Below are 72,089 nucleotides of genomic sequence, written 5' to 3'. Positions count from 1 at the left end.
CTGGGCTCTAGATTGGAACACAATCCAATTGTTGTGATGAGGTCTTGAGTTTGTCATACCAATTAATTGTGATCAGGCATTGTTATACAGCAAAACAATCTCTTTTTTTAATAGTTCAAATGGTCAATAAAAGTTTCATAGAGAACATTGAAACTTAAGGAATCTTCTCTGATAATTCAACTGTTAAATGTTTGTTATTTTTCACTTTTTCACGCATTTTGTATACCAAATCTTGTGATCATTGAGTGTTGCCAACAGATGTAGGTACACTGTGCACAAGCACGGAACATTGACTGCTACGCTGAATTTCAAAACTGTACTTACCTAAAACACAGCTTGTACTTACTTGACTTAAAAACATCAACTACCAAAATAGGAACACTTAAACACTGATATTGCTTCAGAATGGATAAATTCACATTGATAGGTTTATAGTTTGTTAATTGTTTTGTAAGTGCAACTAAATAGCTGTTGTTAATTTTGTTAGTTCTATATTTATTTTTTGATAGAATATTTATTAGCTTCCATTATTAAATTAATGTTTTGTGGGTGTGATATGTGCTGTGAGTGTGGCAAAAATGAAGTTTATATATATTTAATTAATTTTTTACCAATGTATTGTTAAAACAATTATTTCAGAACAAGCAATGGCAAGAGTACCGTAATAAACGCCATGTTGCGAGATAAGATTCTGCCGAGTGGGATCGGCCACACTACCAATTGTTTCCTGCAAGTGGAGGGATCGGACAATGGAGAGTCGTACCTGATGACAGAGAACTCGAAGGAGAAACAGAACGTGCAATCAGTAGGTCACCTCGGACACGCTCTGTGCAAGGAGAAGTTAAATGAGAGCACACTTGTACGCATCTTCTGGCCCAGGGACAAGTGTATACTGCTACGTGACGATGTGGTCCTGGTGGATTCTCCGGGGATAGATGTCACACCCAACCTTGACGAGTGGATCGACAAACACTGCCTGGACGCTGATGTCTTTGTCCTGGTCGCCAACGCCGAGTCCACTTTGATGGTTACGGTACGGTCACTTCTTGTAATTTGTCATCCAATAGAATTTTGATAAAAATAGGCTCTACGGTGAAAACACTAAGTTATACCAAGGGTAATGTCTTATTCAAATCATCTCTCATGTTGATATTTATAGCACTGCTGTAAAGTAACTATTCAAATAATAATAAACTAAGCCAAATACAGTAGGTTTTATACTGATAATTTTGCAAAGTACAATTCCAAAATGTATAGTAACAAGTGTCTACTCCTTCAGAGTTACTGCTGGCTTACACAGAACTATGATTGAAACTGTGCAACAACTTACACACAAATGGAACTTACTTTCTGGGTGTTACTCGTATGTTTCAATTATTTATTTCACAGTATAAAAATGGAAGTCATTTTCATAATACTTTTACTTAAATAGGTAACATTGATAAAGTACAAGCTATGAAGTTTCCAAAAATGGGTTAATGTTGATTCGTAGATATCTCTACATGTTTCAACACAACATTGCCGTAATCAGAAGTCGTATATGATTTACATTTTTAATGACAGCACTGAGATGCCAAACATGTAAATAATTAACCAGGACTGATGTTTAAGATTCAAGATTCAAGGTTTTTATTGTCGTTAGGCAATCCATAGAAATGCAATTGACAAAGTCATAGCTAATTATTTACAATGATCACAGCATATAAACCTTAAAAAATACATATTAGGCACATATTTTTCATGTAAGTCAATTGAATAAATATGAAAGTCAGTAAATAAACTAAACTATGTACATAAATTATTTACTAAAGTTAATGTAAGGTTTAAAAGTTGAATCTACACTAAGTTAAAAATATCATAAATAAATGAATAAATAATTTAAAATCTTAGGCTACTAATATCACAGTTCAAAAAATCATTCACTGAATAAAAAACATTTTGTTTAAACCTTTCTGTTATTTTTTTAAAACTTTGCAGGGGTACAGTCCATGCCTTTTCAGGTAATTTGTTAAAAAAATTAAGTTTCATTTTAATGTGACTTCTATTGGTTTTCTCTAATTTTATTTGAGGCAATTCTAAGAAATAATTTGATCTAGTTGGATATCTATGTACTTCCTGCCGCACTTTAAACAACTCAAGACTCTCTTTAACACTAATTAAACAGCAATATATATATATATATATATATATAAATTATAAAGGGTCATTACTTCTAGTTCTTTAAAAATTTCTACACATGACACCCTAGGTCCAACATGTTTTATTATCCTAAGGGCTTTTTTTTGCCATACAAAAACTTTTTCGGAATTACAAGAGTTACCCCATAGGGTTATGCCATAACGCAAATGAGATTGAAAAAATGCATAGTAGGCCATAATTAGCATATTTCTTGATACACAGTTTTTTTATTAACCTTCTCAAAAGATAGGTTACCCTTGCCAGTTTTTTACACAGTTCTTCAATGTGATAATCCCAGCTTAACCTACTATCTAGATACATTCCCAAAAGCTTTACAGGCTTAATGTCTTTATATATTGTGTGATTCAAAGAGAAAATGATTTTTTCAGTTTTGCTGTTGTTTACCATAAGTTTATTAGCCTCAAACCAATCTAATGCCCTTTTAACTGCCTGGTTTTCTAACTTAACAAGTTCATCAAGATTTTGATCAAAATTTAAGAGAGTGGTATCGTCAGCGTACAATATTGTTGTACACGGTGTATTAAAAGCTAAGTCATTGATGGCAATAACGAAGAGTAAAGGTCCTAACACTGAACCTTGCGGGACTTAATAGAAGTTTTATTAGTAGAATAGTCCAGGGACCAAGAATATGTATTATTTGTATAAAGATTTAATAAAACATGCAGTTATCTATTTATTGTTGCTGACTGAAATCAGTATTCAAGTTAGAAGAATATGTTAAGTAATAAATCTGTTTAAAAAATTATAATGTTAGGAAAAATGAATTTAAATAATTATTTTTCTGTAGTACTGACTTAAATTCAAGTTTGTAATATATGCTGTCAATATGAACACTAACATATACATATATTTGATAACTTTCAGGAGAAAAACTTTTTCCACAAAGTTTCAACTCGATTATCAAAACCGAATATATTCATTCTGCACAACCGATGGGACGCTTCAGCCTCAGAGCCAGAGTTTCTTGACCAAGTAAGTCCTTCAAATCTACAGTTTTCAAATATTTTCCATTGAAAGAATAATGATTACTCGTTAATTTTTACTTAGACCCAACAATGTTTGTTTCCCTTTAGCTTAGAGCCAGTCCGTATATTGATGTAGACTGTTTGAATGTCATGTGGTTCTAGATCTATTAATTATTCAATAAATTAATCTTGAAAATTAAAGTCAGTTGTAAAGTAAGTCAGAATAGTCATAATGTTGTAAAAATTATTTGAGCAAGCACTGAATAAAATTTATATAGCAAATAATTTATTTAAGAGCACTGATTCAATGTACAATGTTTGTTTATTTCCTTCCACATCTGAGTTATGTACACATTTGGTTTTATTAAATTGTTTGACAAGTGGACTCTATGAAAGTATTACAGTTTACATCACATGTAACTACATTTAATTTGTAGGAGTTGCTAAATCTGACTATTAGTGGAATGTGAGGTCAGATTTTTGTGTACAAACCTGTGTGTTATCACTGACTGATTTTGAATTTGGTCTTTTCCTGTTCACTCAATTGCAAATTTCCACTTAACCTTAGTATTTAAGTATATTATTTCATAGATTTTGTCATTGTTGAGTAATAAATTAGTGTGTGTTTAAAGTTAATTGAAATGTATATATTTATTTCAAGCTTCAGAGTGAAATGCAGAGTCAAGTAAGTATTTCTCTGCAATATTATAAAACATTATTTAAAACGAAAGTTAACAGAAAAATAATGTTAATTTCTGGGAGGTATCTTTTTAATTAGGTAATGTAGTGGTTACTGGATACATTAATTTCTTCTGTTTATTGTAGTCAAGACAGTAAACAAGTTAAAAAGCTCACAATGGGTTCAAATAGAGATGTTAACCCTTCCCACGCTGTAGACATAACATATCAGAATAGTAGACTTTGACCAAAACGCCAAATACAGTTATAGCCGATATTATAGATCGTCTCTTGGAGAGTTTTTTAGTTCACAAAAGGCTTTCGAAATGCCCGGTGTATGCTCCGTGCTTATCGCAGTTGCCAAGGAAGTATTTATAAACGACCTTCACTCAGCAACAGGGGGATGGGAGCGCCCTTTGTCTAACTCCATCACCTGCTTGTCAGTTCTGCGTCTCATACAGAGCCATGACCAAACATATCCGTGGCTTGTATTACTGTATTACTGCTTTCTCGATTGTCACAAGTGCGTGAGTCTACTACGTAACTCGTTATTATTGTTCATCGTGTGGTAGTGTTGTGATTAGTTTGAAATATTTATCTTGTATTATGGTAAAATGTAAAGGTAATAAATGCTACCTCCCTAGAAGGCCACATGAAGATATTGGAAAATTTCCCTGAGGCTGAAATGCTAACCAAAGTATCTGATACTATGGTTAAGAAATACTCCTTTGAAAAACCATACACGGTCTCTATCGGAAGTAGGGAGGAATGGATTAAAAGGGAGGCCTACCCTAAAAAAGGAGTCCTGAAGTTTTACACCGATGGTTCACTCCTAGACTCAAGGGCAGGATATGGAATACATGGACCTGGAGTTGACATGGCTGTGCCCCTAGGAAGACATGCCTCAGTTTTTCAGGCGGAGGTCATGGCAATAGATTCATGTTCTAGAAGACTCACACAGTTGGGGACAAAAGGATTATCATACCTTATACTCTCTGATAGTCAGGCTGCACTGAAGGCACTGGATACCTGTTCGATTAATTCGAAAGCGGTCTGGGAATGCAGGAAGGCCCTAGCAGAGCTAGCAACAAATAACAGAGTAACACTCGGATGGGTGCCGGGTCATGAAGGAATTCATGGAAACGAAAAAGCGGACATCCTCGCCAAAAAGGGAGCAGAATCCATATTGGTGGGGCCTGAGCCAGGTTGTGGAATATCCTTCTCCAGCATTAAAGCTCTGGTTAAAGATTGGGAAAAGAGGACAAGATACAAGAATTGGAGCAGAGCCTCGGGTTTAAGAATATCCAAAATGTTTATTATCTCTCCTTATGCAAAAGGGTGGACAGCTCTCCTAGACCAGAATAAGGAGGATATAAGACTGATATTAGGAATGTTGACAGGACATGGCCCTCTGAGGAAGCACCTTGTGAAGGTGGGCCTTAGTAGGAGCAGCGAATGTAGACTCTGTGGAGAGGAGGAGGAGTCAGCAGAGCACATTTGGTTGGATTGTCCCTGCCATCGTAGAGACTAGGAAAAGATACTTGGGAGCATATCTCCTCAGCCCCAAGGACATCAGAGAACAGGAGCCCTTAAATCTGATTGGTTTTTGCAAAAGCCTCGGTTTTTGAGGGCACAAATAAAAGTAAGGGAGGCGCAAAGGTCCTTTTAGGACTAAGTGCGGGGACAAAGTGTCCTCTTCCCTCAGAAGAAAAAAAAAAAAAAAAAAATGGTAAAATGTAATTAATCTTTTCAATTACATTTTACAATTAAATTAAAATTTATTTGAAATAAACAGTGTTGTAAATAGATGTTTTTTATTTTTATCAATAAATATGCTAATTTTAAGTAAAATGCCCTTTTTTATACTTTTTTTTCTTTTACCTTTTATAATTTAGTTATAATAAAAATTAGCTTTTAACTTAAAGAATCAAAATTTTTTTACTTGTCTTGGTGTTGTAGGAAAGTTAATGAATTTATTAGTGGCTTGCGAAGGGTTAAATATTTATTTAATTCAAGCAAACGATTGTCCAGACCCTCGATAACTTGACAGTTCTTTATTTGGAACAATAAACTAATGTATCCGATAAACAAGTAAGTGTGGGGTGGGTGAGGTGAGTATAAACAAGGGGGAGGTAAGAGATACTGAAGTGTTACTCATTGAGTGTCGCCATCCAAAAGGAGAAAGGAGGTTACTTTTATCTGTTAGACTGAAGTTATAAGCTAGTAAATATAAACACAGTGAAATCCATTTGAACAAGGATGACAAAAGTTCATTAAAGAATTAAATACCTGCAGTATTCTTGTACAGTTGGAACAAAACTGGAACTTTTAGAAATAACTCAGCTAAGTTGTTAACCAGCTCAGTACGCCATTCCATTCCAATATGGCTGTTGTTTAAATTTTTTAAGTTCAACATTCCATTATTTATGGACATGGAGATAAAGTAATAGGTGTTTTGGTATGCATATAAGATTTTATACACTTTTTATTATAACAAATTTTGGTGTATGTAACGATTTTCAAGATATTTGATTACATGTAAATTCCAAATTCCAAATTTTTCAATCATCAGAAACTGGCAAAATACCTGAAACAAGTTCTAATTAGGTTCAAAAATTTGTTCATAAATATCTTGGCTGAATACCAAACTGGCCAAGTTTGGTATTTCATTTCATTCCAGTATGGCTGACATCCAAATAAAAAAATTACAACTCCGTTTTTAATGTGTTAAAGAAAAATTGGTTCTAATTTTTTTGCAAACTAATGTAGTTGGAATTCTGTATTTATAAAATAAATCAAAATAATATTTCAGTTGTGATAAAATATACCTATTTCATCTGGTTGAGCCGGAAGTACTATTTTTAATCATCGTTCTAGATATAAGTGACAGAAGAAATGGTGGTTTCATAATCTATTGTAATTAATTGCCCTATGTGATGATCAATTTATACTAGACCCTGTATAGGATATCCACATGTTCTATTCATCATTTACTCATATTATTTGCTCATGACTTCCAATATCATAAGATAAAAAGAATATGCTTTCTGGACATGAAGCCTGAGATTGTCCAAATGGAGAGTGGATTACTGAATTTTTTCAATTGTATTATTAACATTCAACTTAAGTTGAGTTAAGTATTAATTTTAAAAATTAAAATTTTTAGTTTTCTTCTGATATGTAATATAGTTATAGCTATGTATGAGCTATTGGGATATCAAATTTGGAAAAAACATTACAGAATGACCATCAAGTCCACTCTTGTAATATATTATGCAATAATTTCTAATTACTGGAAGATCTCAACTTCACTATAAATAATAAACTATTATTTCATTTACTCTGTAATATAAGTTTAATAAATATCTATTTGATATTTCTGTCCTTAGGTCCGTGTTCAACACCTTGAAAGAGCCATAGACTTCTTGGTAAAGGAGCTGAAAGTATGTTCTCAAAAAGAAGCTCAAGAGCGAATTTTCTTTGTGTCTGCCAAAGAGGTTCTGCAAGGAAGGCTTCAAGAAGCCAAGGGACTTCCTGCACATAGTATGTGTTATATAAACGTTCACTACTACAGCGTACAGTAGGAGTCTGTTTTAGTAGGCTCTTGCTGCTTACCAGTAAGAGTGTTAGTTAGCATTGTATCATATAACTACAGAAGTTTTGGACATATATGCTTACTACCTATCAGGTTACAGTAGAAAGCCATTAAAACACTTTCAGAATTAGTAATTAAATGTTTTGTTCAAGTAACTAAGGTTTTGTTTTGTATCATTTGAAATAAATAAAATGTGATTACTTAAAATATTTGTTATATAAAAATACTAGATACAAACAACTTTGCTGTCATTAAATTTTTTTAATGAAGTCTGGAGCTCCACAAAGTTCTATGTTGGGACCGTTATTGTTTACTTGCTAGTTCAACAGTTCGCCTTACATCAAACAATTGTGAATACTAGGTTTTGTAGCAGATAATGTAACGTCTGAAGTTATGCAATAACAATCCTTTGGGCAGCAATTGAGCAATATATTGCCGTAACATTATCAAGAAATTTCAGAAGGCATCAGTTATCAATTAAATTACATGAAAAAAGTCAGGTGACATAATTTGTTCATTTCTAACCTATATGATTTTAGGCAACCTAACATTGTTTTTGACCACCTTTTTGATTGTTAATAAGCTGTTTAAAGTTTTGGATTTTTACTATTGTGTAGAGAGCTGGCTGTACTGTTATGTAATGTGGAACTTTTTAATTTGAATATGAGTAAGATGAGTGATTATTTGGTTTATCACAATAGCAAAATTGATCTTGCACTAAATATAACCTAGATGAAAATGTTTTATCCTAAGATGAAAGAATTTATCCTAACATAAAAGAAAGAGATGAGGATAGTTCAATGAGCATTGGTGGACGTGATTTAACATCAACCAGCAATCTGTCTTTTTGACTTGGAAATCAAGCAAGTAATTGGGCCAGCAAACTTTTTGTTTGAAAATCTTCTGCTCGGTGTTTTGCTGGTTCTTGGTCAAGCTGCATGGATGATAAAGATATGTATCATCCATGTTGGTACTAATTCATTGTTTAGCAGTGGTCAAAAAAAGAAAGAACGGAATCGGTTTTAGAAAAAAAATTATTTGGTAATAGGAATAAACCTATTGCAATGCACCTTTAAGAACATCAATGCAGGGAAACCCAGGTGACTTCAAGAGTTATCTTACAATGTCTGAAATTAATTTTTGTTTTTTAAGTCACTTGCCTAATTCAGACCATAAGAACTGAAGAGTGCCTTTGTAACTACTCTGAAATTGTAATACATATGTACAGACCTTGGATGTCGCTCATGATGTTCTCTTGTCACCAAGCACTCAGCAATGTGCTCGCCTTAGAAGAAACAGTCATTCTTTTCTTCTGAAGTTTATAAAGTATTTAGTAAGCACGAAGAAGGACTGACCTTTCAAATAGGATAATCAAGTTAAGACTGTTCATGTGATGTGAAATTTATCTGATTTGTACATCTTCTAATTTACACATTTTCTGACTAGGTGGTGCTCTTGCGGAAGGTTTTCCCAACCGATATTTTGAGTTTCAAGACTTTGAACGTAAATTTGAAGAATGTATATCAAAATCAGCCGTTAAAACAAAATTCGCTCAACATTCACAGAGAGGAAAGCATATTGCTCTGTAAGTATAACTTTTATTTGATGAAATTTAATCAGCAGTTCATTAATATGACATAATTATATAAAACAATTAAGAGTTGACATACACTACTAGTAAGAATATTATTTTAATAAATGACTAAAGAATGCGTTTTTATGTGGCATTTGTTTATAAATCTTGAATATTTTTTCAGGGAAATAAAAGAAGTTATGGAGAAAATATATGAAAAAGCTTTAGGTCTCCAAAAGGAAAAAGCTGTCTCAAAAAAAGAAGTTAATGACAAATTAAATTTCACAGAACAACAACTCATGCTTTTGACGCAGGAGATGAAGGACAAAATCCATCAAATGGTTGAGGATGTAGAAGAAAAGGTAAAATTATCTAAGTACATAGTGTAAGCTATATCTTTGCCATGTTACATCTTTCATGAAGCTATAAGAAAGATGTAAAGCAATAATTTTAACCCATGGGATCAATAAATAATTTTTGCCCCATTAATCATATTATAGTTTAAATGTTACAGTAGCTTTTGTTCTTGATTGTTATTAAAAATCTAAGCCAGTCAAAGAAATAATAATCTAAATTTAAAATATGTTCATAACTCAGGGTAATAATTGTGTTAAATTTTTCTTTTAAAGAGATGAACTTAGAAGCTCAAAATCAATTAATATACACTGGTAATAAAAGATAATATAAAAGTTAAAGTTTAAATGTTACCCTACCAGAGGTTTTTGTAGCAAGTGAATGAAAGTAGTGCTATTGAAAACATTGTTTTATTTTTTTTCTGAAATATTATTATAAATACCAAAAAACTTACTACAGTAATATTTTGCAATTAACTGTAAAAAAACCAACATTTATAGTAGCTTACAAGGTTAAATGTATTCCAATTTCAAGGTTAGCTTGAAAGGCAATCAATATATGTTCACCCCTTGGAGATCTATTGCATTGTTTTTTTCATGTGGAGAATTTTATTCCCTATTGCTCGATTGTAGATGTCAAGAAAATATTGATTTAGGAACAAAACTAAGATGTACATTGAGATGCGACTCAACAGGTTGACAGGAGTACATATCAAATAGGATGACACAGTGTGCCATGGCTGGGTGACCAAGCTGGAACATGGTCCTCCCCAGCCACATAGTTGGTGCTAAAACTTTAATACCTTTAATAACATCCTTTATAACATGTTCATTGAGAACAGAAATGGTGTCAATTATACATAGTCATAATTCAAATCACATAGAGAAACAAATGTGGTTCTAAGGTGTCGAAAGCACTGAGTGAGGAGATATGCCGGTTGGCAGTACTGGTGGACGAGTTCAGCCTGCCATTCCACCCGGAACCATTGGTGCTCAATGTGTACTAGAAGGAGCTCCACACTAGTGGTTTAATGTTGTAACACTATGTGGTTTTAAGGTGTCGAAAGCACTGAGTGAGGAAATACGACGGTTGGCAGTACTGGTGGACGAGTTCAGCCTGCCATTCCACCCGGAACCATTGGTGCTCAATGTGTACTAGAAGGAGCTCCACACTAGTGGTTTAATGTTGTAACACTATGTGGTTTTAAGGTGTCGAAAGCACTGAGTGAGGAGATACGACGGTTGGCAGTACTGGTAGACGAGTTCAGCCTGCCATTCCACCCGGAACCATTGGTGCTCAATGTGTACAAGAAGGAGCTCCACACTCACGTGGAGAGTGGACTGGGCAGCAATCTACGAGCTCGGCTTTCTACTGCTCTCGCCATGAACATTGAGGCTAGCCAACGTGAGATGACAGGTAAGAGACTAATCACACTTAACTGACACACTTAACTAATTGACGTTGCCATTTTTTTCCCATTGCATACAACTATTAAATCAATTTAACTAATTAACTACTAATTTAAATAAAGTACCATAATTACTTTTTCTGTTTTTAGATAAGAATGAAAAATTCAAGAAGTGTTGTTCAACAGGTATATAATATTTACTAAATGTACCTGCTCAATTATTTTCTCCACCGAATCTTAAACCATTGATGTAGGCTTAGCTTGATCATTCAAATCATGCTCAGAACCGTAGTTGAAACTGTTCTCGTTTTCCAATTGTAGTTGTTCTGTAGTAATACAATCCATGAATTCAATTTCGACGTCAATTGGAGAGGAAGAAAATCCATCATTGTCAATGTAACGATCAATTTTCACTACAGTACCGCATAGTCCTTTCCACGCCATGCTTACTGTTTACAGGCCGTGGAAACTCTGCTATATTGTATGTTTTGTTATTATACTCCCAAACAGTGGTTACAACTTGGCTGACAAGTGCTGTAACCTAGTGGAAAAACTAGAAACTGTTTTGTGTGATGTTGAGTAGCGAGGTGACACCATCCAAGTATTCTGTGATTTATATGGTACTGCGAGGTTCACACTCATTATAGTAGATCGATGAGTTAAAATGTTTAATGATAGGGCAGTATAGAAATGACTTAGTTTATTTATGGGAAATGAGAGTTGTAGCTAGTTTAAGACATAAATTGAATTAAACATAGATTAACATAACTTTAAAGTGTTGCAATGTTATCAGTATTAACAGTACAAAAGTGCTTCTTGTTACTTACATGCAATTCGTCTGAAGATATATATTTTTCTTGGTATTTTGAAGATATTTAATACGAGTATGAAGATTCTTCGAGCATTGGGAAGCCGATAATAATAATCTATTATCACTAGTAAATTATTACACATTTTCCTATCTAAATTTTATTTCTGCAAGCCCTTTCAGAATCGACATGAGGTCTTTGTGAAGTTGCCTGATGATGGAATCTTTGATTCTGAAAGGGCTTGCAGAAATAAAATTAAGATTGGAAAATGTGTAATAATTTACTAGTGATAATAAAATAATTATTTAAAATGGTGCATCCATCTAATATAAAGTCATTTAATCAGATTGTAGCATTTATTACATTTTGGAATATTAGTATATGCGATGATTTAAAATTATTTTCCTTTGGTAATGGAATTAATTTGTTTATGAATAAATTACTTCTGAGTTTTAAAATTTAATTTCAAGATTTTTATATTTTGTCTTTTGTTTGGAATTTTTAGCTTTTAATTACCAAATACAGAAACAATTATTATATACTCTAATACTCTAAATAGAATTTAATTGGTTTAAATTAATTAGTGTAATAATCTTGAATCAGTGTTAGTATAAAAGTACTTTTCCAGAACGAATGGCCAACCTTCTACCATCTGACAAGAGACAAGTCTCTCTGAACATTTTGCCACGACGCGAACCTTTCGAGATTCTGTACCGACTCAACTGCGACAACCTTTGTGCTGACTTTCGAGAAGACTTGCAGTTTCGCTTTTCTTGGGGAATCACGGCTATGATACAGCGTTTCGCCGGCCGAAAGTCACATCACATAGCTCTCACCAACTACCCACAAAGGGTAAGTGAGCAAGAATAATTAGCCTTGATTAGTCTGTGGTAACTTATTCATTGTATACATATTTATTGGATTTTTAATGTAACTGAAACAATTCTTACTGTCCCATATGTAAGTTATTAAGTTCTAATAATTATTTGAATATTCAATCTTTTCTTATTTTCTTACAAGGTAGATAATGTGAGACATAGCCTAGATATTTAATTAGTTAACGAAATAAAAATAGCAATCACATACAAATTTAAAATCAGTCATTCTTTAGTGTACACTATACTTAAATTTAAATATTTTAAAAGACTTAATTCCATGTAGTAAAAAATCTTTAGTTTGTCCAATGTTATGAGCAGTTTCTAATACATTGCAGAAGATTATTACTTATTGGATTATTATTATTATTATTATTATTTTTCAATTCAGTGTTTTGTTTTTAAATCAATGAATTGTATGTAATGCTTGATGATATTAATATTAACTGACAGGTGAATGCTATCACAACTTTATATTTATATAGTAGAAAATGAGAATTTATTTACTGTGTTCAAACTGTTATTTTAAACTAAGTTCATTTTACTTTTTGATTGAGAGAAAATTATCTTCATGTTGAAAGAAAAAAAATTAAAAGGTATGGTTGTTCTTTTTTCTTTTTAAGGCAAATTTACCTTTAAAGTAACTTTCACCATATTACATTTCTTACTGTACAGGGAGCGGCAAAATGATCTGACGGTTTTATAATGTAAACAACTCAAATGTTTAAAGTGGTACAAAGTGTTTTATTGCAGATTTCAGATTGGTATTTATGAACATTTATAAAAATAACCAAAAAAGGGCGAGTTGATCCGTTTAAGATTTGAATATAACGTCTTTCAAATGATGTCCGTCTTTGGCGATGCATTCTTCCAATCTTGCACTGAAATTGTCAAACACTTTCCCTAACATTTCAGGAGAGAGGTTGGCTATTTCTTGGCGTATGGTTTCCTTCAGTTCATCCAATGTGCGGGGTTTGTTTGTGTATACTCTAGATTTCAGCAGTCCCCACAAGAAGAAGTCACAGATGCTAAGATCCGGGGAGTGAGGTGGCCACGCAATGTCCCCGAAACGCGAGATGACTCGGCCACGAAACTTGCTTCTTAAGAAGTTTATTACCACATTGGCTGTGTGGGCAGTTGCCCCATCCTGCTGGAACCAAATTCTGTGGCGGTTGAAGCGATTTATGCGTATTTCGGGGATCAGGAAGTTTTTCAACATAGTCAGGTATCGTTGTGAATTGACGGTTACAGTTAGACCGTTCTCTTCAAAAAAGTATGGGCCTATAACACAATTTTTTGTTACGCCACACCACACAGTGACCTTGGGACTGTGAAGAGGTCGTTCATGCAGTTCTTCTGGATTGTTTTCTGACCAATATCGGAAATTCTGTTTATTAACATAACCATTCAAATGAAAATGAGCTTCGTCGCTCATAATGAGAATTTTTTCATCTGTAAGCAAATCAATCATTTGCTCTGAAAATTCAATGCGTTTTGCATAATCACTGGGCTTCAACTGTTGCACGATAGCCATTTTGTACGGATGAAAGTGCAGGTCGTACCTTAATATTCTTCTTACCAAGCGGTCAGACATCTGCAGAGCTGCAGCTTGTTTACGTGCAGGCCGCCGAGGACTGGCTTCCACAGCCCCTCTCACTCTCTCGACGTTCTCTGGCGTCCGGGGCTGACCTTGGACGGCCTGTTGATTTTCGTTTTAAAGCTGAACCGGTAGCTCTAAAGTTACCCACCCACAGCAAAATGGTGTTTCGAGTTGGCACTTTCCCTCTTGGAGCCACATTAAAACGTCTGCGGAACTGCCGCTGAACAGCAACAACACTATCGCCACTTTTAAAAAATGCTTCCACAACGAACGCACGGTGCTCAGCCGTCCACTTCTCCATGGCTACTAAAAATGTCCGCACGTGAGCTCTGCCACGCCCCTATCCCCACCACCCCCCACCACTCACTCGCTTGACAGCGCGGCATCGAAAACCGTCAGATCATTTTGCCGCTCCCTGTATAATCACAAACAATGCATGAAAATGTATTAATGTGCTTGTTTTCTTAGATTTATATGTGTAACTTTCAAACCATCAATAGTAGTTCAGTAGGCATTTTTATATTTCTATTATCAGTTGAATAAGGTGTACTTTTGGACATACTTTAAAATTGAAAAGTCTCACTTTGACCTAAAGAATGCAAGTTACATATTCCAGACCTATGAAAAAATTTGTATTTTCACAATCTTAAAAATTGTACAAATCAGTAATGGATTCCGAAAACATAGTTCTCTATCTTGAAAGGGTTGAGAAATTGTACAATTAAAAATTTAATATAAATATAACTTAAGCATTAGTAAATCTTGTCATTTTACTGCGTTTTTTCAAATGAAACAAAGTCTTATTCTGGGTTTTAAAATAAAGTAGAATTTGGAGTCTTACTTAAACATTATAAACTTATGTTAATTTAATCACAATCTACTAAATCAAATGAGTATACAAATTAATTCAATGAGAAGTGTTTGCCTCTAGAAAATAGTAATATGTAACACTACATGTTTAATATTCATAAGTTTTTTTTTTATATTCAATAGTAGCCTCATCAGCTAAATGAAGAGCCTACCTTTCCTATGACCTATAAACTATATCATTACCCCCTCATTGTCTAATTAAGTTTATATGTATCACTGACAGTTAATTGAAAGTAAAATTACAATTAAAGAATTATATTTTATATGATTAACCTTAAATAGGAAGGAATATATTAAATATTCTCTACACTGTTCACTTCCATGTACTTGTCTCTGTGCAGGTTTCCTCGACGTTGCTGTCTCCAGTGGATGTGGATCCCCCACAGCCGACCACTCCGCAGCCTTCCTTTCCTCTGCTGCAACCTGAGGACTGGTCTCTCACCTCCCGCATCGCTCTAGCCTCTATCGGCTCTCAGGGCACCATGGGCACTCTGCTCCTCACCGGCCTGGTCAGTTCAAACATAGCATTTTTGTTGGGAAACCTGGGCTTGTAGAACTTAGAGAGGTTATGGAATGGCAGACTTTGAGAATTCTAAAAATTTCTTTATGAGTTGAATGAACAAAATATGTCTCAAGAATCAACCATGAGCCTAATCCAGTCACTTGGCAATGGAGACGATTTGTATGCAGTAGACCTATCACATGTTTACATGTACTATTTATCAAGTTTTTTAAAATCTTATACAAACACTTTTTTATAATAAAATAACAGTGACCTATGAAAATTCTAGACTAAGAAATAAGAATATTATTCAAATTGTTTTTATGTACAGTTAAATTTTTATTACAACTTTATTACATTTTGTTTTAGATGCTGAAAACAGTGGGCTGGAGACTTATACTGGGATTCGCTGGAATATATGGATGTCTGTATTTGTACGAGAGAGTGACATGGACTAACAAGGCCAAGGAGAGGGCGTTCAAGAAACAGTATGTGGATCATGCTACCAAGAAATTAAAGCTGATCGTGGATCTTACCTCAGCGAACTGTAGTCACCAAGTGCAGCAGTGAGTATCAGCAGTATCAGCACTAGGTTACAAACTCTTTCAATCAGCATCATAACTGAGTCATTCAGGTTTTAGAGCTAGTGCAGTAAATACTGTATGTATGTATGGCAGTTGTAGTTTTTATGAGGTAGACTTGTGATTATCCTAATACCGGTCAGTCAGCTTTCAGTTTATACAAGCTAGTAAGTAACTAGAAGATAACACATAAACATTAGATGTCGAAACGATGCAAAAAGTTCATTTTAGGGTGCTGTCACCGATTTGGTTTGGATCTCTTCAGACGATCGCTGACAAGATTCCAGGAGTCAAATCTGTGACAGCGTCAGATTTTAAACACTGCACTAAGCGGAAGGTGAAAAGGAGCTGAATTTAACATTTGGATTATTCTGTATACAATAGACAATATCACAGACAAAGTAAAAAACATCTTTATAAGATTATCGCCAAGTTAAGAATAGTGTTACTATAATGTATGCTCAATTGAACTAATCACTGTTTGTGTAATTAAAATGATACTTTACTAATAACAATAGTATATAATCTTAAGTTAAATTTATGTTAGTAATGTAACTTTTACTTGTAAAATATTAAAAAAGAAATAGATGAAGAGCAGGAGAGGTGAATTTCTTTTTTTTAATTTATTATCATCTTCAATATTCTTTTTTTATTCCTTGTATTATAATCGTAAATCTTTAGTTACATATTCATTGGGATTAGAGATTAGCTCATGTATAAATGTTGACAATTTGATTTTGATTTAAATTTTTAACTATAGATTCAGATTCACACTAAATTTAATTTTGAGCACAACATTGAAATTTCGATAATTTATCTTTTACTAAGATAAATCGAACTAAGTGTATCGATGCAGGAGGAATTTACTTTTAAGATTATTAAGTAATTGTAATGATACTTGCAATAAATTTTGATTTTTGGAACCAGTCCCGATATTTACTAAACAGACTCTGTATTTTGTATATTAAAATATAAAACTTAGAAGTTCGGTACATACCCCGGATTTGCACTTAAGTATAGATCCTGAATATCACTATCCCTTGTCCATGTCCTTCTCTGTGTCAAGAGGTGTCATAGGAACAGTTGAACTAATGTTATACTCCACAGGTTTAAACTTCCAAAATTATGCTTAAAAGAATGTATGAAATTTTATATATTTTTTCATATCTAAAGTGAAATTCCAAGTAATGTGTTTGCAGGTTTTGGTGTATTCCTGCTGAATCTGTTGTAATCTTATAGATATTCGACAATTTATTACTCCAGGCACATTTTACAGTATATTTTGCTTCATTCTAAAGAGAATTGGTGGTTGGTTTTTTTTTTTTTTTTTTTTTTTTTTTTTTTTGAAATGATCTTTCAGTTAAACCCATCAAGCTGCCTATATTTTACTGTTATGACTAATCCATTTGAACTCTGGAAAATTAGTGTGATGGACAAGTGAGTCAGGACTTAACTTAGCAATAAAAACAACTTACGAAGTACTAAGTACAGCTTTGTACGACAGGGAGCTGAGCAGCACGTTTGCCCGCCTGTGTCACCTAGTGGACGAAGCCACCCATGAGATGGACTCGGAGATAAAAACTCTGGAGCGACAGGTGCGCATGTTGGAGGAGGCGGCCAACTCTGCCAAGGTTCTCCGCAACAAAGCCACATACCTCAATAAGGAACTGCTCATATTTGATGAGACGTACCTCAACAATCAAGATTGATAAACTTCTTCAACCTAAAATATTGGTTGTCCAGTTACCTAAGTGGCAGGTCAGTTTAAATTGTTATCAGCTCTTGGTATTGATATAAATTAAATACACAACAGCAGAAGTTAATAGTTAAAGTTAAAAGTCATATAGTCATAGTCATAGTCATAGATCTTTATTCAAAGCTGTAAATATTATAAATACAGTCAGAATAGTGTCACAAATACAGATAGACTAATATCATCACAGATACAGGTTAACTTATCTAAAATCTTATGTTAACTTAACATAAATATTGTTAATTTAAACAACTTAAAATCAACTCAATTTTTAAGTAACAAATTTTTTTTAGTTAAAAAAGAGTTAATTTTATTCAAACAATTAAGAGATGATGTTTCAATTACCTTAGGATCCTTTCCTTTGACAATTACGCTTGCATCATCAGCGTATAAACACATTTTGTTTTCCTCTGCTACTGTAGAAAGTCCTGTTATATAGCAAATAAATAGTAAGGGACCCAAAATTGAACCTTGTGGTACGCCATACTTTATGAGTTTTTTTTTCGGATACAAAATTGATTTTGTCTTTATTTATTAAGTATGATAATTCAACGTATTGATTACGGTTACTGATGTAAGAGTGAAACCAATTTATTTCTTTATTTTTTAAGCCTAAATCTTCCAGAACATTTATAAGTTCGTCATGAATTACGCTGTCAAACGCTCTAGTCAAATCCATAAAAATTCCTAAAGGTGTATTACCTTTATCTATAATTCCTCTATTAAATTTTGCACAAATTCTACTGATGCAGTAATTGTTGACCTGCCTGGACGAAAACCATGTTGTTGATTATCAAGAAGATCATTTTCCGATAATTTAACAGTTGTTCATTAACAACTTTCTCAAATATTTTAGAAAAACGTCGATAATAATGATACTGGCCTGTAGCTCTCCGGCACCTGAGGATCTCCCTTTTTGTAAATAGGAATTAACTTTAGCCGTAACTTATGGAATTACTTATGGCCGTAGATAGATAGATAGATGGAATATTAACAATCCCAACATGGCGGACACCCATCATTCTACATGAAAGTGGTCCAGTTTTTAAAGTGTGATTTAAGTGGGAAATTCAACAAAATGCCTACTATTCTTCACAACAAACACAACCTTTAAACTGTAAGTCCATTTATTTACAAAAAAAACTACACTTAGAAGAACTTAAGAATACTTTATTCAAGGAACAAAAATTTAAAGCTACTTAAATTAATGAATCTTAAGCATAAACGTTCACTACAAAACAATTATTTATCAATATTAATGATATCTGCAAAATATTTAATTTATACCATGAATGCACAAGCCTATAAAAATTAGACATACCATATGGAACAGTACACGCGTCATACAGTGACCTACTTTGAAACTGTGTGGTAATATATCAATGTATGACAAGTAGTCGTGAGGTGCTAACAACAACATCGCTGACTGTGCAAACATCAGCAAACTCCTCACTTGACCTACCATACTGCTGCTGTCTGTGTGACACTGGAGCACTGACCTTGAGCTGCTGACTGTGCAACTGACAACGGCACAACACTCGGCTGTTATTTATCTACATCTGACTTCCATCACCTATCTAGTTTAGGCTGTCTGGGATCTTTCTACTTGACAAGGAACTAGATTACTCCTCAAAATCAAACAAAATTGTACACTTCTTTTTATTAATTAAGTATTAATACAACATTTATTCATCATGACAACAGCAATCAGCCAAAGCTAGAATAAAAAACTGTTTACCATTTTTATTCATCAGGACAACAGCAATCAGTCAAAGCTAGAATAAAAAACTGTTTACCATTTTATTCATCAGGACAACAGCAATCAGCCAAAGCTAGAATAAAAAACTGTTTACCATTTTATTCATCAGGACAACAGCAATCAGCCAAAGCTAGAATAAAAAACTGTTTACCATTTTATTCATCAGGACAACAACAATCAGCCAAAGCTAGAATAAAAAACTGTTTTACCATTTTATTCATCAGGACAACAGCAATCAGTCAAAGCTAGAATAAAAAACTGTTTACCATTTTATTCATCAGGACAACAGCAATCAGCCAAAGCTAGAATAAAAAACTGTTTACCATTTTTTATCACAACTGAGAAGCACTAGTGTACTACAGGCGGATCCCATTAAAGTGAAGGCATTATGTCATCTTTTCCTTGTGGAATCTGCTCTATCGGAGTGAGATATAAAGGCATATTGTGTACAGGCAATTGTAAAAGCTGGTTCCACTCTAAATGTCTGAATTGGTCAGATAGCAAAATCAAAAAAACTTAGTAAAATAGAAATAGAAACTTGGCTGTGTGTAAATTGCAAATGTAATAACACTATTGAAACAAAGCTTGAGAACCTGTTAGAAAAATAACACTTCCACTCAACCACAATCTACGATGGAAGATGTTCATACTAAAATACAACATTTTGAAAATACAGATGACTTAGAAACCTCTCTAACATTAGCTGCTGAAGCAGGAAATGCCCTACTCGCAGAAAACAACAAACTCAGGCAGGACCTACATGCTTTAACACTAAGAAATTCCCAACTGGCAAAACAGATCTCCAACCTAAATACTTTGTCAGAACTAACATATCAAGCTAAGATAGAGGGAACTTGAGTCGCAAAATGAATCCCTACTCAGTAGAAATGCCATGCTAACTGATGCACTAACAGAAATTGAGAACCAACTACTGAAAGAGAAACAATTACAAGTTGCATTAGAAAAAACATTTGAAGAACAAGACGCAAGCAAAGAAAAAATTATCGGTATCCTTGAAGGAAAAATCAAACAGCTTGAAAACAGCATTAAAAAAATTAAACAGTACAAAAAAATATATCTACAATAAAGAAGAAGCTACTGCCATTGACTCCGGAACCCAGACGAAAAATCTTGACACCCCTAAACCAAGCGATACATCACATATCCCTGGTCGAACTAACCAAGCTAAAATGTCGACATGACCACATGGAGTCAACAATAAATGATTTGCAATGCAAACTACAAAACACAATGACACCTGCAGAGCTAACTTACAAAACATCTCCAGCTAAACAACCTCTATCACCAAATTGCACGAATAAAAAATTTAAAAAAACAAGGATCTAAGAAACAAAATATCTTCAGTATCTCGCTACAGGTAGCAAAAAATAAAGAACTCCAAGAAATAAAGAGACACAAAAATGAAACCATCAAAAAAACACCAGCCAATAAAATTGCCAAAGAGTTTGGTACTTTTCGTGTACAAAAATAGGCCCCCAATTACAGCAACACAACTTAAAGGTATAACGCTTGAAGAATTTTTAAATGGAACACCTACAAGAAGTGACAAGAAAAACAATCAAACTACCAGACGTTGCTCAAGACAAAATTCCAGATACCAGCGCTTCAACTCATTTTTTAGAAGACCACCACATAACACAGAAAAATACATAACAACACCAAAACCGGATCATGATGCAAGACAAGACCATACCCTGCTCCTACCCCAATACGCAACATAGAGTTAACAAAATTAAACCTGCTAGAAACCAATGTACTCCTCCCAAAAATATCCTAAATAAACAAAAAACCAACAGATGCAGCATCCAAAAAAAAAAGGAAAGACCCACAATTTCTACAAAAAAAGACACTTCACTAACAATACTACATCAAAATACAGATCGAATCTCAAATAAAATAGATATGATGACTGACCTCCTCACCAATACCTATCCAGATGTCCTCATAATAACAGAACACGGGCCTCTCAAAGTCAAATCTAGAAAATATACCAACCTAGAAGGCTATACACTAATAGAGAGTTTTTGTCGAGAGCACCACCAAAAAGGGGGAGTGGCGATACTAGTGAAAGATGAACTTAAGAACTACGCTTCTGGACTAGAAAGAAACATACATAGCCAGGAACTTGTATGTGAGCTGTCTGCAATAAAAAAACAAATCACATACATTGTCGGAATCTACAGACCAAACACGAATTTGGACGAAGCCATTGACATCTTATCTAGCACCGCTAGAAACTATACCTACATGGAATAGCCCAGTACTGATAATCGGTGACATCAACATTGACTGCCTTGAGACAAATAGAAACAACAACCAACTCCAAGAGACTCTTAATTCAAATACAATATCACAAGACATCCAACTACCACCTACACGTATCACCCCCGAACACTGCAACTTCCATTGATATGGTCTGCTCCAATCAAATTCCTTGCAAACCAACAGTCAATGTCATTAACACTTTTTATATCCGACCATACAGGACAACTGGTGACAGCTGAACAACAAGAAGCTCAATCCATTTGACCAAATTATGTATAGTAGACATTTCACTGACAGAAACTTGGAACTGCTTTAATAGGTTACTCAAACAGGAGACTTGGAATGACATTCTTAGATTGGAAACGGTAGAAGACACTTATAACACATTCTTAAGAACTCTGACGTATAACATGGATGTAGCATGCCCACATACTCGAACTCGCAAGAGGAAACCGCAACAGCCAACTGTACTTAACCAAGAGACAATGGAAAAGCGAAATCAGTTCCTAGCTGCACAGGAAAAATATCTGCTTACTGGCTCACATAAAAACAAGACTAAGGCAACAGAAAAGAAAAGGGAATACGACATTCATCTCAAAAACCAAAGGAAACTTAAGACATCTGAACACATTAATAAAGCAGAAAATAAAAGCAAGGCAATATGGAATATAATTAATAAGGAGAGACACAAAAGTAAAAATGGTAATGATACGATAAAACTTAGCAATAATGGAACTTTAATTTCAGATCCCTTAAAGGTAGAAGACCACTTCAATAAATTCTTTGCTAATGTCGCTAATAAACACCCTACTACAAGCTACATATGACGGTCACCTAGTTAAACGACCTTCCACTATACACAACATCAAGACACGCTTACTCTCTCACCGACAACTGAACAGGAAGTTAGGAAAAACTATACAGACAATGAAACAGAAAAACTCAGCTGGTTTTGACGACATCTCCACTAAACTTATTAAAGCATGTAAAGATCATCTAATATTACCTCTGACCAACATAATAATAAGTCATTCGCACAGGGCATCTTCCCAACAAAATTGAAGTTAGCTAAAGTGTACCCTAAACTCAAAAAAGGGGATCCAACACAAGCCAGTAACTATCGGCCAATATCCCTACTGCCTGCAATATCCAAAATTATCGAGAAGATTGTGTTATCAAGACTATTAAAACCATCTCAATACTAACAACCTTCTTTCCCCAAGAACAACATGGCTTTATGGGAGGTAAATCTACATCAACTGGACTGACAAGCATTGTCGAATATTTAATAAAAGCAATAGACAAAGGAGATACAACAACTGCTATTTTCTTGGATTTTACAAAAGCTTTTGACTGCTTAAGCCATGACATACTTGTGAAAAAGTTGAAGGCTCGGGGAGTGGTAGGGAAAACTGCTGACTGGTTTACGAGCTACCTAACGGACAGAATGCAAACGGTAGAAATAAGAAGCACAAACACAAGGAGTGACAACAAAAACTACTCGACACCACTGCCAGCCAGTAGAGGAGTTCCACAAGGCTCAGTTTTGGGCCCCATACTGTATATAATTTTTGTTAGTGACTTCCCTGACTACCTCAGAGAATACTGCTCTATGCTATTGTATGCTGACGATACAGTACTCCTGTTACAAAACAAAAAGCCCACCAGACTGGAAATAGACTCATATATAGCTATTAATATGGCAATAGAATATTGTCAAGCCAATGATCTAGTACTGAACAGCACTAAAATCTCAGCAACTATACTTGGACGAAGCAAAGGAGAAGTTTTGGAACTACCAGAGGCTAAAAGAATGCAAAATGTAAAAGTACCTTGGACTAGTCATAGACGAAACTCTCTCCTGGAATGACCAAATAGACCAGCTATGTGGAAAACTCAGTACATCATTGTATGTGCTAAGGAGATTAAAAACAAGTTGGTAGTCCAGAAATAATTAAATGTGCATTACTACGCTCTCTTTGAAAGCCACCTGAGATATGGTATAGCCATCTGGGGCAGCTCCTCGAAAACTAACACTAACAGGATCATGGTGCTGCAAAAGAAAGCAATCCGCATAATGTCAGGATTAGGACCAATAGATTCGTGCAGGGAAACTTTTAAAAACTTAATATTCTAACAACAGTTGCCCTATTCATATTAGAAGTAACTGTCCATACCAGTCAACAAAACATACCAAGAAGAGGAGATGTACATTCACACAACACAAGAGCAGCAAAACAATTACTCACTTCCCTCTCATAGATTGACTCTATTTGAGAAGCAACCTACTTATACGGGCGCCAAATTCCTGAACATACTACCGCCTGAAGTTAAAAATCATACTGCAGACAAACAGCAATTCAGAAGGGAACTAACCAGATGGCTCCAAGAACGTCCCTTCTACTCAATTAAAGAATTTCTTAACTGGAGAACTGATAACTTATTTACACTTACACAACCATCGTAAACTTTATTACATGTAAACTTTATGACACCATTCTAATCTTGAAGATTATGAATAAAGAATTTTGTCTATTTGTCTATAGATAAATTCACAGTGTATGTATATATACAGCAGAATTTTACTTAAGGAGATGTTGGTTATTGATTTTTAAAATATTTACTAAAAGTGTTGGAGAATGGATCCAAAACTTGTACGTATAGGCAAACGGATTTTATTACTCAGACTCTCTTCAGAAAAAAACAGCGTCGTCAACGACCAACACTACTTGAATAAATTGTGAGAATCTATGTCCCTATCTATTACATTGTGGTAGAAAATGTGAACTATAACAAAAATATATATATTCCCCAATCTTATACAAAGTAGGTACACTATCATCAAACTCCATGTTGTCTTTTTTTTAAAATGAAGCAAAATTTTAAGAGTATAACTTAATCTGTTCTCGATATACCCCGCGGAATGTAAAGCTTTGCTGATGCTCAGCCTAATATAGAGGCACTAGCAAGTATATACACGAAGGGAGTGGTGGGGTTGCACTGAATCACCAGGAGAGTCTTGTTTTCAGTTCTCAGAAAAACGGTCGGTGGAGCAAAGTAGTGCGTGTATATTCATGAACTTTTCACAATCCATTATATTGATGATAGGCTACTGTGGAACGATATCGATTCTCATTATGGATGTAATTATAAGATGAAATCTATTTTTTACTGTGTATTTGAAATGTTTCTTTTCATTTGGCACCCTTCCCTAAATGGTACTGGGCCCCTTAATGGTACCCTTCCCCTGGGTCTAGAGCAGCTACTGTTAAAAGTAACCAAGTTTGATCAATATGAAAATAAACTTAGAAAATGTTATGTACTGAAACTATAGTGGACAATATTTAGAATAATTTGCTCGTTTTGGAGTTTTAGTTATGAAATGTTTACTTTAGGCATAGTATTATCCTCCCCTCAAAATAAGAAAAACATGTACTTAAAAAAATTATTTAAAAAATGTATTTTACCATAAAATTTAGACTTTCAAAATATTATTGCAAAAACCAAGGATAATGGTCCATAGTACAGGATATCTAGTTGCCAGTTGTTCTGCCAAGTTTACAAGTAATCTTTTATTCCATTATGAATATGATTATGGATTCTCGTAAAACATGTTGATTTATGAAACATAATAAACAATCTAATTAATGTTTCAGTAATAACTTTCAAACCCTTGTATTTGCTGTTACTGATCTGTTGAATCTTTCACAGGTGAAATATAATCGGACACCAGACAAGGAAGATGTTATTGCAGCTTATCAACTGTATAGTGTATCCAATGTTTTTGTTTGAAAATTTTTAAGAATACAACTAATTAATTAATACAATAATTCGTCACAATGTTAATAGATGTTGTAAGAGTATTGTTTTTAGGTAATAATTTGTAAGTATTTACATTGTTGTGTACATTTGTTAATAAATTTTCCAAAATGTTGCTACAAAGAAACTCGCTGTCTTGTTTTATATCGAAAATATTTTTAGTCCTAAAAGTTAGTCAGCTTTTATCTTATGGTTTGAACTGTAAAAGATCTTATTTTAAGTACATCATAAAATTTGTACTTATAAATTTACTGAAGCCATTTTTGAATAACCAACAGTGGTAATATGGAGAATTGTTCTTGTAGTAATGAAATTAAATGTAATTATCGTTATATTTTTACCGCTTTATTTTTCTTAATCTACAGCAGTTGTCAAACTGGTATCATAGCACCGTATAGTTTTTACTGTGGACTGTTTTATACTGATTGAAAATAAGCATACTCTACTAACCAATCACAGCCTTTATTATATATCATGCTATTATATCTCAAATAAAATTAATGTTGAATAATTTTAACAAAATTCTGGTTATGTATGTGAAGAATAAGTCATTACTGCCAGAATACAATTTTGATACATGATAAATAGTTATAAATAATAACATTTATAATTGCTGTATTTATAATCACTAACAATGTTGAATATGTGGGTAATACTTTATTACTAGATGGGAAAAATAGTATTCAAGAGTTACAAAATGTATTTTGGTAGACCAAAGTTGTGTATTCTTCACAAAACTTTTTCCTGCCTTTCGAGGTAATTATTTTAAGACTTTGGCACAATTATTTTGTTGTACAAAGCAATGTGGTGTTTCAATATATCCAAACTTCCACTAAGCTAATTTAAAAAAGTACTTAGTTTTGGGCCACAGAGAACATTTTTATTGTGTTAATTACCAAATAATCGCCCACATCACAATTCGACTATTTTATCACATCAAGATGTTGCCCAGCAAACGGTGAGATTGGCTTTAATACTTTTAAAAAGCTTTTAGTTTTACAAAAATACTAACACTATTTCAAACAATTTATATGTAGTTTTTATTTGATTTTTTATGTTTTGTATATTTCACAAAATAGAAAATATTTATTCTTGTCAATCAATAATAGATCACATTAAATTTTGGTTACTTTTTAATTTTTAAAACGCAACAATATTTCATTGGTGAAACCATTTTAAGATTTCATTAACATAGCACATCAGCCATTATAAATTAATTATTTTGCATTTTTAACGCTTTAACTTAATATTTTCAGTCTGATATTATTGTGATAGTTTAGTTTATATCACTAATTAATTGTTTGTAGTACATCTAGTCATTATATAAATAAAATACTTGTATTTTAATTCTCTTTAGGAAGCGACTGATATTTAATTGATTTTGTCACGATCTTACCTCTGTTAATTACCACTGTTCATTAATGGTACCTGGTATTGTATTGTAAATAAACGTATTTAAAGTAATGTGTTGTTTTAACTAATTGACAATGATCTCCTTAAATGAAGTGTACCAGAAATAAAAGTAAACTTAGTTTATTTTTAAGTTTGGTTTAGTTTAATTTTTTCAAGTGAAAAGAAGTTGGAGTATTTTCAGACAATTGACACGAGGGAGTTGAAGAGTACCTACTGTAATTATCTATTTCATAATATTATAGTTCTTTTAGAGTCAATCAAAGTAAAAAAAAGAAATCTTAAATTATACCTTTTATTAATTTAATTAATAATACAATTAAATTAAATGCATTGGCCTGGGTGGTAATGTATGCAATAAATAGATAAGCACTTTGTGTGTTTATAACCCTTCCCACACCGTAGACAGATATACTAGAATGGCAGACTTTGACCAAATCTCCAAATACAGTTATATCTGATATTATAAATTATATGTCTCTTGGAGAATTGTTTAGTTCACAATAAGCCTTCAAAATGCCCGGTGCACGCTCTGTACTTGCTCTGTACTTATCACGGTTGCCGAGGAAGTATTTATAAACGACCTTCACTCAGCGGCAGGGGGGCGGGAGCGCCCTTTGTCTAACTCCGACCACTTGCTCGTCAGTTCTGCATCTTCTACAGAGCCATAACCAAATATATCTGCGGCATGTATTACTACTTTCTCGGTTGTCACGAGCGTGCACTCTTGCATGTGTCTACTATGCAACTCGTTATTATTCTTCATCGTGTGGTAGTGTTGTGATTAGTTTCAAAATATTTATCTTGTTTTACAGTAAAATGTAATTACATTTTCAGTTAGATTATATTATACAATGAAACTTGAAATTTATTTGAAGTAAACAGTTTTGTGAATAGTTTTTTTTTTATCAATAAATACGCTAATTTTAAGTAAAATGCCCTGTTTTATACTTTTACCTTTTATAATTAAGTTATAATAAAAATTAGCTTTGAACTTAAAGAAAGACATTTTTTTTATTTATCTTGGCGTTATAGGAAAGTTAATGGCAAGGGTTAAAAAGCAATCATGTTAATTAATTGCCTTTTTATAATTGTAGTAAAATGTATTCAGACTCAAATTGATACACAGTCTTATATAATTAACAAATCTGGATAAAATTTGGCATTCATATTATTTTATGTGTGTAGTTCTAGTGAGAAAGTAATAAAAATGTGTGTTATGAATAAGTGGGCACTCTAGTTAGGTACTGATCACGCATTTGAAGTTACCTTTTAACATGGAGCTACATTTAAAACTGTGTTAGAAATAAATAGGAACTCGTATCAAATCCATAAATATGTTCAATTCAGAAATGTAGATTTTTGATGTTCAGTACTAGTGAATTATTAAAAATACGAATATCTGTCAATCGCTTGGTTGCTGTAATAATACTTTTTCAGAAATGCACCCATATTTTAGTAATCTATTGTTAAATTAAAGGACACCTACCCTATAGCGGCCTCAATACAAACTATTTGTACACCAAGCTATGCTCTTTTTAATTGGTGCTGCTCCCAAACGAGTTATATTTCAACTACCACAAGAATGTGTATTTCTATTATCCAAAAGTTTTCTTTGATATCAATCACAAATTGGTTTTATCTAGCCCTTTCTTATGAATTTTTGGACTTTGTGGCTTAAAATGTTGTAATATATTATTATTTACTCTGTATAATTATTTTATAGTCGGATAGGCTATTATTACGTCTTAAGACGACAGAGATGAATATGATATCAGAAAAGTTTAAAAATATGAAGTTCTGAAATAGGATTGGATTTGAGTGATGATTTGTCAGAGGTTGATGATGTTGATATCGACTCTTATATCAGCCAACATTATCGATGAGTGAATCTGAATCTGATTTTGTCTTGAAGGTAATACAAAACCATCAAGAGGAGGTTAGTGATTTTCACACTGTGAAGAGCAGGAACTACCTGGACTGAGTACTGTAGTATCTAAATGACAAACAACTTCTTCTAATATAAATAAAAATAGAATAAGACAGAGAGAAAAAAGGTTTTAGTCTTAATGTAAAATAAAAAAACTATGTAATAACAAAGAAGTCAGTGTACATAATGGACGTATATTGACACATAAATGAAAAGGTTGACATTTCCAGGACAACATTTTGCAATGACTTCAAATCGTAGAAATGTATGCATTGATGTATGCTTGTTGCTTATCAATGGATAGCTTGGTTTCAGAATGTTCATATCCTCAAAGAGAAGTACAGTAGGTTTAACTTATTCTTGTTATGCAATTGCAAGACAGGTTGTGTTGACGATACCATTGTTTATACAGGTGCACAGACTACTCTAATCTCGAACATGTTGGTATTTCAGGTGCAATTGTGACAACTCTTCAAAACTACCTCAACAAAGGACACAGCTTACACTGATAACTGGCATTCCAGAAACAATAACAAAACGCTTTTAGGAAGGTAAAATCCATAAGAATGGGAATGCTATAGTTTCACAAGGAGCTGGAAGTAGGCAAACGAGAAACTCTAAATAATGGAACAAGAGTAGCAATTAGATGCATCGACTAAAACCATCATTGCAGCAGTTCCACCTATATAGGTTCTTCACCAACTTATAGCTACGGAATAGTATGGAACTACGGACAAAACAACAAGGTGGCTGACCCTTTGTGTCTTATAACACAGCGTTACTTCCCATCTCTTGTACCATCCACACAAAAAATGAATAATGTATTTGTTGTGTTTGTTAAAACAAGAAACAACGAGACCAGAAATACTGCTAATTATTCTACCAATGCACTGAGTGCGATATTAGACTTTATAATGTGGGCTTCTCGCTGTTGCACGAATTCAGGAGTAATTGAATAATGACTAAGAGCTTTACAAAGTGTAAATATAAACAAAATATTTTAAAATAAAAACGCTTATTTTCATTGTGAGTTAATTTTGTAAGTTATGAATAACAAATAATATTTACCTATGAATTTTCCCCTCCTTAACTTCCAAAACCACTCCCAAGAATAAATAATACTTATAATGTTATATCATATTGTATTTAATAAAAAATGTTTTACGTTGACTTTGGTTGCAAATTATAAAAGACCCTGATAGTGAGTTGTCAATACTAGGAGAGTAACAGAGCAGTTAAGGGGTTAATACTAATGACATAATTTATATTTAATATAGAGTTTTTTTATAGAAAAATCTGTATTGCCTCTTAAGCGAGGTGGGTAATTAGGGTTTTGAGTGGCATTTGCTCAGAATTTTTTTAGTAAAAATAATTAACCAAAGTAGGATTTGCATTTTCACCTTCTTTATGTGTGAAGGACAAGAGGTTAGTACTGTCTAGTGATACTTGATTTTTCTCAAGCTTTTGATTCTAGAAGTCTTAAAATGTCAAAAATCTAAAATCAAACAATATGATTTTGGTGAAAGAATTTGAACTGAAGATCTCACCCCCCTGAGTGATTGAAAGGCAATAAACTAGTAGAAATCTCTGATACTTGTGAAACACTAAGGTGTATCTCAAGGCAGTTTTCTTGGGCCTATATTGTTACATCATTTACTCATATCTGGCTTTTGCAGCTGAGTGCAATATTGTACTGTCCATTTTTATGTGGATGACTATCAATATTTTCTCTAGAATATGTGCATATTCTCCTAAATGGTTCATCTGTTTGAAGGTAAACCTTTGGGTGCTTGAAGGTCAAACTGCTCCGGTCAAGTCGTTTTGGTTAAACATGTCATCACTGTTGGAACTTCTACTCTACTCTTCAGACCTCGCTCTCTGCGACCTTTTTTGGTGCTCAAAAGTGAAATCTACTTACTCTAATAGGAAAAATTTAGGATAGTAGAAGCCATGAAAGAAAAAGGGACAAAAATCATGAACATGTTCTATGAAGCAACTCCAAAAAATGCTTTGATCAGTGAAAACCTGTATAGAGTGGTGTAAGGATGATTGAAATGGGTATTAAAGTTGTGAAGAAGTAAAATTAAAGTAAGTTACAGCCCTAATCAGTTTTTTAGCCAGATCTTCATTGTACAGGATAAGGACTTGCTGTATCATCCATAGGGCTCTACGATTGTTCAGACTTGTTTTTCCGGAAGAGGACATTTAACAAAGAACTGATAGCTTAACTTCTTAAAATGGAAACTGAAGGTTAGAAGGAGTAGCTTTTCTTACTTTGCCAACAAGTGTTACAATGACCTTCCTAGTAGCCAAAAGTACTATTAAAGTAAAACCTTCAAGGCCATGGTGACCTTGAAAATTAGACTAATAACTGTCATAAACTAATGACTAACGATTGCTGCTAGAACTAATTAGAGAGAGAACTACAAATACTTCTTGATTGCTATCTATCTATGACATTAAAATTACTAAACTGTTTTAACTTTTTCTAAATTGAAAAGTACAGACATCATTACACTTTTCGCAAATTATAATATATATTTTATGTAAGATCATAATTAGCAGAGAATAAGACAGTGCAGGGGTCCCTATGGCCGAGAGGTCTAAGACATCATACGTCAGATCTCAGTTAGAGATATTGTAGGTTCAAATCCTGTCTGTGACCGTTGCACTTTTTATCAGTACCATCCACTTTGTACTGTATCGATTCTTACTCTTCCTCTGATAAAATTCTCGAACAGACCAGAGGCCAATGAGAATGGCAAAATAAGGCTTAAAAGGGTATCAGCCACTAAAAGAAAGAAGAAATTATTAGTTTTGATTACAAGTGTTAAAAGTAAACAGAATAATTTACAACAAAAAGAATTATTACTGAGAATTTAAACACACTATTATTGTTCATGTAAATTAAATACATAGGTAAATTTGTTTAAAAACCCTAAATCTTTAGTGAATAAATCCAAAATTTGATTTGCAAAAATAAAGCTAATATAATACGAAAGCTTTGTTTCATGCATATATATGAACAGCCAGTAAACAACTTGACTCTCAGATCGATAGAAAATAAAAAATACAATAAATAACTAAGCATTAATAGTATCTAAGAAAATATAAACCTAAAAATAAATCTAAAAATTGATTTTCAGAAATAAAGCTAATATAATACGAAAGCTTTGTTTCATGCATATCATAATCCAATAAACAATTTGACTCTCTTTCAGATCAACAGAAAATAAAAAGACAATAAATAACTAGCATTAATAGTATCTAAGAAAATATAGTGTAGCTGATATGATCTAGAAGTAGAACATGAGTTGCTTGAGTGAGGAGCAGAAATAAACTGGAAGTCTATTTCTATCGGCACTGAAATAGGCTGGTTGCTCACTGAGTAGTGAGTGTGTGTCACTGGGAGAGGAAGTGTCAAGTCAGTGAGATGGGGTTCAGTGAGTCTGCCAGAGTCAGTGAGGAAGAGAGGCATCTCAGTGATGTCACGTGTCTTCTGCTCCATCAGGATAAGTTGTACAGTGGAGCGGATGATGGCAAGGTTAAGGTAAATATTTCAACTAGAATTTATTCCCTGGCACTATTTTCAGCAATGGGGTACCTAGATGGTCACGTAATTTTACTGACATAGTAGTTTCTAATGAATTTAGTTTTAGTAAATAGAATAGAATTTGAATGACAAACAGTTGATCTTTCTGACAAGTTGACTGCTATGTTAAAAAAATGGTTTAATGTTCTTTACATAAGATAATTTAATAACAACGAGAACAATTTTTTTTTACCAATCAATTAGTTCAAAATGAAATAAAAATTATAATTGGGTTTATTATAGTTGGTTTGGTTGGGAATATAGATCACATTGGACATTTTTTATAAAACTTAAAATACTTTATTTTTGTTAAGATCAATAAAAGAAAAGTAGAAACATTCAGTTAACCGTTATTTTCAATGAAGCACAGAGTTTTGACACAAAGTGTCTCATTTGTAAATAATCATGTTAAAAAAGGAAACATATATATATATATATATATATATATATATATATATATATATATATATATATATATATATATACAGGGTGATTCATGAAGTTCTCCCCCCACTTCTACAGCACGTTGTATACTAGTAAAAATAATGAAAAAATGTTATATAAACATAGGTCCGAAAAACGCTTCGTTAGCGAGTTACAGCTAGCGAAAGATTTCACCTGAATTTCCTGGGTAAAGAGTAAAATAAAGCCATACTGAACTTTTGGAAAGGTTAATTAAGTAAGGAAATATTGTGGATTCTTATGTATTTTTACCTGATAAAGCTAATAAAACAGGTTTCAGAACTGTACCTGTAGTAGTTTTTGAGGGATTCAGGGTTAAATGCAAAAAATTGGGGCACGAAACAATGTTTTTTTAAGTTTGATGTACAATAACTTTGTTAAATTGGTAATAAATACATAAAATCAACAAACATTAATTGTAGAGAATTTAATTCTGAGAAAATTGATATAATCAAAGTCTAAAATAAAACAGAAATAAGTACCAAAAAAATCGATTTTATTCAGTATAATACATTACTAGTTTTAAGCAAAATTAATCAGGTTGGGCCAACCGTACGCACCTTTTTATAATAGATGTTCGAAAATGAGGCCATCATTATCAATACATTTTGCAGCACGTTTGTGTATTGCTTTTGTTGCGTTTCTGAATTTTTTCAGGACTTCCCTGTATCTGCACAGCCGAATCCATAATACGGGCAATTAATTCATCACGGAGAATTCACTTTTGTCTTGTATACAATGTCTTTCATCCATCCCCAGATGCAATAATCCAATGGAGATAGATCTGGTGATCTTGGTGGCCAAGGGTGAGGCCCTCCACGACCAATCCAGTGTCCAGGAAATTGATGATTTAAGTAAGCAGAAACGGCACATGAAAAGTGGGGAGGTGCTCCGTCATGCTGGAAGTACAAATTTTGTCTGAGATGTAAAGGAACATTCTCTAACAGCTGCGGCAACTCTTCTTGAAGGAAATGCAAATAGAACTCAGCATTTAGGCGTCCAGGTAATATGAAAGGTCCAATCAGCCGATTGTGCAAAAGGCCACACCAGACATTGACGCTAAATCGGTGTTGAAAGTTCTGTTTCCACTACCTCATGTGGATTTTCTTCTGCCCATGAGTGTTCATTGTGCAAGTTATTGACACCATCCCGAGTGAATTGTGCCTCATCCGTAAACAAAATACGCTTGTAGAGTTGATTATTAATATTCAAAAAGTTGCAAAAACTCCAAGTGAAGCGGACCATCCCCTAGCTGTAGATGTTGAAACCTTTTGTTTATGAAACGGATAAAATTTGTTTCGATTAAGTGACCTCCACACCGTTGACTGCGAAACTCCTATCCGCCTAGAAAAAACGTCGTGTACTTACACCTGGACTGCGATGAACAGCATTAATAACAATATCATCATCAAGTTGGACAGCTCGTTTCATAATTGGTTCTAGTACTTGGACGTTATTTCTTTACAGCTAGTAATGTATTATACTGAATAAAATCGATTTTTTGGTACTTATTTCTGTTTTATTTTAGACTTTGATTATATCAATTTTCTCAGAATTAGATTCTCTACAATTAATGTTTGTTGATTTTATGTATTTATTACCAATTTAACAAAGTTATTGTACATCAAACTTAAAAAAACATTGTTTCGTGCCCCAATTTTTTGCATTTAACCCTGAATCCCTCAAAAAACTACTACAGGTACAGTTTCTGAAACCTATTTTTATTAGCTTTATCAGGTAAAAATACATAAGAATCCACAATATTTCTTACTTAATTAACCTTTCCAAAAGTTCAGTATGGCTTTATTTTACTCTTTACCCAGGAATTCAGGCGAAAATCTTTCGCTAGCTGTAACTCTCTAACGAAGCGTTTTTCGGACCTATGTTTATATAACATTTTTTTCATTATTTTTACTAGTACAATGTGCTGTAGAAGTGTGGGAGAACTTCATGAATCACCCTGTATATATATATATATATAATATATATACTCCCGAACAATTACAGGTAAAGCAATAAAATGTGGTACATCATTGATGCACCTATAAATCTACTTTTTCAAGTAACTACCATCTTTTTGTCATGTCAAGGCGATGGCTCAAAAGGAGTCAGAAGAAAATCGTAAATGAGAGCATAGGTTGAGTAGTACATCAAATTAAAGGTCTTTATTAGTAGAGTACAATGCTGCAAATACACCCTCAAAGGGTTCACTGTTTAAAAATTACGCTGGTTTAAAGTTTGAAACATTTACAAAGTAGGTCCTGTTCTAGGTGGTTTAATATTCTTGCCTTGGCTCAAGTTGTGAAAGTTAGACTTAGTAAATGAATACTCGCTGGCTCGCAATAAGCCCAATCAATAACATAGTTTAGTGTTCACTTGTTCCTTTCTCATTGATTAATGTTACATTGTACAGTGATAATCCTGGGGTCTGTATAATCAAAGTATAAATAAACGAGCAAAAGCCTCATATGATAAACCAATTCAACAGGGTATCCGAATGATCCGACTGAATATAACAAAAATTCACAGTGCAAAACTGAAGTGCTTTTTGCCATATACCTTGCTATGAAGAAAACATTGCTGATTAAGTTAAAATTTTTGTGTTTCTGAAACCCATCAGTCCAACAAAATCACTCATCACACATGTAGGCAGTTTGCTGAAAAAGTCATATTATTAATTTTCAAAGTCTCTTTGATTAAAAATTGATTTGCTCTGTGTTTTGTTCGTTGCCATCAAGGTTACCGATAGTCCTTTGACTTTTTTGAGAAAAGTTTGCTGACCTTTAGACTTAAGAACCAATAGATGGAACAAGAGGAACATGCTTACAAATTTCTAACAAGAGTCTGCACAAATGGGCAGAACACGATATGGCTTTAACGAAGAAGTAAAATATACTTTTAACATTTTGACATGTTTTAAAAAAGGACAGTTTAATTTATAAAAAAATATCATTAGGTATATGTTAGCTTTTTAAAGTATACATTTTCGAGGAACTTTTACTTAAAAAAAATTTACTCAAAAATTAGACCAACAATTTTGATAAATGTTTACCACTTTCAGCCTAGACATAGTACCGAGCAAGTTGATACAAAGTACATTTCAATAAAGATTCTCGTGCAAAACGTATAAAAGACTGTTAAATGTGGCTTTACACACATTTATTCCTCATCTAACATCAGTGTCATAGTAAACACCTTAAATAAATTGTATTCAATATACTTGTCAACAAGTACTTTTTAAGCACTGGTGAAGTTTCAATAGTAAATACGTTTTGTTTATAGTGCGATTGTTATACATTTTATATACATTAAGATTTATCTACTCCTAAAAGCATAGTTTAGTTGAAATTGAATACAAGAACTGTTGTACAGGTGTGGAGTTTGGATCTGAAACTGATAAAAGAGATTGACGCGCACCCAGTGAATGTGTACTGTCTGGCAGCGAGTGATGACGCTCTGTACACCTGCTCCAACGATGGCACCATCAAGTCCTGGTCCCTGGACACCATGGAGCTCAAGTCCACTCTCATTGAGAACCCCAGCAATGAGATAATGAGACTGTACTTCATTGATGGTAAACTCTACTCTGGAGATGATAAGGGCAATGTAAGTAATAATTCTAACTTTTAACCCTTAGTACATACACAGTTGTCCTTCCTGTCAAGTTGACTGCTATGTTGGAAAAACTGAAAAAGATTAACAGGCCTTTTTTTAAAGTCAATTATTAGTTCAATATGAAATAAAAACTACATTGGGGGTTGCCATTGGATGGTTATTTGAAATAGTAAATCACATTAAAAATTTTGTATCAAACTTCACACACTTTATTTTTGTTAACGGACAATAAAATACCTAAAAACTAGAAACATCCAGTTAATGGTTTATTATTATAGTTTTCTTTTCAGTGAAGTACAGAATTTTGACACAAAGTGTCTCAACAGTATAAAAATATTATAAAAGGAAAATTCTTGTATTTGAAGATTAACCTATCTATCTGATTAGCAAATATTCCAATCTATGAATGTATATATATAATGTTATTAACTCCACATTATAGGGCTATCTTTATGTTAGAATAATAAATTGTAAACTAAAACCCTTTTAAATTCTTTTATTTCAGACACGTGTTTCGGTATAAACACTGAAGATGGTTTATACCAAAACACGTGTCTGAAATAAAAGTATTTAAAAGGGTTTTAGTTTACAATTTATTATTCTAATATATATATATAATGTATATATATATATATATATACAGGGTGACAATTAAGTCTGGAACCCCCTTTTTTAATTTTTGAACCACAATAGAAAGAAATACCAAAGTTCAAACGTGCTTACTGGTGATAGTAGCGCACACATCTGCCCAATTACCGACCAGATATTCCCTTTGGGGGACGGTCCACAAGGAGTCAGACAAAATTCTTAAATAGCAGCATAGGTCAAGTTTGGTATCAAATTAAAGGTCTCACTTAGCAGAGTACAATGCCGCAAACCGGACTTCAAAAGGTGGATTCATTCAGTAGTTATAGCTATTTGAATTTTATATAACAATTTAACAATGTAAATTATTAAGTATTACAAGTAAACACCAATTTTTAAGTACCTGTGATCAAAGTAAGTGTTCAAAATGTTCCCCTCCCATCGTCTGGCAATGTCCTAGGCGGTTTTAAAACCATCCACTGCATTTTGAAGGTAGTCACGAGGAATATCTTGAGCTTCTTGGACTATGAGATTTCTTAGGTGCGCCAAATCTCGAGGCTTAGTACGATAAACTTTATCTTTGAGGTATCCCAAAGAAAAAAATGTTACAGTGTATAAACTAAATAAACAAATAAATATATTAAGATTTTGATTTAAACTCAACAGTTCAATAAAGAAATGTATCTTATTTGTGGTCTAAATATCTCTGAGGATGAAGAAGATACAATATTTTAACAACTTACATTAGATTGATCATTCTTAAATATTTCGTTTCAGGTGATGGTGTGGCAAAATGATAAACAAATTGGCCAATATGAGGTAGGTGAGGAAGTTTGGGACATTATTGTCAATGGAAACTTTCTTTTCACTGTGAGAAATTTAGATGTCTCCATTATAGAAATGAAACCAGGTAAGTTATCGAGTTGTAATAATTGTAAGTAATGAGTTTTCAGATGTTATTAGTACAAACTGTAAAGTCTCACTTTTCGTTGTTATCTAAGACCCAGAGGGTTGTGAGTGAATGAGGCATAATATTGTTACCACCCAAGATCAATTGTTTCTTAGTATGTCATTAATTAACAGCACAGTAATAAATTAAGAGCCATGGTCAGGTTGTAACAGGTTTTACATCCTACTACACGGCTTTAGATACTTCTCGATTTTTACACCATTCAGTGTAGGAAACAATAACTATTCACCATTTCTCTACCTAATTTTATTTCAAATCATCACTTTATAACCTTACAAAAGGATAAGAACACTTTATCAAGAGTGAACCCATAGGGGGGGGGGGTTGAAGGCATTTCAATTTTCCTTTATTTGCCAACAAATAACACAGTACACTTGATTTTGTTACATTCTTGGCTCAAAACATCCTCACAACCAAACTTCCAAGTAGCTGGTTTACTAAACATGTCATCAGTTCCAGTCTTTTATTAAAATTATTCTATTAAAATGAACGATTGTTTAAAAAATACATCAATGTATTTTTTATTGGAAGTTGTATTGTACTAGTCATTGAATATTTACACACTACTTGACATATTTACAATGAAAACTGTTTAACAAACAGAAACTGGAAAATCCAATATTTACAAGTATAACTGAACTTATTTATTTTCAACAATTATTGTATTCTCTGTTCATTATGACTTTTAGGAGGCAAACACTACACATTTCTACAATCATTAAACGGAAGAAGTCCACTACAACAGGCGGGAAGCAAATTCTGCTTCATGGACCGAGATGGGAGAACTATTCATGTACATGAAATATCAAAGGAATCCAAATTTCAAGCTATTACTAGAATACAGGTAACTTTTTTTATTTTGTGTAAAAAATGTATACGTTGATGGGTAAAGACATTAAGAATTGCAGCATTATAATGTGGAAGTAACAATAATTTGAATTTATAAATATTGCCTACAGAGTACAATTTTAATCTTTATATATATATATATATATATATATATATATATATATTTATATAACTCGTATATATATTTCTTGTGTTCGTGTGTATGTGACTGAACTCCTCCTAAATGACTGAACCGATTTTGATGAAATTTTTGTGTGTATGTTGAAGGGGATTCGAGAATGGTTTAGATTCACAATTTGGTCCTATTTAAATAGTCTATTTAATTAAATTTGTATTTATAAATTGTTGTTGATATTGGAGTGTTTTACATCGGATCTGGCAAATTGCGCTACAACACGTAATATGAATTGAACTGATACTTAACAGCTGTTAACACTTTCAGCTAGCTGAAGTTCATCAAAGTGGCAGAAACATATGTTTACATTTAAATTTTAGTAAATATTGAATTATTGTAAAGTGCTTAATCAGTAGTGTAATACAGATTGCAAATACGAAGTTATTTAATTTTAAATTTAGATTGCGCCAATGATCAATAATCCATCTAATACAATAGAAATGCTATTTATACGCTGTTATAACAACTACCTTATTGTATAAAGCTGTGAATGTTTGCACATAACGTCAGCTCCATAAGATCAATTATAACTTGAAACACTTTCATGCCTTAATTTTAGTTGTAGAATCATGGGAGTCTTATTTAAAAGGCATAACTAATACGCATAAAGACGCTTTTTATATACTTTTATTGGTCATTCAGAAAAAAAGTCTCAAACATTTTTACACTTCATTGTTATACAGTATATAAAAAGTATACAGTTTATTAGAAAAACTAAAAAACGTATTTGGATGAAGCATTTATGCTTTTTTTGAATCTTATCTTTAAATGATATCATCTCCCATAATTCTAAAACCAAAAATGAGGGTTTGAAGTTTAATATTGTTCTTGGAGGGTAAAACTCAAAAGTTATTTCACTAAGCCGGCTCTTAAGAGTATATATTATGCATGATATACAAATAACATAAATATTGAATGAGTGATTGGAAAAATCTCAATTTATACACAATACCAGTAATATTCAAGACTACTACTTTATCACTAATTTTATTCTAAAATTACATTTAACGAGTTAAATCCACTGATACATGCAGTAAATGAAACTCTTAATTGATTTTGAAACATTTTGTTAACTACGTGTATTATAATTTTTGCAGGCACATGAAATGATAGTGAATACGTTGTGTTTCGTCGACACTACAGTGTTCAGTGGTGGGTACGACAAGGTGGTGAAACGATGGGATGTCCTTACGCAGCAATGCACAGCCACCGCAGAGCTGGAGACTGTCATCAACACATTGACAGCTACACAGCCCGGGACTGTCTATGTGGGTGGTGCATTTGGATACCTGTCAAAAATTGACTTCCAGTAGACGTATACCACACATCTTCATCCTCAGTTGAGTTGTTGTAAAGAAATTCAAGTACAGTAGCAAACATGTCTAACATTCCATAGAGATTAGATTACTCAATATATTTCAACCGAATAAAACTATTTAACCTTTCAGCTTCCACTGATTCTACCTTCTGTCCAATACTACGTTCTCCTCTGGTACCGTACAAATTGTTATGACGGTTAAATGTCCGTTGTTGTTATGACCGTTAAAGGAATAAAATGTTGGTTCCCATGGAAAATATCCATTTTGGGACCACCTAAGTAAAAACATGGTTTTCACATAAATATCAGCCATTATATAAGCTTCATCTATAAGCGAACTGAGCTCTGGCATGTCCACAATTTGTGTTTTGGATTTCCAAACTCAAATTTAAAGAGGATTAGGGTAGATTGATCTCATCTCATCTTTGAATAGTGTAGATTAATCATACAGGATGTTTGTAAAATGTGAACAAACTGTAAGATATAAGCAAAGGATTTGATTATCCAGAAACTATATTTAACAAAACCATTTCTTTCTACATTTGAATATGTCCCTATCACCTTCTTAATAAAATGTATGAATCCTGAATTACTATTTTGCGATGGATAAGGTGAAGTAATGAACACATTTACTTTCTATTTTATAATATGAGTGGCAGTTATATCTGGAAAACCTTTGAATTGGGATTTAGATGCAATGAACACTCGTAAGTTTTTTTTTACGAGGCAAAGTATGTGAACCAAGCAGGCAATGAATAATGCCGGATTTAAATTAATGTATTATTTTATTTCTACAGATTTATATTATAATTGTAAACTTATTTGAAAAAAGACACAAGAGGGTTCTAAATGGATAATTTATTACATATGTGATTGTAAATTATGATGGCTAAATATGGCTTCCAAAAATTATGATTCGACTTGTGAGCCTGACTACTGATGAAATTATGGGAGTTTTATTCTTCCTTAGTGGATTTAGCTACAATGCTAAATACAATGAGCAAACAATAATAATAATAATAATAATTTGCTCAATTCAAATAAAAAATTTCAGGACAAAGAACAAAATTATTTGTTTATAAACAAAAATCTCCAATAACAAAGTCACATCTGGGAAAACCACACAGATTGTCAACTAGAAACAGGATAAAGAAAATCAAAGACCCCTAAATATTGAAAACAACTCATAGGCTTTTCATTGATGTATAATTTAAAGATCTTTTACCGTTAATAATGCTTTTACTGGTAAAATACGAATCAACACTTTGTTTCGATCTCACTCTGGAAGTTACACGATCAACACCAAAAGGCTTGTTCTACGCTTCCAGGGTTGAAACTTTCCCAACGTAACTGTGAACAATGAGTTATCTTATAATTTTTATAAATTCAACTAAATTGTTATTTTCAAGTACTATAATTGTTTAGGTTACAGTTTCAACTTGCTCAAATAACTGATTAAAAAAAAAATTCCCTTCATGTAATTTAAAAATTTTTATTGATGAAATTATGGTTTAATGTAGTGTTTTTAATTTGGAAATTCCTATATGGAGTATAATTTAATTAAAGATAGAACTGACTATCTTCATTAATTAACTAATCCAGATTCTTTGCTATCCCCCTCCTTTTTAATATATTGACCTCCTAGTGAGGAGCATCCCTAACATGCATGTTCGTGTACCACCGTTGTGGCAGTGTACCACCGTTGTGGCAGTGTACCACCGTTGTGGCAGTGTACCACCGTTGTGGCAGTGTACCACCGTTGTGGCAGTGTACCACCGTTGTGGCAGTGTACTACCATTGTGGCAGTGTACCACCACCACTGCCGTGTGCCACTGCTTTGGCTGTGTACCACCGATGTGTACCATCTCTGTGGCAGTATACCACCATTGTGGCAGTGTAGCAAAAAGTAACAGAAGTTGTCAGTTTATTTGCATTACTTTTATGTTTAGTGCTTAAAACAAAAATAATGGAAAAGGATTTTCAAAAAATAGCACATATTAAATGTATAAATTTATTGTTTCAGCAATAGTACATCATAATAAACATAAAAAATATACCATGAAAAATATAAACATTATGACTAAACTCTTATAAACATGACAATTTATTAAAAGAGAGCTGGATTGATGACTAGAAATGTAAAAAATGGCGCAATTATTTGACTTTGGCTATCGTATTATACTACAACATAAATCGACTTAAAATATAATAGCTAGAAATTGGAACACAAATTAAATTGGTAATTACTTACACTTATACATTACTATAGCAGACGATATTTATTATAAATAATAATCCGCTGGTAAATTAACACACAGTTATAATTAATAGCAGTTTTCCACATTCACACGACCTCACGCTCAGGTATGTACATAGAACAATTATTGTATTGTACCGGAAATAGTAATGTGTTCAAACGTAAGAGCCAGTCTTTAGTATAGTTTCAAAAACTGACTGAAATTAACCACACACATCTTTTCAGCACAGAACACAAATCTTAGATATAGAAGGAATGGGGTAAAGGCACCTACTTAATATTTACAAAAAACAGTTTGTAAAAAAATATAAAGTAGTATTCTAATCTGGAATAAAATATATTCTAACAATAAATAAACTAATATTAAATTTTTGTAAGACAAGAGTGATTTTCTTGTCACTTTATTAAATTTTGAAATGTTTAAAAATGTTAAGTATTGATAACAAAAATTAAATTAACAGATTATAATTTTGAGTGTGAAATAAATCCTAGTCAAACCCGATAAATTTTAGTAATAAAATTAAATCTTTGGTTGAAGTCAGTCCATTAAAATATTAAATAGAAATATTGTGTGTAAAAATCAACAAGCAAATTACTAATATTTGAAAATTATTTGTAACTTCAAGAATTTTCTATGTTACAATATATGCTGTAAACAGTTTTCTTGTATTTAATAAAACATAAATAACAGTTTTAAGTAACAGAAATAGTGATAAAAATCAGCAAACAATTAACACCAGAAAAATAAAACATGTAATCTAAACCCAGCGCATCCAACTAAAAACGTTATGCAATAACTACAGATACAATTATGTCTATTAATATGTATTGATGGCTAATTTGTTTTTTAATTTTAAACACCATCTTGTTTTGAAAAGTATCATATGTTATATTTACAAAAATGTAACCTTGAAATATTTATTTGATAGCTTGCTATTTGTATTGATTTTGTAAATTTGGTGTTTTTTTGTATGTTGCTATTGTAAAATGTAATGGAACAAAAGTCTTCGATCCATTAGAATTGAGGAAAAGCACAAAAAAAGCTGGAATAAAATTTGATAATTCTATTGGGCAACCAGGGCTAAAGATCTAAGCTTAAATTATGGAAACTTGTTCTGGTCACTGGTCTGAGTGAAATATGTTTGTTTATGCTTTAACACTAGTGTTTGGATACACTTTTTTCATTCAAAGAATTTTCAGTAAGACAAAATATTGGCTTATCATCATGGAAATGCGATCTTGTATGTAAAATATTTGAATTTTGCGGTTCTCAAGGCATGCTTTACAATGGTTATGCACCATTGGTTGGTAGTTTGAACTTATAGAATTAGTTCAAAAAGAATTTATGAGAAGCAATCTTTAAAATTTTACTTAACTTAAAAATTGATTAGTTTATAAATAAAAGGGGTTTTTTGTCACTCCACATATTACTTTATTTATTGGCTTTTCAAATCATTATTAATATTTGTACAGAAAACCACCCGATATTTTTACCAAATTTATTGGCTTTGAACGTTAGCGAGACCTATCGCTTGTGGAGCTGCAAAAATTTCATATCTGTCTGTATGTCTGTCCGCATGATATTTCAAAAGCGAATTAACCTATCGATTTTAAATTTTGCATGAAGCTTCATTTAGCAACACTGATTTCGATGACGGTGCATGTCATTCCATATAATTCGGCTGAGCGTTAGTAAATATTTTAAAATGGTCTTATGGGTAACCATGATGGCAACAAGAAAATACAAAAATAAACTTAAAATTTCTTTACATGTTTTTACTTTTTAATCAGAAAATTTTTTTGTATCAATGTTTAACTAGCCTTCATTAATTTTGGTACCAAATGGTATACAATCAATTTTTGAGTTAAAAAAGTTAAAGGAATGTTTTCTCTTATGCATTAGTAAATTACAAATATTGTTGATATTTCAGTAAGACTGTCACTGGTATGTTATACTGTTATAATTACAAGATCTTATCCAGGCTAGTTTTATTTTATACAAATTTCTTGGTACTTTGGTAGTTGATTTTATTACGTTTTAATATTAGTAATATTAACAAGTGGTTTTTGATAATTGCCTATTATACTTTAAAACAACACTTATATAGTTATTGTAATTATACACAAAATAAATAATAATTACTTTGAGAATTCCACAAACAATTATTTCTTAATTAAAAGATAGCTTGTTAAAAACCTTTTGCTAATAATTTTCTCATATAAACAATACTAAAACTAACTTTAAATTTGAAGATAAATGTTGAAATTGAGCTACAATGTGATATAACAGCCGAAGAATTGATCTATACGCTATAATATAAGGAAAGATGAGTACTACTATAGAGACACATACACACATTCATTTACACATTATTAACAGTTTTAAATCATATCTGTAGTAATCCCAACTTCTGTATTGGTTAAAATAGAGCTTCTAAGTTGTTATAAATATCTTTCAATATAACATCCAAATAGTTTATCCTTTCAGTAATAGATTACAGTCACTATTAAAGCTATTAACGTCAGATGTATAAGTTGAGATTATGAAACTGAAAATACAATCCCTCCCGAAGATTTCACTCAATTTCAAATTACAACCGATAACAGTTTTAGGATAGATAGAAATTCTACAACCAATCGCTATAAGAAAAATACATAATTACACATTTGTTAAATACATTAGTCACAACAGAAAGATAATAATAAATTAACATTAAGAAAGATGAAACACATTAGCTTCAATATTAAGCTAAGCAAAACAAATCATATATTATAAACAAAGCTACAAATTAGCTGCCACGATTATTGAATCTAGTTACAAAAAATTAACTATTAATAAAATATTTCTATAGATTGAAATAGTAGTTTTCAAACCGCAGTCCAAAGGAAAAGCTGTTTCTCTTTTAATCCTTATTCTGCCCATCCTCATAGACCACTGTCCTTTGCAAGGATCTTATCAAACAGAATAAGGGGGAGTCTTGATATAGTACAAGGTCAATGTTAGTGATAAAAAGTGCTACGGTTATAGACAGGATTTGATCCTGCACTATCTCTAGCACAGATCTAAAGTCCGACATCTTTGACCACTCGGCCATTGGCACTTCCATACACAAACATTATTTTAGCCTGTTATGAAGATCATTAAGTGGTTCATCAATTTTCACATTAATACTTACAGTTTAACAACAAATTTAAATATAACAAATTTGTCTTTCCCATTTTTTTTGACAATATTTGCTTGTAGTTGTACATATGTATAAGCAAAAGTTTGAAAGTCAAGTCGAGCAATTCAATTTCCCATCAACAATTTTTTAATTGCCCCATAAAATTTATTTTAACCCTTTGCATGCCAGCCCATTTTCCAAAAGTACTACCCAGAAACGCCATGGGCATTTTCAGCTGTTTTGCAAGCTTTCACTAAATGTATCATAACTGTTTTATTTTTTAACAGATATTGATGATTTTTTTACCATTATTTTGCTTATGAAATGCCCTTGTTCTTTTGGTAAATTTTAGTTGCATAAATGTAATGTAAACTTATAAAAATGTTAAAAATTAAGAAAAAAAAATTAAAATTTCCAAAAAAAACATTTTTTTAGCACAAATAAGTGGTTTAAAAAAAATGTATGCTGATTTTCCTGTTATATCCTAGTAAAGTATATCTAACGCTTAACTTAATTACAAAATTTCAAAAGCCTGCCTTATATAGAAGTCCAGTTATGATTTTTTTCACTAAATGTGCCACGGGCACAGTTTTTGTAATTTGCATGGACGTTGTATGTAATGTTACACTATATTCACAAATCAATATTTGACACTATACAAATCGGTACTTTGGGATTATACCAACCACACCAGTATGAAGAACACAAAAATATAAATTTATAGATATATTATAAACAAACATTGTAGAACGAAAAAACAACTTTTTAATTAGAAAAATTACAAACTTACAAAGATTATCAATTGTTAATGAGGTCAGATTCGCTTAAACTTTTTTCAATGAACTTAGAACGTTATAAAACAATGTATTTGAGTTACAGAACTAACATTCCATCAATCAACAAGCATTTCCAGGTATTGTGATCGGTATTGTGGTCGCTGTTATCTTATCTTTCTCGAGAATCCCGATTACGGCAGGCCGCGCGGCATCACATGATTATTTAAGTTTTTTGCATGGTACATAATTGCCTTTCCATTACAATTCAATTTATATTTCTGATCAGCCCCTCTAGAATTATATTTACTGATAGGTACTATCTCGAGGGATGTTTTTCTTTCGTTGACATCAGCGCGAGTTTCGGAAGCACCTTCGGCCGGAGGCACTCGCATTTTGGGTGGCGGAGTTTGATCAAGAATAATAACAAGTTTGTGTGTTTTTTTTTCAATAAAGAGTTTAGTTTTTGTTTGGTAATGTTTGTTTTTGTTGAATTTTTGTGTTTGGAGAAATGTAGGGGTAAAATACGAAAGTACAACAAAGCGAACGGGCGGCGAGACTCTGCAATCACGTTATCTACTACACCGCTCGACTTTGACCTCTGTCTAAGGATGGGGAGGGGTTTGCGATAAGACAATTCCTGTTTTATACCGACGAAATATTGTTCTACGCTAATCTATTAATCAGTTGAAGCTAAATGTCAAATAATGATTCATGTCTGGGTGTGGTCTGTATAATCCCAAAATACCAATGAATCTAATAAAAGGGGCATAGTAAAAATGCCCTAACAACAAAAGTAATGAGAGAATTACAAACGTAAACAACGCATAGCAACACGAACGTAACCTCAATCTCGACCAAACAATTCAACAGCTGCGAAGCTCAAATACGACCAAACAAACAGTCCATAAAGGAATTAACTACTTTGTGGTTGCAAAGTCGACTATCGACTATCGATTAGTCAAAATTTCGCGGCAATAAGATGAACTATAAGAAAATTACAGACGAAAAACGTGACGTACCTATATTACGGCGATTTTCAGTTGAGTAGCCGGAGGCCGTAATACCGGTACGTTGGCATGCAAAGGGTTAAGTTTCACTAAAAGAATAAGCAAAGGACAGTCCAAGGAAATACTGATACTTGTTTTTGTGTGGTCAAAAAATAAATCATCGGTTGTAATGAAACGATCTTGAGCTTTACTCCTTAAATGTTAAAACTTCAAAAATTTCATGTCCTTATTTTTGTCACAAAATTATGGGAGATTTCTCATTTTAAAGATATAATTAATAACCACCAAAATGCTTTTTAGTTTTTCTTGTAAAATGCCTATATTTTTAATATTAAATGCAAAAAATTTAAATTTTTTCTGAACAACCAATAAATATATTGAAAAACTAAGTAGTGTTTTGATGTGCATTAATCACATCTTTAAAACGAGACATCTCCACAATAAGGCTGTAAAGTGTTTGAAGTTTAACTTAGTTCATACAAGGTTTAAGTGAAGTTGACCACCAGTATAGCTAGCTCTTAAAGCAAAATAAAGTTATAAAAATTTAGTATTTCCTGTTAATTCATCCCTAATTTCTTTAGAGCAAAAATGGTTCTAATCAGAATCCGTAGCAGTAGGTTTAAAAATGTATGAGTTTTTGTATGTTTCCTCGATATATAAATAGAAAGAAGGTATATGTAGACACCTTTCCCAGAATTATTGGACTGATCTTACACTTATCAAAAAAGAAGAGTGAAACCTAAAATACAGAATTGTACAAAATATTTTATTAGTATACTGAAAGTTGCAATCACATCCTGCACACACAATAAGCATCATCATACTATATTAAGATGTTTTAAATTGTATAGTATTATTAAATCACAATAAAATACAGTGAACTACTTTTTAAGCTCTATAATATCAAATAAATGGTAACAGTTACTCTTTGTTTAAAAATCAAAAACAAAGCTCTTAATTTTTGGACCGGACTGGACAGAGTATTTTTATGGCCAGGAGGAATATAACATAAACTGAGACTTTATATTTATAATTTGAATTAATCAGGTAAACAAAAAATAGTAACTGATTGTTAAAAAATTCTAATTTAGAAAGAAAACAGATTTGCGTATAAAAAAGTCTCATTTACTCATTTATATAATAAAATTTTTACACAATAGCGAATGACAATGTTGACAAGAACTTTTCTATTCCATGAAGTGATTTACTTTTAGAGGGTTGAATTTGTTTCCATTTATGATATTTAAATTATAGTTTATGGTTCTTACTTCACAATAATAGTAATATTTTAGAAACAAAATTATTTATTGCTTTATATTTTTTCTTATTAACACAAACTATTTATGAATAAAAGTAAATCTATTATGTTATTAACTCCACATTACAGGGTTATCTTTATATTACTATAATGAATAGTCAACTAAAACCCTTCTTTAACCCTTCCCACACCGTAGACGGATATATTAGAATGGTAGACTTTGTCCAAAAACGCCAAATAGAGTTATATCTTATTTTATAGATTATGTCTCTTGGAGAGTTTTTATAGTTAACAAAAGGTCTTCAGTGCACGCTCCGTGCTTATCACAGTTGCCAAGGAAGTATTTATAAACGACCTTCACTCTGCGGCAGAGGGTCTAACTCCGACCACCTGCTCGTCAGTATTGCGTCTCCTACAGAGCCATAACCAAACATATCCGTGGCGCATATTACTCAGTTGTTACGAGAATGCGTGTCTACTACATATCTCGTTATTATTCTCCATTGTGTGGTGGTGTTGTGATTAGTTTGAAATATTTATCTTTTTTTATAGTCAAATTGTATACTTGTATCATTGTATACTGTTCCACAAAATGTTTTTTTGTATCACTGAACAATGGAAAATTTCTGGAAAAATCCTGTTTCCCTCACAATCCTTTCATCATCAAAAACAAACTTCAAATAAAAAGTAAAACGTATATTAAACTTTTCAGTTTAGTAACATTTTACAATGAAATTAAAATTTATTTGAAATAATCATTTTTGTAAATAGTTCTTTTTTATTTTTATCAATAAATAGGCTAATTTTAATTAAAATTCCCTATTTTGTACTTTTTTTTGCTTTTACCTTTTAAAACTTAGTTATAAAAATTAGCTTTGAACTTAAAGAAACAATATTTTTTTACTTGTCTTGGCGTTATAGGAAAGTTAATGAATTTATTAGTGGCGTGCAAAGGGTTAAAATTATTTTATTGCCATACACGTGTTTCAGTACTCAACATACATTGATTATGGTTGAATACTGAAACACGTGTATGGCAATAGAATAATTTTAAAAGAGTTTTCATTGACTATTCATTATATTAAAGTAAATGTAATTGAAAATTATGGATTTTAGTCAAATTTGTATTGTATTATTGAACAGAACTACAAAACCAACTAAATAATAAAAAGAATGGGGAAACATATTTTAATTCAGTAAATTCTGTTATCACTTCAGTATGTCTTTACCCACAAAAATTTGATTTGGCTTTACAAAATTGTTGTTAAATAGATCCTGAATGGGTTTAGTCCTTTGGTGTTAAGTCAAACTTAACACCAAAGTGGCTGCAGCAAGACAATTAAGAGACAAAAGAAAACATTAAGGCTCACTTTCTACCTAACTTCACAAGAAGACTATGTGGTCTCCATATCCATAACAAAAACTCATGCTCAGTCTGCTTGCGGTTTCACAAAATAAAAGGGTCCATAAATGATAAAAGGAGAATGAACAGATAATGAAATGATTATGGATGTTTAGAGAATCGATATTTGCTCTATTGTGTAGCTGTGATTTTAAGTAAAAAATTGATGTGCTGTAAAAGCAAGTTGTCGACAGGGAACTACAACGCCCTGGAATGTTTGTTCAAGGAGAGCCACAATAAGATTCTGGGGACATGTAGGAGATGAGTTCCACTCAATGGTTTCTCTCATTCCACTAAAATGTGAAGGTTAAGCCGAGCAATACAAACTGTTTTAAATGTATAACAGGCTGTTTTTAATGATACAAATCTCGCCACAAAGAACATAATAGGTTTCCTATACCATACACTGTTCACAAATGACAAACGAAATTTACTAGAGCCAAAAACTTGGAAACATAGTTTTGAAGCCCTAAGATGGAATCCATCGCCAGTCCCAAAAAGGAATCAATAACTGAAAAATAAAATGTGTTTAGTACAAACCCAGCTAAGTGTGTGAGAGTATCAAATCTAACAACACCGCGTAGACAACATACGACAACCGTTCCAAGATGTGCTCACTACCCATGGGTTGCAGTTTAATTATGTGATCAAGCTGGAATATTTGACTTCAACAATTAAAAAGTGGCAGTGTGTTCAAGAGAAACTGCTGCAAAACATCTATAAATTAGCTAGTAGTACTAATGTTTATGTCTGGAATAAAAATAAATTTATGCGCTTTGTTATCAAAATTATAGAGCGAATCTTGATTTGCATATCGTATCAAACAAGCCCTAGTATGAAAATATCATCAAGTATAACTCTGAAAAATATACTTTACAAAGAAGCCAACATGGTATAAGACAAAATGAGACTCTTGTCAAATGAACCAAGATTGTGTTAGTATTGGCCGATAGGTTATATGGTACATTAGAAACTCCATCTTATTGCTGCAAGTCGAGGAATAGCCATTCTCAACAACTACAGCTACTAAATAGCATTGAGTGCTTTCTATAACGTAATCCATGATATAACATGAATACAACTGGTCTATAAACACCCATTTGGAACAAAAACAATATATACCTAAACGTCTCACGTATCTGGGACCAAACAATGAATTTTCTTGTGATTTTGGGATCAATCATAATATTAGAACTGGCCATCAGATAGCTCTATAAAAAGTTGTTCTGTGAAACGTCTCTTTTATTTATGATTTGAGCTTTAGTTTTCATACAACAATATGAGTTCATTGAAGTTTAACATACTGAAGAAGTTGAGGGAGAGCAATTAAAGTTAAGTTTAATGATTTTATTGTATTTATGTAGTGATGTGCAAAAGAGTTCTGTAAACTTGAAGCATAAAACATCAACACAACCTTAAAGGGTTAATATCAAATAAAACCAAAATCTATGTTCTAGACTAGATAAAGCTATTTTATATACAATGTCGCTGTGCACTGATCTGCCTTTGTGCTTATATTTTGTTTCTACACGAAGATACCCGTTCATGTGTACAACAAAGAGAACAGTACAAAAGTCCAAATGAAAAAATACATTGTAGGGCAGAATAACTAGAGCAAGGAGCATTTCCTCTGGCGTCGCTTTTGAGGTTCTGGCCGTAATACTGCTCTGACTGCCTCGTCGAACACCTGAACAATGCACGAGACAGGTTAGTTCCCGTTTGGCACAAAAACACTAACCCAAAGAGGAAAAAGTTATTCTTTACTATCCTGATAAAGTGACAACAATTAATCTTAGTATTTTAAGGTTTCAGAAAATATGTTGTCTTATTTCTCATTTACATATCTGGAATAAGAAATAATTGTGAACCTTCAACACATGAGTTAATAAATATTTAAAGTGAAAAACAACCAACTCAGTTATGGTTAAAAAGTAATTTATCTTATGATAATATTCAAACTGTATACAAAATACAGTAGAACCCCTCATATCCGGCCTCGGTTTTACCGCACCTCGGTTTATCCGGCCACTTCCCGGAAGCCAATATCGAAATTTATTTACCACGGCTTGCAGACGCGCAGTTGCACGCACTAGTCTCCCAAGACTCTTGCGTTATTTTGGTGTATCTATTTGTTTACATTTTCCTGTGTTGTCCTCAGTTGAGCTAATAGGTTTAACCTGTAAACAGTTCGTTGATTATTTCCAGTGCGGTTAGTACAGTACAGTACAATTGTTTTGTTTCGTCAAGTGCTGTGAACTGTAGGTTGGTTTATCCGGTCGAATCGTTATCCGGCCAAGGGCTCGGTCCCGTGGTGGCCGGATATGAGGGGTTCTACTGTAATACAAAGTACAATGGAATCTTAAAATAACAAAGCTAAGGGATTAAATGAAAAGTATGTAATATTAGAAAAGTTTGTAAAATGAGATTTGTTAAATTGAAGTTAAAAGCAGCCAATATTGGTTAACATGGGGGTTTTTGCGTTAAACAAGAAACTGTATATAACAAACATTTCCAAACCTTATCCGTAATACGTAGATTTTCAATGAGTTCATGTAATGGCAAGCGTTAAAAAACAACGTTTACGCATTATACATTTTGTGGTATTTTATATAGTATAAAACCATGTTGGCCAGTAATGTTTTACACATAATTCAAAAGACTATTTAACCAACAAACAGTTTTCCTATAATCAATATTTGAAATCAGATGGTTTTTGTTTGATGACATCGTCTGGTTCATTGGGCATTGTTTATATTTTTCCATTGTGAATGTAGAACTATAGAACTAGATTATCAGAAAGAACTAGATCTAACTAGTAGTACCTGACTGAAGAGTACAGTAACCAGAAACACACCTGTTTGAGCCCTCGTTGTGTTAGAGCGGAACACTCCATGTACTTGACTGCCCGCACCTTGTTGGCCAACTTCTGGCCCTGTTCCCGCTTGATGGGTGACAACCCTTGCTCTGCCAAGCCGCTCAGCGTCTCTCGGTCATCCCGCAGATCAATCTTCGTCCCTAAACAGTTTATTTTGTCAATAGAATTTTGGTTTGTAATATGATTTGATGTGCTCACCCATGTTTTTCTATATAACATGTTTTTTTTTAAATATTTTTTATTCTCTTACCCACTAGAATCATGGGTGCATCAGGACAGTGATGTTTTATTTCAGGATACCACTTAGAAGTGACGTTCTCAAATGATGAAGGGCTGGTCACGCTGAAGCATATGAGGAATACATCAGTCTGAAAAAGCACACCGTTTCAATAACTGTTATTGATACCACTATGTAGCCAAATTATACCATGTATATATATATATATAGTACTCAATTTGAGGTGAAACGCACTGCAACTGCAGTTATTTTAAAAAGAACTTTTTATAAGTATCAATTTTTTTTACCAAATTATCATGTAATTAACCCATTGGGGAACTTGCCCGAGTGACACTCATGCTCTTTCTAGATGCTAACGATCACGTATTTGTTTATTTTTCTGCTAGATCGCAGTTTTGTGCCCTTGTGCATCCTTATAAGCAATTATTTCGTTTCGATTCGTTATGTTTGCACACTGGAACCAAAACTAATAGCTTGTTATGTTATTGTTTGCGTTTTGCCATATGCTCAATTTGCGCCACTTCAATGTTCTGCTTACATTCTATGTATCGTGTTCTAAATGTTTAGTGTTTAACTGTTTATGGTTGTTGAATGAGTTTTTAGTTTTTCCGCTACCTCAGGAAACAAGACAATTTCCGTACTTCAGAAGTAGACAGATACTTGGACAGTGACATTGAGATATCAAATACACTCAAAGACTGACACAAAAATGAATTATAAAATGTAAATGAATGGTCATTGTATGTAATGTAAACAGTTTATTTTAATTATCATTTTAATAATAACAATATTGAATGAAACAAACAGTTTTATCTCTCTCCAAGACAACTGATTCAGGAACTTGTCATAAAATTATCAAAAAGTGAAAATATGTAAGTTTTGATTGTATTGTTATTATGCTTTATAATGAAGTAATCCCATAAAAACTGGTTTTCCATGTAAAAAGCATTGTGCTGTTTTGAATAAACAATTATTGAATGAATTGAATATAGATAAACAAAAAAATTAATAGAATATTGACAGTTGCTTTTGACTTTTGTTTTTTTTATTAAAAAAATTTGTAAATATATACCACAAAAAATTAAATAAAAATTATTTGGAGAGAGTAACGAACACTATTGTAATGCAACCAAATGAGACTAAAATGTCCTGAAAAATTGACTAATTTATCTGTATCCAAACTCATTCTATTAATATTTTAGTACACGCATGCATTTTGGCCAAAATCAATTCAAACATTCAGTCCTAGACAAACTAGGGTAATTGCTTCCTCAATAGGTTAAGAGGCAACTTTGGTTACAATCGTATGCAGTGTCACAATTTATACAGTATTTTAACAATGTAGTAAAGAGACTTGTCTTTTACCTGTGGGTACGATAACGGCCTGAGCCTGTCGTAGTCCTCCTGTCCCGCAGTATCCCACAGGCCTAGACTGACTGGGATCCCATCCACAACCATAGGGGCTGAGTAATTATCAAATCTGAAACGTTCAAATTCAATAATATATTATTTCAAAACTATACTATAAATAATTATTATTTGTAGGTGGAGGTGGTAATGTTTATTTTAAGTCTGAACATGAAACTGTTTATCAGTTTGTTATGTTACCACTGAAACAACCAGCACACAATTTTTACATAATGTTGAACCTGAAACATTATTATTTACTAAGGGTTTTAGATTGATTTTCCATACAAAATGAGCCTATTGCAACTGTCATCATGGCAGCACTTACCGATACACACACATTTCTGCATAACTTCACCGAATGTAACCCCCAGATCTCAAAACCACCCACTGTTAATATATATATATATATATATATATACTTTATAACATGGCTTGTGGAAATAAACACTGTCTTAAAAAGGCCCCAAGAAGTTAAAACTTAGTACAAAAATTGATATTATACATATCTCAGCTGAGTTCATTGGAAAGCAAACGTTGGAATTTTTGAGTGAAGATATCTAGGTAGTCAAGCTGAGATAGAGAGAGAGAGAGAGAGACAAATCTTAATTGAAAGAACTTTCTATTCAACTGGTGGAATAATGCAGCTTATGGGAATGATAACTGCTCCAAAAACCCCCAAAAAAGTTGAAACTTGGTAAACCATTTAGTTTCAATATAGCGGTTGCTCAAACTTTTTACAACTCAATTATTTATGAACCTAGAGAAAAACAAAGTGTTCTAGAATGCTTAAAACATTTTGTAATTAACTTTGTTTACATCTTAAGTGGGTTATGATGAGATATTGAGCACATGTAAATCCCATCAGAATAACTTAGTGATATTTCAGTTATCACAAAATCTACTTAATTCTTCCGACTGAGCCTGATAGACTATCAATATTATTGGCTTTAGTTAGCTAACACTGTACTGTATCTGATAAAAATATGTAAATGATTTAATTTAACCACTCTCTAAAAGTCATAGTTTTGCTCAATACTGGTTTATGCAACCTTTAAATAGTGAATTCTAATGATTGTTATCAATGTTAAGATTAGATAGTTGTAAGATAAGAGATGAAATAGTGGTTTATGTAAGTTCTAACATAAAAACTAAATGTTTTATCTTTAGAAGTATATAACACAGTTTAGAACCAGACACTAGAAACAATCTTCTAATAATAAACAACTTAATATAAACTTTGTTGGAAACAGTTATATAAATTTATTACAATTTGTGGTTGGTGTCTTACAAATTGTTATAGGGTTCTGTTTATTTTATTTTGAGTAATATTAACTTTATTTTACACCTTTTGTTCTCTGAAAATGAGAAATTCTCAAAATATATTACACGCTATGTTCAGCATGTGTGTGTGTGTGTGTGTGTGTATATATATGGATGTGTTTGTTTTAAAATATATTATGTCAAAAGCAAGTTTTTACTTCCTACGCCTCCTTGTATTATTACATTTCTTGAAATTAAGACAGCGCTTACAATGAGCTGCTATAGTTAAAATTCTTAATCTTTCTGCTGCCAACATCTGGTTTTCCAGACATTGAAAAATTATACACAAGATGCTAGCATCCATAAAACCAGCCATCTACGTCTTCATATAACTTGTCAGTGTTTACAGAAATTTCCAAAAAAATATAAAATAACACATTAGTATTAGTAATTAAATATCCTTTACTATTTTAAGTGATCATCGTGTTTAAATTGTACAATTTGTATAGAAACAAATAAATATAAATGTGTACCAAATTCAAAATAATAAACACTAAGTTTAAATAATTTTTCATGTACATGTGAGTTCCGAATGTGTACTTGCAAATTAAAGTAGTACTTAAGTTATTACAACATGAAGAATATTATAGGTAGGCTGAAATGACATTTATGAATTTTTTTAACAAGCTGACTTCTTGCTTAGAAAAAGGACAGGGCTAGGAGGTTGGTTAACCCTTCAAGGCGGGAGTATTTAAATGCAAGCCGGACCCTGCTGCGGGACTATTTTTCCAGATCGCGCCATATTTTCGCAAGCTTTTACAAAAACCTTTTTTTCTCGGGCTGTAGACACTTTATCAACACAATTGTTTTATTGAATTACAAAAAGAAAAATTAAATGCAATAACACTCCCGAAAATAACCTCACTCTAACCAAACAAAGATATATATACCCAACACGTTGCTGCACATTTCACAATAACCTATATTATAAATGTAAGTTATACACACTCCTACGTGATTCTAAAGTTACAACACTGATTGGGATAACTATAAAATGTAGCTTGCCATTATATTATTCAACAAAATAATATTAAAAACATAAGACAACAATCACAGAACGCATTGCATAGCAACAAGTTGCACCGGCGCGAACGAACTGAATACGCACAATGTCAAGGTCAGATGCTCAGTTTTGTAAACAATACAGCTGTCTCTGTCGCACTCATTTTCGACTGCAAACAGCTGCAAAAGATCGACCAACTCATAGACAACGTATACCATATAGCCCGAGTCCGATATAGTTCACCAAAATAACGACAGGTTTCACCACATGACGGAATGTCGTCATGACGTTAAATACGTACGTCAAACCGCAGCTGACTACACTTTTGGGATGACGTTTTATACACGTCAAACCAGCTTGAAGGGTTAATGGGATACAGAGGGTTGATAAGGTGTTTGGGTTGGTTCTCAAACCTGGAATAGTTTTTATTTGTTATAATCATGAATGTGAAATATAACTGAAAATATTTGATTTTAAAAGTTTTAAACAAAAAAGAAGTATTTAATCTTAATCTATCTTTTAAGTTTCTTAATAAGTTTTCTATTCACAATTTTACATGAACTTAGTAGTTAATGGATTATGAACTACGACTGCTGACGTAAGTGATTGATTGTGATTCAACAAAGTTGATTGATAGCATCTATGGTAATTGGTGGTCTATAAAGACCACAAAACAATCTGTTATCTGTTGTAGTAGATTTTATAAAATGCAGAGCTCTCCACACACTGGTCTACATATGTTTGCTAAATAAACACATGTGTTTTGTAGACATGTATACTTTTTCATAAAATCACAAATTTACAAACACTATCTTAGAGGGAATATACATATTTAAAAAAGCCATCAAATATAATAAAAATACTCTAAATTCTCTTACCGTTTTAACAAAACAATACCAAAATATGATAAAAACCAGGTAGATCAAAAATGGTTTCCCTAAAAATAAATCAGGTGATACTTATTATTACTTTCTGATACATTACCATTGTCTTTATAGTAAAATAAAATTTATCTCTGAAATCAGCAACTCTTTCTGATTCCCAAGGTTGTGATTGTTATATTTGCTTATGCACTGTAACAAATGTCAAATATATCACATTAATAGAAAATCAGTTGCTGCCACAATCTGAGACACGTAAAAATCAACTGCTAGTAGGTGATTGACACTTTAAGGGTTAATATTTGATAAGAATTTTAGTCTGTTGTTTATCTTTGGGGATAGTTACAGATTTAGTAACAGATTTTAACACTCAAAGTAGTCTAGGAAAATGTTGGGTGATTAAATATTATATTATGCGCAATACTAAGACAAAAAAAATTGATGAATTTAAGACTACAGGAAATGGTGTGCAGATGGGGCAAGGAGGGTAGTTCTCTCTACATCCTTTGGAATTGCAAAAATGCATCCAAAAGAATTAATCCTAACTTACACACTAAAAACATATTCCCTAGGAAAGTTTCTCTTAAGTTAAGCAAATAAGTTTTCTCGAAAATTTCATGACCAATGTAATATTATGTCCTCTCTGTAGTACATTACTTATACTTACACAGTAGGAACATATTCCCCAGGAAAGCTGTCTGTAGTGTACGATATGAGCATACAGGTTTTCCCCACAGTTCCGTCACCAACAACCACACATTTGATGGGTCTTCCAGATGACATTTCGTGGTTATGTGCTAAATTACCTAAGAACAAATAATTATTTTCATGTGATTGAATTATTCATCTATTTATAGTTAACATAAAAAATAGTAAACGTTTTAAGAACTAAGTGTGGACACATATTATATAGTAAACCCAAAAAATTTATTACCTTGGAAATATTTTGCCATTTTCAAAAGCTGGGACAAGGAAAGACACTTTTACAATAGAAGTAGAAATAAGTGAGATCATATGGCAGTGACTGACAATCTTAAAAATAGAACTCAAGCAAAGTATTGCGAACGTAAGGAAAAAAGATGTGCAAAAAGAGACAGAGAAAAGGATCTTGTCATTTTCTGTATTGTACGTGTTGGAAGTGGTATGCATTTCTTCTTCTTCTTCTTCTATGGGGTGGCCTACTGTCACGCTTAACCCTCAAGGTTCTTTTGCGCACCCCGGAAGCACACCATGAGGCCTACCAGTCTATGAATTCTGCAGTTCCATAAACCGCCAAAAACAACCTATCAGGTCCTCCTGGGGAAATCACCACCCTTGTCCAAACTACCAAAGATGGCATAACGCTTCCTTGCTATTGAAGGAAAATCAAAGAGCAAGTGTTCGTTAGTTTCATCCTGCTCATCACACATTCTACAGAGCAGATCCTGCTGAAGGATGCAGACTCTGTGAAGATATTTCCTCAGGGGACCATGTCCCGTGATCAGACCTATAACCCGAGAAGACATTGATCTATTTAGTGAGAGAAGGTCAGACACCACTCTAGGGTAAGGCGACTGTAGTACCATTCTGTTCATTCTCATGCCCGGATGCAACCTCCACCTTTTCTCATGTTCAGCGCAAACCCATTTCGAGACAGCCCCAAAGGATTCACACCTTGGAATACCGCAGAACGGTTGAGGGTCTGTCTTAATTGACGCTGAGCCCCAGTTGGCCAGGGCATCAGCTCTTTCATTCCCAGGGACTCCCCATATGACAAGGAACCCAACAAACAGTCACATTGTTTATTCTGGCAAGGGAACAAAACGACTTGATAGCAATCCCAGACAAGTTTGGATTTGAACACACTCTTGTCCAGCGCCATCAGTGCTGCCTGACTATCCATGAAAATTGATCGTCTTACTCCTATAATGCAGACGAAGATTCTCACGAGCACATTCTATAATGGCTGCGACCTCCGCCTGAAAAATTTTAGGATAAGGACCCATAGGGACCACCAGCTCTCTGCATGGTCTCACCCCCACAATTCCAGCACCTGTGCCGCTTTTTGTTTTAGAGCAATCTTTAAACTATTCAAGCACCGCTGGTGGAAGAGGTTTCCTTCCCTCCGACCAATCGTCCCTAGGAGGTATTACAATTCTAAAGGGTTTGTCAAAGGAAAATTGTTGTGACATCTGATCAGAGATCATGTGCAGAGCTTCCCCCAGAACCAGGATGCTAATTCTACAGTGCCCATTGCTGCAGTCCGAAAAAAGTCCCACTTGCTGAAGAAAGTAGGCCTCCTCCTGGCCATAGCCCGAATAACAATGTCCAGGGGGAGAGGTAGAGGCAACAGTCTAGAGCTGCACCCGGCGCACTAGGAAAAGCCCCAGTGATAGCAAGGTTAGCCATCCTTTGGATGCCAGCAAGACAAGCTACCGCCATCTTGGCCTCCGTTTTTGGTCACCAGACAACAGCCCTACAGATCTGACTAGGAAACATACAGCTAGTACAAAAGCCTAGGCTTAAGTCCCCAAGACCCACCAATCACGCGTCTGCATTGAATTAAAGACCATTTCCCCTGGCGATGACCCTTTCTCGATGAGGTTCCCAGTTTAGAACCCTATTTAGGATCACGCCCAGGTACTTGACCTCGGACTTCAACTCAATGTCGCGTCCCGGTAAAGGCAACCACAACAGCCTTGGTGGGGTTGACAGTGAGGCCCAACCCATCACACCAGTTTCCCACCATGAGCAGCATTGGTCAGTTCCGTGACTGTTGTGTTGAACTTGCCACTCACAAGAATCACAATATCATCTGCGTACCCCTGTGCAAAGACATCGCTGCTGTTCAAAGACATTAGAAAGTTGTCCACAACTAGATTCCACACAGAGAGGAGAAAGGACGCCGCCCTGTGGACAGCCCCTCATAGTCCTTGCACTGACACTTGCTCCCATAAGGGTGGTAACAACCACCCTGTCTGTGAGCAAGGCCCTTATCCAGTCACATATTTGACCATCAATACCACGTCTGGAGACCGCATTGATAATTGTCGAAGGCTCCTTCGATGTCCAAAAAGACACCTATGGCTACCTCTTTTGCTGCCAGCGTCTTCTCAATCCTGCATACCAATTGATGGAGGGCCGAGTCGCATGACCTTCCTGGAGTATAGGCATGCTGATTTGTATGTAGAGGTCGCTCCAAAAGAGATCTCTCCCAAACAAACCTAGCAACCATCTTCTCCTGATTTTGAGAAGAAAGGAGGACAGACATATCTGCCTGAAAGACTTGGGTCGATCCAGACTAACCCTCCGCTGCTTCGGTATAAACACTACTATGGGCACTCCAGGACAGTGGAATGTACCTGAGGGCCACAGAGGCTCTGAACAGTCTGCACAGCTGGGGAAGGAGAATATCCAGCCCCCATTGCAAACGAACCGGTCTCATTCCGTCTCCCCCAGGAGCTTTATAGGGACTAAAAGAGTTGATCGCCCACTCGATCCTTTTGAAGGTTATGACACAGTGCGCCAGACTCCATTGCAAGTTAAGTGGCGTGCCCCGTAGGTGCTGAATGGTTGATAATTGTCATGAACAATTCAGTCCGGAAAGTGTGTTCCCATCATGCATTTAGTATTGAACACATTTTTTGTACTTCAACAAAACTTTGTGGAACATTTGCCAGACCAGATTATTACAAAGTGTTATATCTTAAGGAGCCACTAGAGACTGATAGCGATAAAGAAGCTACAATGACCTACATCACCTGGACTGAAGCTTCAGAAGCCTTATGATACTAAAAGAAGTATTGAATTTGCATACTGTCAAGAATTATTTTGTCAAAAGAAATACAAATCATAAAAGCAGATTGACATAGCTATAAGGTTTATGAAAGAGCACAGAGCTAGAACAATCTATCTCTAGTCATCTGAAGATGAAGGTGCTTTCTCATTCAACCTCCAATCTCACACCATGATGGACAGACACGTGGCAGCTCCGCATTGTGGCCAGTAGTTGATCGTACACATTGCCCACTACAACATTTGTCACTGTTTAGTTCAAGTAGCTAGTTTGCGCTGAGTAGCAGTCATATAAACCTGGCCACCTCTATTAAGTCTCCAGCTAAATGTGAATTGAGGAGTTTTATTCGTTTCCTGCAAGCAGAAATCCATTGGAGAATGTGCCTTGTTTACGGAGAGAACATTATGAGTAATGGTGTTGAATGTGAGTGATGTAGAAAGCCAAAGATGTTGACTGACACCCACAAAAATCGCTGAATGGCTTCAGTTTTGATATTTCTCTAATTAATTTTTGAATTTGACATTCAGCCATCTTTAAACTTTTGATGCAATCAACGCACAACACATTACCTTTGTACTTAGAAAAACAGTGATAACAATATTTTAGAAAATATATAGCCAGAGTATATACAAACTAACATAAATCAGAATACAAAATTATATCTAGATAGGATATAGTACATATCATAACAAAAATATGACTAGCATTAACTTTGATGTAGCTATCCACACTTATGATATCCATGGTGCGAAACCAAAGAGGAAAATCAAAACATTGAAGCCTTTGGAACAGGAAATTGGTTCTAGCGGCCAATAACATTATTCATATAAGCAGAAACACAGACAGGGATTTCTGCTCTATTAGACTAAAATGCTGAGTTGCTCTCTGCAACACTGTAGCACTAAAGGGGTTTATACAGCCACTAATTAAATAGGGGAGACTTTAATAAGCGGCCCACACTCGTTATTCAATTGCTATTATCTATTATATTATCAGTTTGATATATTATCTAACTTCGATGGGTACTTTGGGATTATACTGACCACACCAGTATGAAGAACACAAAAATATAAATTTATAGAAACAAACATGATATTTTTCATTGTATTTACAATGAAAAAACAACTCTTTAATTACAAAATTACAACGATTATCAATTGTTTATGGGGTCAGATTCCGTTATATGCCTCCAACGCTTAAACTTTTTTCAATGAACTTAGAACGTTATAAAACGATGTAGTTGAGTAACAGAACTAACATTCCATCAATCAACAAGCATTTCCAGGTATTGTGATTGGTATTGTTGTCGCTGTTATCTTATCTTTCTTGAGAATCCTGATTACGGCAGGCCACGTGGCATCACATGATTATTTAAGCAAGTGCGTGACATGACGGGTTCTGTATTTTGAAACCTCCTCCCGGGATGAGAGCCTCCTGCTTAAGTACTGTGGCTCTCCATCAGACAGAACCTTGTGAATTAAAATACAGGTCTGTATCCTGCACACAGTTTCCATCAGCAATAGGCCAACAGCACCTCGATTAATAATTGTAATTTTTAATTTATTTATTTATGGATAGCTGCCTTTGTCCCCCATACGATATATATATAGCACCTCGATAAGGAGAAACATGATCAAAGCGTTTCAATTTGAAAACAAAATGAATTGCGGAATTTTGAAGCTTCTGGATTAATTATGAATATCTATCTGTCAAATATTGTATTCAACAGTTTCTAGGCTATATTTCTAACGAGTGGTGGTGGCTGCTTATTATACACTGGGGGGGGGGGGGGGGGGGGGGAATTTTTCCGGCTTACACTCGCTATTCAGTTGTTTTTATTAGACAAAATTCGATATATTATCCAACTTCGATATGTAAAATTCGTAGGCTACACAATAAGTTTTAATAAAATACAGAAACAAGAAGAATCTCGTATCAAATTTAACACTAACGTTTCAAAATAACAAAACCAACTATGGCCTAGACTTAGATATCAAAGAAACCTTATAATATTAATAACTTGCCCAGTTATATATCAATGAGTAACCGCTTTTGTGAAAAGGAGGAAAGAATTCTCCCCATGGGTTATTAGGAGCCAAACCCACATGTTGAAACCACTTCAACAAATCTCATCACTAGTGACAAATATCTCTCACATTTTCCTCCTTCATCGCCATTTTCAAAGTCTCAAAATATTAGTTACTTACTTCTTGCTGTTTATTGCTTACATTAAAATGACTATAACTAATAAACTGAAATCATATGCTAAGTTAAATAAATCGTAATATTGAATTATTCCTTCGGATAAAAACATCGAACCATTCGATAAAAACAACCGAATAACGAGTGTAGTAGGCCGCTTATTAAAGTCTACCCGTATATTGTTGTTGACATCCACAATGCCATGGCACTCAAAGGGTTAAGCATTAAGAACAAAACAGGGTTTACTATACTTGGGAACGATCTTGAGGCGCCTGTAAAAATATTGTAATAGGCCATAAACATCAGGTATATTTAAATTATTACTGTTAGGCCTAGGTCTATTCATCCCTAAGCTATGATGTATGAATCAAATAAGAATTAATGCAAGAGCCTTGAAGAAAAATCTTAACTTGAGAGCCTAGGTAAACTAATATTAGTGGTTAAGTTAAATAACCTGGGTCTTGGTTTATATAAAACTATAACTGACAACTAAATAATCAGGATTCTAGAAAACGAAATCTATTAAACATTACTGATTAATATTCTAGAAATGTGGAACAAGCAAATTCTAAAAATAAATGTTATCTGTTTGCCTACAATTCTTCAATCAACTGGGTGTCAACCACAGTTATCTATGCATATGTGAACAAAAGAAGTATTAACAAAAGTACTTACAAAAGCACCAATACATACAGTTACACTTACTCAGTAATGTAAAATTGAATTCCTTTAATTACAAAATATAAATGTTTAATTTGCATGCATCACTTAGACAGACACTCATTTATGACCATAATAATACTAAGTGAACTGTCGGCGATTAGGTAGGAATAGAAGTAAAAGTGGCGAGTTTTAGTTTTCACTGGCTATATAATTCTGGAGTGCAACCGGTGAGTCCGGTAAACAAGTATATTTTTCGGACTCATTTTCGGAAATCAACACCTAAGGCCATATTATGATGATTTCAATAAGCACATCAACTATGGTTAATATAACAGTATCTTATCTTAACCATTCAATATTATTATTTACTTTATGTGACTAACTTTCTCAAACACTATATTACGCATTGGTACGCATTATTGACCGCTTCCTGATGGTTTAGCTCCAAGTGAGCATTGAGTATTGAGCAAACTGGGATTGCGATGGACGGGGACGGGTGGGTCGTCAGACAGAACTGTTCAGTAAAGAATCCCACAGATCAGAATGTTTAGCCCATCTCTGTTTCCACTTTTTGTTTCTTCTCTTATTATTAATGTGCAGTAATGGAAGTGGTTTCATAGCCTCTGTACACGCGGGTGAATATATTTCTCGTAATAAATAACATTACAGTGTTATTGTTGTGTCTTGCATTATTTAATAACTTAAATACTGTTTACCAGATCATGTTAATACTATTCATGCTAAAAATCTTGTATTTAGGACTTTTACTTAAAACAGTATCAAATAAAATTATATGAATAAAACCATAGTGCATAGGTGAGTAAATTTACCCAAACTTACCAAGTAAAACTAATGTTGAATGTAAACAAATTCATTATTAACGTTTTTAATCCAAAACCACTTTTATAGTTTGGAATAAGAAAAGAAAAATAAAAACCACCAGTTTCCCAAATCCAAACCGATCCCTATCCGATCATAATCTCACTCTAAGGAAGCCTTCTCTCCTATGCTAGAGAGGACGATCTATTGACACTTCTAAAGCTCCATCGAGCCAATTGGATAGGTGATCAAATAGCAAGTAAGAATTTATAATTTTATGAATTGTGAGTGTTTGTAGTAATCTTTAAGTATTTAATTTTCTAGCTCACTATAATGAATAAATGAATTTATTCGGCGAGAGATGTTCGTTGAAAAACACACGTTGATCTGTGAAGTGCTGGTTGATGTCTCAAGCTGCCAGCTCTCAGACTGCCCCTTGATCCTCTTGGCCTTGAACTGGGCGATGACAGACGGCTCCCGGTTGTTTCTGTATGACGGTACACGGTGTGCGGCAGCGATGTTCGTATTTTTCATCTCCACACCAAGGGCTGCTCCAACATCCGTGAACACATAAGTGATGTTTTCCCCTCTCATTACAGGTACACCACTGATCTCAATGTTGTTCGCCATAGTGTATTGTTACAGGTTCCGCATCCTCTCTCATAGTCCCACAACTTCATTGGTTACAGCCTGTTTGGTCGCATTCAGCGTCTGATTCTCGCTCTGTACTTCAACAAGCTTCTTCTTAATGCCCCCCATCAATACGTTAGAGGTGTCCAACATGTTGGAAACACACTGTACGGACGTTGAAAGCTCGGTCTTTTCAGCCTTAAAAGAAGACATTTCATTAAACACGTTTTTTTTAAAATCCTCCATTACCTTGATCAGGAAGTCCTTCGTCAGGGGATTTTGCTCTTGACTTCTCGTGCTCATGACTTGTATCATTTGAAGCAACAACGCCAAGGCAAGGTTCACTTTCTCCTGGCTGGAGTACAAGAAGTTTTTGGATATGTTTGACATCTTTTCTTTATTTCTTTCTTTTACTATGCACTAATTATTTCCTCGCCTGAAGAAGAGGATACATTTCAATTCTTGAAACGTCGTCGTGTATACATTTTGTAACTTATAACGATTGTAAATGTCCGAAATCCTATTATTCTATAAATATTATTAATGGAATTTAGTTACAGTATTAGCACCGAAAACAGTAATCCATAAAAATAAATTCGATTTAATAATTTAATAAAGGTATCAGTAATAGATCGTAAGAATACAGAACTATCACTTGGAATAAATCACGTGAAAACGCCAATCACCTTGTACCTAGAAAAATTTAATTAAAGCAGTAATTTATAATGTTGGTATATTCATTCATTTTAAAGTTAACTGGCAAAAGATTTAGTTCCTGCTGCTGCTATGCATGAGCCTTATTGAGAAAATGAAAGAGACACAGGATGTCTTCATATCTTCAGACTTCATATGATTTAATAAGAAAACTTACTCGCCAGGAAATGTTTATGAACGAAAATAAAAAAAGCTTTTAATACAATGATCACATCAATCACATTAAAACCCATAATTAATAAAGAGAACGGATTACCACGTACGCAACACACGATATAATAACATTCTTAGTCCTCAGCAATACAGACTAAATTTACTTAGAAATATTCCGTGTCAAGAAGGAGTCAGATTTTAAAATTTACTCTTAGAAAGTATTAAACTAGAAATCAATGTCAAATCATTCAAAAGAAATCTGAAAATTGTTTGTTCTCTCTCTTAAGCAATTCAAAACAATTCAAGATGGTGGACATATAACACAACTAGTGTAAGTGCTCCTCATTTAAGTGAAGTTTTGAACGGGTAAAACAACATATTCCCAATCAAACTGCACACCACATCAAAACTGTAAGTTGTAGTAATATTCACTTACCTCAAGAAAGAAATTATACTATCATAAAAAACCAAAATTACTTACTTCAAGAAACCCAAGCAAATGTGAACACTAAGAACTCTTATGAACACTCTCATGTAACCATTGTCAAGCAAAACAATACAATATATATGTATATTTAACACATTTAACAACTCAATACTGACTAAGGGGACACTTGATTAAATTAATAACAATATATTGAGAACTGCCTGGTACCATATGGTGACAACTGGAAGTAGTGCAGTCAGTGCTGACATATCACATTCCACACCTGACAAAGCCGTCAGCAGTCAGCAAACAGATCAACTGCCACAACAACTGTCGACCAGACTGCAGTACAATAGTGCTGTTCTACTTCATTCATTTGGACAGGGATTGAAATCAAGCACAACTATACATTCTCTGTCTTAAATGGACTTTTATTTTAATTGATTGACGTCTTTTATAAGCATCCAGACTTACACTTTGATGACTTAAGCAGCCTGTCAAAGCTTGAATAAAAAACAGTATTTCACTACAATATTATTAATTGATTAAGAATTTTATTATTATCCAGACCACACTTAATGACATAAGGAGCCTGCCAAAGCTTGAATAAAAAACAGTATTTCACTACAATATTATTAATTGATTAAGAATTTTTATTATTATCCAGACCACACTTAATGACATAAGCAGCCTGCCAAAGCTTGAATAAAAAACAGTATTTCACTTCAATATTATTAACTGATCAAGAATTTTTATTATTTTTATCCAGACCACACTTTAATGACATAAGCAGCCTGCCAAAGCTTGAATAAAAACAGTATATTTTACTGCAAAATCTACCCAGTAAAAAACGTTCTCATTTCTACTGTATCTTCGACAATTACAAGGATAACCAGTGAATCAGTCAAACACTGCTAGACAAAAAACTGCCTTTACCATATTAGCATACTACTATTACTTGCTAACTGTCTCAATCTTTTACATCTTTTATTTCCAATTTTTATTTTATAATAAAATCTGACAAACTGCCTCAATCTTTTAATAAAGTAGGTCTTCTCTGCTAAATAGTCCCACAAAATTGACGAGCTTCTCAGTAGGAGACCTGGTCTTCGCCAAGCTAAAGGGCTATAGACATTGGCCTGCAGTTATCACTGAGATAATAAAATGCGATGGCAAAAATCATCCTAAATTTAACATCATGTTCTATGGAGACCACAAAACAGCAAAAGTAAAAGCCACAGAACTATTTTCCTATTCGGGAAATGTGCATTTATACGGGACCAACAAGCAGACAACCACAAGAACAAAAAACTCAACGAAGCATTAAGAGAAGCAGAATCAATTTGGACGACCACCCATTTACACACCTCACTCTCCCCCCTACAGCAGGGAAGTGCATCCTCACTGAACACCACACAGGGTGGCTGCCCTTTATCTATACCCTCCCAAGAAGTCACGAATTGCTCCTCAGCTGTAAATAAGTATTCAGAAACACCTCCTAACGACAGCCACATACTGAACAACTCAATCAGAGGATTGGAATTAAGTATTCTTGGAGATGATCCAATAAAACAGCGCCACAGAACAGGAACAGCTGATTATAGCAGCAAAAATAGGGTCTGCACTCCTAGAAGAAAAATAATCAGCTAAAAAGGGAAAAATAGTGCGTTGACTATAAAGCTTGATAAATATGGAGGCCATTGTAGAAGATCTACTAACCAAAGAAGAATCTCATTTAGTGAGAATTGAACAGTTGGAATTAAAACTAATTGAATCGGACAACTCCCTTGAAAAAGGAAAAAGACCAACAAAGGAAGCTTCAAAGTGTCTTTGAGGAACATGACAGGGAACAAACTCAAATTATGAATGCACATTTACAAGAAATAGAAGAAACTGAAGCAATATATAACCAAAATAAAAAGGGCCAGTAGCAAAACTGAGAACGCTAACAAAACAGGTTAAAATGCATGGCCACCCAAACACTGTCTCCCCTCAAACACAGTGACCTGCTCCTCACAAACAACCCCCTCAATTGTGACCAAGCTTGCTGAACTGCAGAACAGCCTGAACATCTTGGACTCTAGATTTCAGTCACTGGAAAGTAAAAAAAAGACACAAAGGCCTTGAAAAACAACAATATAAAGCCATCACATAAAAAACTTGGCCACAAAAAAACTGACTTTCCCACAAGAGGAAACAACAAAAACCTATTTCTTGTGTCAAGAACTTCAAATGTAGACAAAATGGCAGACTTGAACCTATACCGTGATAACCCAGAAATGGACAATAATGTGATTAACATAGATAACACATTCTCATGTACCCTTGAGCAACAAGAGCTTAGTGACTCAGAAGACACAGACACATGTCAAACCAGATCAGTTGCACGAAAAATAATACGCAATACTGCAGTAAATACAAATACCGGCCGCATTTCATTCTTAAACATACAAGATACAAACAGGATTAGTAACCTGAAAACTGTAGCTTTTGTGCCTGAACATACGCCCCTTGTGACATCACAACTACACTTTGACCTTGACTGGGAGAGGGCCTGCGGTATTGGCTTTTACGACAAAGATACATCCATCTGCTCCCTCACGCTGCCTTCAGAAACTTTAGCAGAGCTGAAAGGCAGAGTCACAAGCAAGAAATTATCATACAACACAATTTTGCCACCATAATACATGACAAGAAAACCATACAGCATAATCTGTTACTCCTCACAACACAACAAACTGGAAATCAAAGCTCTTCAAATTCATGGAAAACGGTAAATGACTGCATAAAATTTCCAATACTTTTCACCATCAGCATAAACGAACTGTGGCATCCAATAATGCCAAATAAAGCCAGCAACAGAAGAAAATACTACAAGTTGTACTTCAATTCAATAGTAATGCCTACCTGCACAGATATAGAATCTATACAAGTGACAAAAAAATAAAGAAAAACCATTGACTCCATACTAGATACCTGCTTTAAACACCAACTCAGCCTTTCAAGAATAGCCAGCGAAAATGACCCAACCATATACAGCACATGGAGAAGAAGAGGCGCAAACTTCAACAATGACAAATTGCCTGCGACTACAAATACTACAGCTAAAGATCAAAATCTAGAAATTACTGAAACACAAGCCTTCATTAAAGCAGCAATGGAGGAACAAAAAAATGCCTGGAGACAAGCAGAAGGGGCCTTACTAAAATCCTTTGCTGAATTCTATAAGGCCAACTCCTTGAACAAAGGCCCTCTCTCTCTCTCAATACAAGCACTAGAAACAAAGATCGCAGCGTCAAAAATAGCTTATGACATAATTGACCTCAGTACCGGTCAACCTCTGCTGCGCCTAAAACCAACAAAAACAGTACTGCTACGGCTTTGACGGCACTCGATTTATTAAAACTAACTTACAACAACTCAAAATACACAGTCGATGCCAACACAAGGCCAGCAAACAAAATAATTCTGGTCTCAGGAGAACCGAGGTGATGAATCAGTTGGCGCTCTATGGTGGCATAAAAAATGTTGACATAGACAAGAACACTGACATAAAACTCCAACTTGTCCAAGGCGTGCCCGGATGTGGCAAAACAACGTTTATTATAAACAACTACTCAAAAAATGACCTGGTCCTTTTTCCCAACCAGGGAGGGAGCAAATGACTTTAGAAATCGGCTAAAATTAAAACAAAATACCCAACCACACAATAATAAGCATATCAAAGACTCATGCAGAACAGTGCACTCCTTCATATAATAAATCTAACAGACCACATAAAAAAAGGAGGAAGATACAACAGGGTAATTATAGATGAAGCCTTAATGCTCCATGCTGGAGAAAATCCTCTTTGCTTGTGCGATTGCCGGAGTAAAAGAGGCACTACTGGTGGAGGATAAACAACAAATACCTTCATAAACAGGACAAACTACAACATGACATACTATGACATCACAAGAGTGGCTGAGGTGACACAAGTCCTAAGTTTCTCATATAGATGTACTAACAGTATCACCACCCTCTTAGCATCTTATTATGAACAAGGAATGGTAACCTGCAACCTGTGAAAAAACGAGACGAGCCTAAAGTACCTGGAAGACATAAAAGAGCTGCAATTGGACAAAGACCTTTATAAAGTCCTTGTATTCAAACAGGCTGAAAACGAGCACTTAATAACCTAGGCTTTTAATGTGTCAACAGTGCATGAATTTCAAGGCAAACAAGCAGGGCATGTAGCAGTCATACGAACATCAAGGAAAAAAGAAGACATATATGACTCCCTACCACACTGTATTGTTGCCATCTCCAGACACACTCAATCTTTTATCTATTTCACCCCCACTGGAGATGACACGCTGAGCAAGTGGATAAGACTGATGGAACTCGCACGCAAGCCAGGACCTAGCTGACCACTTTCAACCTCCACACACGGAAAACACCTCAAAACCGCAACAAGCAGAATTGAAAAAAACTCACCCCCAAACCTTGTTGATACAGAACCCCTCACCCCCTTTGACATTGAGAAAGGGAAACACCTCACCAACCATGAACCTGAAGGAACCAGAAGAGTCCCACTCAAAAGT

The 72,089-nt window shown here is 33.7% G+C and overlaps 3 protein-coding genes across 7 annotated transcripts in view; 2 read left to right on the top strand and 1 right to left on the bottom strand.

Moving 5' to 3' along the window:
* Positions 1 to 27,090, top strand: part of LOC124361748 (transmembrane GTPase Marf) — a 40,365-nt gene extending 13,275 nt beyond the window's left edge. For 4 of the 5 annotated variants that reach the window (XM_046815706.1, XM_046815705.1, XM_046815708.1 and 1 more), the window contains 11 exons: positions 640 to 1,033; positions 3,064 to 3,171; positions 7,232 to 7,385; positions 8,884 to 9,022; positions 9,195 to 9,372; positions 10,573 to 10,780; positions 12,210 to 12,433; positions 15,268 to 15,435; positions 15,798 to 15,994; positions 17,514 to 17,767; positions 25,519 to 27,090. In XM_046815706.1, the coding sequence (XP_046671662.1) occupies positions 640 to 1,033; positions 3,064 to 3,171; positions 7,232 to 7,385; positions 8,884 to 9,022; positions 9,195 to 9,372; positions 10,573 to 10,780; positions 12,210 to 12,433; positions 15,268 to 15,435; positions 15,798 to 15,994; positions 17,514 to 17,718 (1,975 nt within the window). In that variant the 3' untranslated portion in view covers positions 17,719 to 17,767; positions 25,519 to 27,090. Of the gene's footprint in view, positions 1 to 639; positions 1,034 to 3,063; positions 3,172 to 7,231; positions 7,386 to 8,883; positions 9,023 to 9,194; positions 9,373 to 10,572; positions 10,781 to 12,209; positions 12,434 to 15,267; positions 15,436 to 15,797; positions 15,995 to 17,513; positions 17,770 to 25,518 lie in introns of those variants that run through there. The other variant, XM_046815709.1, reaches the window with a different exon arrangement.
* A 5,257-nt stretch (positions 27,091 to 32,347) lies between these two features.
* On the top strand, positions 32,348 to 40,659 carry LOC124361747 (F-box/WD repeat-containing protein 11). Its single transcript, XM_046815703.1, has 5 exons — positions 32,348 to 32,516; positions 36,393 to 36,626; positions 37,998 to 38,130; positions 38,880 to 39,034; positions 40,312 to 40,659. The coding sequence occupies exons 1-5, from the start codon at positions 32,400 to 32,402 to the stop codon at positions 40,525 to 40,527; spliced, it is 855 nt and encodes a 284-aa protein (XP_046671659.1). The 5' UTR covers positions 32,348 to 32,399; the 3' UTR covers positions 40,528 to 40,659.
* Positions 40,660 to 51,728: 11,069 nt separating this feature from the next.
* LOC124361746 (ras-related C3 botulinum toxin substrate 1-like) lies at positions 51,729 to 64,950 on the bottom strand. Its single transcript, XM_046815702.1, has 6 exons — positions 64,806 to 64,950; positions 58,791 to 58,929; positions 54,875 to 54,989; positions 53,522 to 53,639; positions 53,251 to 53,411; positions 51,729 to 52,083 (listed from the first exon to the last, which is right to left on the bottom strand). The coding sequence occupies exons 2-6, from the start codon at positions 58,904 to 58,906 to the stop codon at positions 52,006 to 52,008; spliced, it is 588 nt and encodes a 195-aa protein (XP_046671658.1). The 5' UTR covers positions 58,907 to 58,929; positions 64,806 to 64,950; the 3' UTR covers positions 51,729 to 52,005.
* Positions 64,951 to 72,089: the final 7,139 nt, after the last annotated feature.

The sequence above is a fragment of the Homalodisca vitripennis genome, chromosome 5 (genome assembly GCF_021130785.1).
Source record: "Homalodisca vitripennis isolate AUS2020 chromosome 5, UT_GWSS_2.1, whole genome shotgun sequence".
Classification (NCBI taxonomy): domain Eukaryota; kingdom Metazoa; phylum Arthropoda; class Insecta; order Hemiptera; family Cicadellidae; genus Homalodisca; species Homalodisca vitripennis.
The sequence above is the reverse complement of the archived record's forward strand: the minus strand, read 5'-3'. Positions and strand labels throughout refer to the sequence as shown.

Excerpts from the sequence above, each read along its gene's own strand:
- LOC124361746 (XM_046815702.1), bottom strand. The coding sequence starts at position 58,906 with ATGTCATCTGGAAGACCCATCAAATGTGTGGTTGTTGGTGACGGAACT. Across the intron at positions 53,640-54,874 it reads GGCCGTTATCGTACCCACAG|ACTGATGTATTCCTCATATG; the intron begins GTAAAAGACAAG and ends GTGCTTTTTCAG. Across the intron at positions 52,084-53,250 it reads CACAACGAGGGCTCAAACAG|GTGTTCGACGAGGCAGTCAG; the intron begins GTGTGTTTCTGG and ends TGCATTGTTCAG.
- LOC124361747 (XM_046815703.1), top strand. The coding sequence starts at position 32,400 with ATGGGGTTCAGTGAGTCTGCCAGAGTCAGTGAGGAAGAGAGGCATCTC. Across the intron at positions 36,627-37,997 it reads CTGGAGATGATAAGGGCAAT|GTGATGGTGTGGCAAAATGA; the intron begins GTAAGTAATAAT and ends ATTTCGTTTCAG. Across the intron at positions 38,131-38,879 it reads CATTATAGAAATGAAACCAG|GAGGCAAACACTACACATTT; the intron begins GTAAGTTATCGA and ends TATGACTTTTAG.